Below are 71497 nucleotides of genomic sequence, written 5' to 3'. Positions count from 1 at the left end.
GGCTGTCCCCAGCCTGACCCCTTTTTTCCTTGAAGCCCAGGGCCCAGGAGGGGGCCCAGTGCTCCAGCTGAGACCTTCCCAGCACCAGGGAGATAACTTCACAGCTAACTTCAAAGATAATGCCATAACTCCACAGAGCTCCCCAAAGGCTCAGACACTTCCCAGCTTCCCAGGGATTGCAAAGAGTGGTTCTCATTACAAAAGGAGACTGGGGAAGGCTCTTGGTCTGCAGATATGACACCCATGTTTCAGTGTCCACAGGTCAGTCATCCAGCTTTCCAAGCCTAGGTCTTTGCTGCTTCGTGGAGCTAGTAGCTGTGGTGGCCCCCATCAATAGTGGGGTGGGATTTGGTTGCCACATGGGTGTCTAAGGGCATTTTAACTGGAGATCCTGCTACCATTCAGATGGGTGTGAGTCTTGTGCCGTATCTTCTGACCCTGTGTTGACATCTCAGGTCCTTTCAGACATTCCCAGTGCCTCTGTCTGGCCAAGTGAATCACGTCTAAAGTTATCATGGGGAATAATGGGAATATAAAGGGAATTTAGACAACCAGCTCAGAGGGAGACACTGGCCTGGAGAAATCTTTTAGTCTTAATAAGCAACTGAGTCCTGACTTGGAGTGCTAAGTCTTACAGCTTCCCTTGCTCTGTTTTCACATCTACGTTCTCCATTTCCATCTCTTCTTCCCATGCAAAGAGACTCCTCTTGCCCTGCTCTGAGGAGGCATAGCAGGACCCCAGCCCATCTGCATCCCCGATCATCCCCTGGGAACAGGGCACTGAAACACCTGCGACGCACCCCAGCATTTGAGACTTGAGTCTGATACAGATGAAAAGGATGTTAAAATACTTCCCTCAACTCTGTGAGCACCATTGAGCCCTGCCTGGTAAGGAGCTGCCTCCTCCTGCAGAGGGATGTGCTGGAGACCGAGCAGAGCCCACCCCTCTCTGGAAACCCCCCTCCTCTTCCACATGCCTCAAAGACCTGGGCACCCCCAGCCCTCCGAGGGCTCTGACAGTAACCATGCCACAGGGGCTGTCAGTCAACGCAACGTTGGGCAGTGTCAGCCACAGTTCGCTGTAATCTCCCAGCGGGGAGAGCTGTGCCAGAAGTGACAGCTACCTTTATCCACATCCCGGGGATATAAACAATATCGTGGAATAATGACAAGGGGAGCATAAGCATCAATATCCTTCAGCTGCTTTGGCCCCCCTCTCTCCACCCTGGAGTATGTTCCTGAAAAGCCTTGTTTCCTAATACCTGGGGTTTCTTTGCTTATAAGCCTTATCTGCTGGAGCAAAGTACCTCGGTGAAAGACATTTTTTGGTGACGTTTTTTGGAATGTTTTTGTAATCCTTGCATTTATAGGCAAAGACAGGAAGATCAAAGCTGCCCAGGGTTTATAAAGCATGTCAGGCTGAAAGTTCGACATCAATTAAAGTGATATACACGTTGTCCAGATTTATGAGAAAACACTGATTTCACCCCCTCCCCTGCCCCCAAATCAGTGAGACTCTTTGCAGTGACTTGCATGTCTTTTCAGGGCCTGCTGATGAGTGATCAGGGATCTGAGAGCAACATGAAGGGGAACCGGTGCCCAGTGCTTCTTCCCAGCTGCAAGTCCTGGCCCTGCATGCACTGAGCTGGCTGGTCTCAGCTGCTTCCATTCACTCTGACCATGGCACTGCAGTGGCAGCAGTAAGAAATTATTCACTTGAAATGCTTTTGGAAGGGAAATGGGGATACAGAAAGGCCGAGAATTCAGTTTTCTTAATGCTTTTTGGGGGTCTTCTTTTCCTTCCTTTACGGTAGAAATAGTTTTGTTTTCGCCAGAAGGAAAGGCTGAAAACTGTAAAGCCTTCATGTTTTGGCTGCAAATAGGCAATTTCCTCTTGAAAGGCTACTGAGGGATTTCTTAGTGAGAGGGGGTTGGGTCCCCATCCCCACCATGTTCCCATATACTGTCCCAGAGTGGATACCCTCTCTGTGACACTGCAACAAAGGTACAGGAGAGCCCCACGGCTGGGCTGTTTGGAAGAGGAGAAGATATTTCAGTTCACAGCCCCTCTCAGGCTCAGAAAATTGAGGCTGAAATCATCTGTTTCCCAGTAAGGAGCCATGACCTCCTCTCCAGCCTTCTGAAGTTGGCCAACCCTGCAACAGAAAATGACTCATAGACCATGAAGCTAACCGAATGCAGTGAAGGCTGGCTGTGCATTTCACCTTTAGGGTGCTCCTCTGCACAGCTGGAGTCTTCTGCTGTCTGTTCATTTGTGTCAATGCAGAAGGATGATGGGGATGGAGGCTGCAGTCATTGATTTATAAACACAGGCTTCCTCTCCCTACGGTCTTCTGGGATTTACACACCTTCTTGTGCAAGGTGACAAATACGGACTAGCAAAACCTAACCTGCAAGAACATCTTGGAAAATATTTTTGGTGCTCAGCTGTGTGTTTTGCAGCTCTCCTGCCTTTGGAAATTTGGTACATGGAGAAGATATGAAGTGCCAGGAGAAAGTCAGCTTTCCCCCAGCTGGAGGAAGACCCTAGACATGTATTTGGAAGCAATGGGGCTCATACCACCTTTTTGAGCAAGCCAGATGGTGGGGGTGTATGTTGCCATTGTGCAGATTTCATCCACCTCTTGTTTCTGGCCAGGCAGTAAATCACGTAGGCTCATTTTCCTGTAGGTTGCTGGAGTAAGTATTAAACCAATCCTGAATGTCTGAGAACCTAAAAAAAGGTTCTGGATCTAAAAATGGCCAAAGGGAAGGCAAGGGGCAGGAGGTGGAGGGATAATAAATGCAAATTGCATAGTTCATCCCTAAATTAGGCCTTGCTTCCATCTCATTTCCCCTGCTGCATTTCAGATATCCTCCGAGTGTTTCCTGGCAATCCCTCTGCATTTTTAATATCATGATTTTGTTCATTTACCCCAGCGTTCACTGCTCTTCCTGTGTCTTATGACCGAGGGTCGATTGCAATGAACATTATTCCCAAAGAACAAAACAGGAACTGCTTATCCCTTTAACCCTCCTGGAAGCAAACCCATCCAAACCAAGAAATATTCCAAAAGCACCTGTTATAACGAGATATGCAGCTCACTGGGTGGAAGGAACAAGAGACAGGGACACCACAAAAGGGATCAGGATCTGGCTCCTGCTAGAAACGTGGTCAAAGACATAATTGCTTGGGCTTTTTCTCCCCAGCAACCTGAGGAGCTGCCTTGATGTGATGTTGCCCATCACAGATTTGCTGCAAATCCACTGTTGGTTCAGTCTTCCTGGGAAGCCCACTGATTGCAGCACAAGCTGATGAGCCTACACTTTCAGCTTCAGAAGTCATTCAACCCTCACCTTCGTGGAGAAAAAGTGACATCTTCTAGGAGGGGAAAAGATGCTTAAAACTCAGCAATGCTTGTAAAACCTCATAGTTTTCATGCTAATCTGATAGCTTCTTCAGGGACTTGAAGTATGGCAGATGGGAAGGTGCCACACAGCCTGTCTTTGCCTCTGTGCCCCCGTGTTGCCTCTGCTCCAGCTCAGGATATCTCAGGATGTCTGAGACAAACTGACTTTGCATTTCATTGGTGAAGGAACTGCAGGTGTGCTGCCTGCATCGCATGGGCAGCTGGAACAAAAGCTACTCCATCACTGCATGGAGCTGCTAGACCAAAGGGGTGGACTCACCTGAGCAACCACATTTGGAGAAGAGAAAGAAATGGAAGTGGAGGTGCTCTTCAGGGTGTTCTTCTGTCAGCATCAGCAGCATTTTACAGATGCTCATGAACAAACCCATCCAGACACTAAGGGTCTAGATGCAAGGTTTACTCTCTGTGGATGTGAAACCAGTTTAAGGATGTCTGGCCCTAGTGATGTCCCCCAGGTCTGTGCCACAGGCTGCTAAACCTGACAAAATTTCTGGTGCTGTGCCACATCGTTGGAATGATTAAGACTAATGAAAAAGAGGAAGAGGAAGAGGAAAAGGAAGAAACAGAAAGTGAAAAAGAACAAGAACAAGAAGGAGAAAAAATAAAAATAAAAATAAGAAGAAAAAGAAAAAGAAAAAGAAAAAAAGAAAAAGAAAAATAAGAAAGAAAAAAGAAAAAGGAAAAGAAAAAGAGGAAGAAAAAATAAAAAGAAAAGAAAGAAAAGAAAGAAAATAAGAAAGAGGAAGAGAAAGAAGAGCAAAAAGAAAAAGAAAAAAATATGTTTTCTTTATACTTGTTCCCTGACTCTCCTAAACCAGCTTTCTCATCAGAGAAAATGTCACTGAACCTCATCCTGAGTTACAGGAAAACTCCTCTCCTGATAGACACATGCATGGTGAAGGCAGGAGGACCTGGCAGGCTGTGCTGGGGACCGTGTTGGAGAAATGGTCCTTTCTGTGTGCCTGAGGAGCTGCTGGCTTCCTTAAGATGCCCCAGAAGCTGTGCGTTCTGCTTACAAAAAAATATGATCATTATGACTTAGCTGAAACTGTAAGAGGGGGAAGTGATGAGATAATTTTGGTTTCTCCTCAAACCATGGCTTTAGGAGCTGCTGAAGCAAGTCAGGTGTTGTGAGGAACAGCTTGTGGCGGTGCCTGGGGGGATGAGCTGGGAGAGATGTGGTGTTTGCTCTGAACACAAGGAGAAAAGGGAATGGAGTGGTCTATGATTCAGGAATTAATGTCCACCATGGGAAGCATGGCTTTTCACCCCTGCACTGTCACGAGTGGCTCAACTACTCTGTGCCACACTGGTGCAATGAACATGGGAGATTCCATCAGCCATGGGGATTTTCCACTTCCTCCAAGCAAAACCCAGCACTACAGGGGGCCTCCCAAATATTAAGACACTGGCCCTCCTCCTACATATTTCAACACCTCCTCTGGATCAGACTTCAGACTAAGGATAAGATTTAATCATTTATTGCCTTTGCATTGAAAAAAACCCCACAGAAAAGCAGTTTTTCAGCTCCCCTTTGCTCTTGATGGCTGTTTAATGTGTCCCATGATGGTCACTGGAGATGTGGTCCAGACGGTCAGTGGAGCCTTGAGAGATTCAGCTCATGCTAAAGCAGACACCTGCATTGCTGAATTGCTCTCCAGGCTCCACTGTCTGTATCGACTATGATGAATTCAGATGCTCAGGCACAGGTGTTTAGCATTTTGCAGGATCCTTTGTATCTAATGCTGAGAATTGCATCTTGGTGGTGTCATTTGTCTGGGAAGGGGAGAAGATGTACAGTGACATTTGATCAAGTGTGGTCCCATGCATGTCACCCAGCCTGTCTGACCATTTTTTGGAGGTGCACTCTGAAAATGCCTGTAGCACCGTGAGTTGGCATGGCAGCTTCTGTGTCTCAGCCTCAAGGGACGCTTGAGAACAGACCTGAATCATTTTATGTACCAAAGAGCTGGTGCAAGGATTTCCAGTACAGCTATTGTAGGCTGAAAACAAACCAGAATTCCCTGTGGGAGCCCCTTTACTGCCCTTTTGCTGATCTCTGGAGCGATTTAGGACCTCGGGGCATGCAGGTTTTCTTAAAAGACAACCAGTAGTTTCTGCAGGCACCAGTGGCTCAGCACTTTCCACCTTGAGATTTTACAGTGGAAGTTGGTGTTTTACCAGTGAAGTGAACTGAATAATCAGATTCATAAGGGAAAGAAATACTAGTTACTGCTTCCACACAAGGGAGGTTAGAAGGTTGTCTTTAATTGTGGTGCAACCACATTCTTCCTATTTTGGGCCAAACCAGAAATGACTTTGCAGGCCTGTTCTACTTATTTCTCACAAACGTTTGGAGACCTTCAGCTTCTGTAAGCTGTGTTATTCAGTCTGATTCAGTCAGACAAAGCCATGATGCACAAATTCTTTCTAGGAAAGTTACCAGGAAGTGGGCCCCTCTTCAAAAGACCTACCTGTGAAAAAGGACTCAACACAACCACCGGAGAGAGGAATGCAGAAGAGTTTGCTATTGTCTATATAGCAGTGGGATGTGGGGCTGTAGCTTTACCTGTCCTGATTTCATTGATTCTTGTCAGGTTTATAGTAAGAAACAAATGGGAATAAGTTTTTTCATAGTCAGGGATGGAAATGAGCTCCCCATGGAGGCAGTGGGGACAAGAGATGGAGCCAGATTAGGATGGCATGGGTGAGTTTCTCAAAGCACTGGGTTGTGGAGCCTGCTGAACTTGGTGTCTCTGTGGTCCCACCTGCCAGCAGTGCCCTTTTGCATGATATAGGGCTCATGTCCCCAGCTGGAAGCAAAAATGATGTGAGGTCTTTCTGGCTGACAAAGACCAAGTTACCCTGAGGGCTGTGACCAGTTACTTCCTCTGTTCATGGCCATATCATCACTGTGAAGCAAATGTCATCCAAGTATCCCTTGGATATTGACCCCAAAGTATCCCTGGTGCCCTCAGGGACCTGGTGGACCACATGCTATGTTATTACACCATACTCCTGCACCTCAGGGCCAACATTTTCACAAAACCAGCTCTGCTTTGGGTCAAAAGGACCAGAAAGCCAGGCTTCAGGGATGTTGTATATTACCCAGGCAGCTCCCAGAGGCAGGGGGGACCTGGCGTCAGAGTATCAGGCAGGCAGGAGACCGAAGAAGAGGATAACAGCAGCATGCAAAGAAACAAGCTATGGCAGTATGAGCTCCTTCACATTCATATAATGATAAGTCCTGGTGGAGTTTGCTGTGGCTGTGTCCATGCAGCATCTCCTGAACCTGGCGTTGAAGGGCTGTGGTCCCTGCCTAGAAAAAGGAGTCCCAGACTGGCTGCAATTGATACTGGCACAACTGGACTCTCTCACTCAGCCTGTTTTGTTCAGAGGCTTCAGCTGCAGCTTAGATGGTATTTGCTGTTTTGCAATGCCTGTTCCCCAGTGTTGTGTTGTGTCCTGTCGTCTCCTTCCAGATAAACTGGATGGCATAATGGTAGGGAGGGAATGGGCTTCTGGACCGGGGGACAAATCTCTTCCTCCTCCCAGGAAGAATTCAGATCATTCTTACCAGGTGAATGAAATTATACTAAATATTTCACTTTCTCTTGTTTTATTACTTATCTCACAAGAAGTTAAATAAGGGCATCATAGCTTTGTTTCAAAGCAAAACCACTGTATAAGAAGGAAAAGGCAAGATATTTAATTTTGAAACTCAGGGCAAAATGCTTCCACGTTTTCCCCATTTTTTTTTTTTTTTTGGCTTAAACAGCTTGCCAAATTTGGCCTGAACTTGCAAAGAGACTTGATCTGCCAAAACCTGCATTTTTCAGTGAATTGATTGTCACGAAAAATTTCAGCCAGCTGAGACAAAACCCAGAGCTGCTTTGAAGAGATAAAGTTAAAATGGTGCAAAAGTCTTCCCAGACAAGCCTTTATGGTTAGCTTCTTAAAGGAATGCATGTACCTAACTCCCTCTCAAATGACAGAGAGTTAGTACTTAATTCTTGGATGACATTGGACCTTCATGCCTGTGTGGTGATGACTGTTTTCAACAGCAGAAGGGACTGAACCAATGACCACCGAAAGCAAAAAACAGAGTTCAGACTAGCGCCATTCACCCCCATCCAAGGGTCTGCACAGACTCCTTTACAGTAGTATTTGAGCAGCACTTGGTAGCATAGCACACCACCCACTGTTAACGGATCTGGCCCTTCTCCCTAGGAGGAGATTTGTGCATTTGGCAGGTTCCAAGCCCAGCTTGCTTTAGCTATAAAATGAAGATTCTGTTGAAAACTCCCAGTGACCAGCTCTACTCTTTGGCCTTGCTTCATTTTCAAATCAAAGAACAGCCACAGCATCCTCCCTCATCCTCCCTTTTATTTCCCTCTTGGCAAAAAATAAACACGTATATTTTTCCTAGGACACTGGTATCTCTGCCCAGAACATGCCATGATGTTATTTTTAACCCTGTTTTCTCTTCCTTGCTTTTCATTATGGAAGAGCCTTGGAAATGATCTTTTTGTTTCATCTGCACCCGCATCTGCTTTGCCCTTTCCTTCCCTTCCTCACTCCTCTTGATAAAAGACCCTGGTTCAATTCCAGCAAAGTGCCAAATGTACCATGCACGGAGCTGGGCAGAAATACCTCGGCTGATTAAATCACCCTTTTTAAATAGCCCAAGCAGTTAATGTCAACTCTCCCTGCCAAACAATTTCTTGCCTACCCATATCCGTTCAGCAGTGCGGCGGCCAGACTCTCTTGCTCTTGTGCTGAGAAAAGGCAGCATGCAAGCCAGACAGATATGGAGACATCCCCTGAAACAACGGGAGGGGGTGTGAGCGAACAGAAAGAAGCATTGCTGGGAAGATCTGACATTACATTTCACCAAAATGTTGCTGTTTCCTTGCTGAGTGTGGACCAAGTGTTGTGTTAAGAGCCTTAGAGGGCTAACGGCTTAGTTGCAGCGTACCTGGGGGGCTGTAGGTGAGTTTGGAGCTTCACTGTGCTGGGACTATTGTAGATGGATAAAGGGGACTCTCAGACCTAGCCTTCCCTGTGGTGCTCTGAGGAAAGGCTGAGGGGAACTTGGTAAGGTGGAAGCTACCTGAAGTCTGGTGGTGAGGAGCACAGGGCATAGGGCTTAGGTGGGAACAATGCTGTCTGGAAAGCCACAGGGCGGTGAGGTGGTTTTAGGGGCTCAGATGTGTCTTGGTGACCACTAAGGTCCCACCTTATCTCTGAAGCACGTTGAGGTGCTTCCTGGTGCCTCAAGTTTTCTTCTCAAAGACATGGGTCAAACTGACTGCCCTGCTTGTCCATGGCTCAGCTCCCAGCAGCTCTGAGGTTCCTGGTCACGTAGGGAAGAGGAAGGAGATGACTCTGCCTTGCCGAGTACTCAGGACCTTGCAGTTGTTGCATCCCACAGAAAAGGCTGAAGGAGAAGAAGGGGCATGAGGAGGTGACCCAACTTCCTCTGGGCTAGCTGTGGTCAGTGGATGACCAGGGAAGGAGAGGTCCTTCTCTGGCTAAGAACAAGCCTTAGCTTAGGATGGAAAAGCCTCTTCTCCCCAGCCCCATCAATACTGGTGAAGGGTGGGCTGGGTGGACTGCAGCAAAGGCTGAGACATTGTCCTGTGCAGTGTGTGCAGGTTCAAGTGCACTTCTCCATCTGATCTCCAGGCGTTGCAGAGCTTTGATGTTTCCTTGTTCTCATGCAGGTCCAGGCCATTAGCACTAACAGGTGACTGAGCCTGTGGACCAGGGGAAATCCTTTCCACAGCATGTCACAGGAGCCTAGGTCACAGTGTGTTTGCAATCCATGTGAAAACAGAGAGGATGTTTATATGGATAGAAAGAAAATCCAATTTTATAATAGCAAGGCTGTAAATAATACACCAGGGCTTTGTAAGGGATACAGACCCTTGTGTCTGAGAGGGAAGGTAAATGGGGTCTAGAAATATCCCATGGGAACTGCTGATCCTTCTGCTGAGGGTATCTGGCACCTTCCTTTGATGCAATTGCTCCACTCCCCAGTGAAGCATCATCCTGGAGCCACAGCTCAGAGAAGGGAATCTGGAGCAGAGCATCCTGCACCCAGGCCCTGTTATTACACACTTGTCTGCAAGCGTAGCCCTTGCCTGTCCTTCCCCTTCCCAGGCAAAAGTCAAGGTCACCACAGCAGGAGAGCTTGATGCAGGCAGCTCCCCTTGTGAAACTCCTGCACCCGGGTACAGAACATTCCCATGGGGAGGCGAGGGGTGGGCAGGGGGGGCAGGGCACAGATGTGCACTGCCTGTTACCTTGAGCATCAGGAGGGAGCAGGGATACAGTTGGCTTGTTTTGCAGTCCTACTCCAAGCAAGAGGAGGAGGAGGAGGAGGAGGGGCAGGAGCGAGGCTGTCAGCAGGGATTGCATGGGAGACTGCTTTGTAAATGGCCAGCACAGCTGGGCTCTGTCCTGTGGCCTTCACCTTGCTTCTTTGCTAGGGGAAAAGGAAAGGGGGACTTGGCTGGGGAGCCCTTTGATTTTTCCTGCCTTCATTACTTTGGTTTCTTCCCAGGTGGAAGGACTCTCTGGTCCTGCAGGCAAGCAGACCAACATGGATTGGATCCATCCTGTTAAGCTCCCTTCGCCCTCAGAAAAGGATGGCCACATTCAAAATGACTATCAGGAATGGTCCCTGGCTCATGATAACCCCCAAAGCATGCCTGGGTCTCACCTGGATCAGTGCTAGCCAGGCCAAGCCAGACCTGTGCCAGACTAAGCAGGATGGACAATTTGGAGATGGAAGTTCAGAGGGATTTTTCCATGTTTCCGTGTGAGACAGAGCAATGTGGTGGTCCTCTTTCCCTCTGTTCATCTTTGTGAGTTCTTCCTGCTTCAGAGGGGACATTGGCTGGGCATTTCCGCTGCGGTGAACCATCCCAACATCCCATCCTTTTGCATCCAAGGGGGACAAGCCTGTGAGAAACCTTCTGAGTAAAATACAACTCGTCCCCGTGGGGATGTAAATACAACCTCTGAGTAAACTACAACTCTTCCTTACCTGTGTACAGGAGGCTGAGATTGGGAAACAGGAGGCATGTTCAGAACCCCAGCATGGTGGGTTTTGCTTTTACTCCAACAAATAGCTTCAGATTTGCAGGTCATACCTTGGGGCTAGGATGTTATAGGTACATGCCGAGGGCTTTACAGTCTTCCACTATCCCACTCTTTTCAGACCAAATACATAAGACACAAACCAAGGCAATGAGTTAGAAGCATCTATAAATGCTTTGCTAGCACCGCACACACAAAGTTGTGCATGTAGAGCGTGCACACACACACACACTACTGCTCCTACCCCTTCAGCCTCTCCCAACTCCCCAACCCACCATAGCTGACACTCTACCACAAGATGAGCCTCTCTTTGCAATTTTGGCTCCAAACATGCCTCTCCTTCAGGCTCCCAATGCTGTGGGAGTGAGAAGAGGGTAGGAGGATCAGGGGGAAGGGTGTAAATTGCTCACTGAGGATGCTATCACATCAAGCCCACTGTTTACAAGCTGCTGCCAGGTTATTGAAGATCAGAGAGTCGCTGGGTCTAAACACAGCTACTCCTGGAGTGCAGTGTGTCAAAGCTGGTTGATACATGTCCACCCACTGCCCTTGGGTTGACCTTTAAGACCTCGGAGTTATCAGAGGGAAGCGACCATGCGGTGGGGCTGGAGGACCACCTACGGTGTGACATGAGCTGTGTGGTGATTTTGCACAGCTCAAGGAGAGGAGATCTAGAGATACAGTCTACGCAGGGGGCTCCTGGCCCATGTAGGTCCAGGACTGGGAACCAATACAAGCATCTAAACACCCGGGATAAATAATTGCCAGTCCACAGACAGCAGAGGTGCTGTTTCCCAGTCTATCCTGTTCAGCTGATTAACAACCTCTGTGGTGTTGGCCTATGGAGCAAGGTGGCTCTGTTCACCAGTGCTGGTGATTTCAGGCAAAATCGGGCTTAGTGGATATATCTGTACTAGTAAATTCAACACAGCCAGGTATTTGATCACCTGCATTGCTAAATTGTTAACATGCTCCCAGCATCAGCTTGGCCCAGCTCAACTAACATCCCAAGCAACCCCTGGACATCAGACTGGAGACAGCACACACCATTCCCAAAACATATTTTGAATATGTCCACCCTGCTCTGGAGACTGAAAGAATTTAATATTGTGGACACGGCCAGAGCAGGCTGACTAGCCTCAGGATCAGAGGACAGGCCAGGTACTTTGTTTACCAGCACAGCTGTAATGAGTAGGCTCAAAAGTTTAAGGTACTGGAGAGTCCACACCAGCCAGAACAGCCCTAGCAGTGTTTTTCCTGCAGCAGGAAGGCTCTAGCAGCGTTTGTCCTGCAGCAGGAAGGCTCTTGAGGTCTTTGGTTGAAGATGGCAAGGGCAAAGGGCTGGTAAAGAAAGGTCAGAGCATGTCCCAGCTGTAGGGCAGAGTCCAATTTCAGGTGCAGAAGGGCTTGTTATGATAATAATTTCTGACCTCCTGGATGGTACAGGCCAGTTGTTCTGAAAGGTTGATCCAGATAAGAAAACATGGGGCAAAGGCACTCTCATGTACCTGGTCAAAGCAGCTGAACATCCCTCTGCTTGCAAGAGCACATCCCTGTCAAGGCTTATCCTATGGCTTGGAGGTTCTCTGTGTTCTGCCTTTCTTCTTTGCAAGGGGGATATCCTCTTAGCAACCAGCACTGCCCTCTGTAGCTCCAGTCTTTACCCTTCCCAATGAATCCCTATGGGTAAGCTAGGGGCCTGGGTGAGACCCCTAGCATGTGGGGCAAGGGAGAGCAGCACACCACACACATAAGGCTCACTGGGAAGAAGGTCTGTTGTTGCCCACATCACTTTGCTGGTGCTTAGCAGAGAAGAACCTGGACAACCAAGCCAGATCTTTCTTGGAAGGGTTTCTTCCCAAATAAAAACACATGAACTCAGATCTGGGCTGGGTTCCTACATGCCGCTTTCTACTTGGAAATTCCTGCTCCTGGGCTTGTTCCTCTGCTATTTTCTCATTGCTCCCCAGCAGGCATTCAAATTTCAGGAAAACTCAGAAAACTGACTGCAGTCCCTGTTAATGTCATAGATGGAGGGATGCAGAGAGGTGAGCATTAAATGCCAGTGGAAGCAGGTAGGTCCAAATTAGGTGTCCTCATTCCCCAACACCAATATGGCTATAGTTCCCACTTCTGGTCAAGCGGGTCCACGTGAACAGCTCCACACCTGTACATTGAACCTTCCTTAGCGTGTGACCCTCCTTATTACATTTATTGTTTTTATCCTTCAAAGACTTCACTACGAGCTGGTAATTGCAACCCACCTTCATGTTACTGCCTGCTGACCCTTGATGGAGAAGTGGTGACCACCACCATGTCTAAATCCAGAAGCAGTAATCTTTCAGGCCCACATGACGCCAAAAGAAAGGCATATTGTTCATGCCTGAGTTGGGTATCAACAGGAGAGCTAAGCAAGGTACCCCATCCTCAGGCCTGTGTTGTCCAGGCTTGGCTAGCAAAAGGACTCAGCGCCTTGACTTGCTTCCAAGGACCTCTGCTTTGCACTTCTTGCTCAGAAGAGTGGCATCTTTGGGAAGGAAAGCCAGAAGGAAAGCTGCAAGACAGGACCAGAGACTGAAATAGAACAGTTGCTCTCCAAAGCTTTGTGAGGGATTTTGCCGTAGGTAGGCCACAGGGGCACATGGTTGTTCAAGATATAGAGAAAAGATTTGGAGAAGTGGTGTTTTTTCCCACTATCAGTATTTTTAAGACTTTGAAAATGCTTTCATGACCTGCTGGAGGCCCAGTAAGTTTTTCATCCAAATGAGGTGGTTTGGGAAATGTGGCTGAATGAACTGTATTCTCAGGTGGTGGTGGTGGTCCTTGCAGGTGGACTACTTGTTGTTTGATAAAATGCTTCCTCCAATCTGAAGCTTTTTCTGCACCTGGGGCATTCATAATATCTCTTTCAGCTCTTGTAATAAAGACTGCATTCATGCTACAGACTTCCCCTCAGGAAGGACATCCATGGGCTCTCTCTTCTCCTCAGTTGACCATTTCCTTGAGGCTCACAAGAACATAATACCTCTCCCATCTTCACCCTTCTGGCCAGGAAATCAGGGCTACAGCAAGAGACACCTTCCTCCCTCACTGGGTGGCCAGAAGCCAGGTGAAACCAGGTTCAGCAGTGCTGCCAGAAGGACAAGGGCTCAGCGGATGATTCTCTGCTAGTCCAGGAGAGCTTCTCTTAACCTCATCCTTTCCAGCTCTTCCATTTTGCGTAGGAGATTTGTAGCATGGGAGTTTCACCCTGGTAGCTGTTCTCCAGGGCACTAACCGCTAGGCTGGGAATTTAGCGTTCCGAATATCCAGGTTTTGTCCCAGGAACTCCACCAAAACCCTAGCTTCTGTGGCAAAACCTCTCCTACCCCTCTCTTGTGGCCGTTTGTTGATCCCAAGAGTCTGCTCGACAGCTTCAAGTGAGCATATTTTCTCTGTGAAAATCTTGGATTTGTTCATATTTCAGGTGGCATTTAGTGATAAGGAAAAGTTTAGGTGTTACACAGTTTCTCTTGGCTTCTTCCTGATGTTGGAAACACCTTTGTTTTTGAAGACTCTCTCAAGGAGTGCCACCACAGGGATTTTCACTCGCAGATGCCTGGTGCAAAGGTAGGGTTGCCATGCTCACTCATTCTCCTCCTAGTGAGGTGCACGTAATTTCCTTTTTTTCTGCAATCACGGCTGCCCACATCAGCTACTGGTGGTTCATACACCAATATTTGAATTCAGTGTTGAGTTCAGCCTAGAGGAGATGGCCTGACTGATACATCAGGGAAACAAGGATGCTCTTTCTCCTTGGGACCGAATTTCAGTGCATGTGTTACAAAGGGACAAGTTACATGAGTGTTACTGCTGTGTAGGGCAAGGGGATGCTTTCCTGGGCTACACATCAAGCTGGGACTGAGGCCCTGATTCCCTTTACCATCTGCACTCTTTCCTGGTGAACCAGACATCACACCCCAGAGCATCCTCAACGCAGGGCAGGGAACTAACTACAGCAAAAGTTGCATCACCCTGCCATGGCTGCCTTTCTGCTACCTCCACCCTGTGGCTTCAGCCTGCCTGGAAAAAAAAGGAAAGAAATATGAGAAGGCCAGGAAGAGGGATCAGGTGAGGACGAGTTAAATATAGGTTTGAGAGGCTGGGGGAACTCTTTTGCTATCACAGAGACAATTATGACCAGTAAAACGTCTGGCTTGGGTACAATGAGGGTGATATCTGGCATTCAGAGGAGGGTGGTGGGAACTGGAGGCTCCGGGGAGATGCTCCTTCCTCCTTCTTTGCTGGCACAGATCTGGAGCTCAGATTTAAGGCAGAGAGGGTGAGCTGGCTGCAAGTCCTTTGCTTATGACTGTGAGGATGGCAGGCGCCGGCTCCCTCATCTCAGGGGAGTCGGAACTGGATCCCCTGACGACAGCTCCCAGGATTGCGAGCAGGCCAGAGAAGTTGGCTGTCCCTTCTCTCCAATGTTGAATAAGCTGCTAATTTTAACTGGGAGTGACCTTGAACAGATTGATGGGGAAGGAAACTCTGGAGAAAGGAGGTCTGAAAGCAGCCTAGAAAAGGGGGACCCATGGCAAGTCACAGCCTGTGGTCCAATGGTGGGTAACTGCAGATCCCATGGGCAGGACAGGGGAAGGGTACAGCAAGAGCCCTGGGAGAGCAGAAAGAGTAAACCAGTGATTTATAAACTTTTCCAAGCCAGGGACAGTGCCATAACAGCTGACGTAAATCACTGAAGGATGGGCAATCATCCAGAAACAGTTCCAGCCCTCCTGCCTGCAACCCCACAGGACTGGAGAGAGTCTTTGACATATCCCACAAACCTCTCTGGAGCAGCCGTGGACCCTGGGTGTATAAAGAAAATGCTCCCCTTGATCCGTATTATCCATGGAGGGTTTTTCTGGCTGCTGGCAGAGATGCGATGTTGCACTGAGTGGTTGATGGGGATGATCTGAACCAAGACTTCTTCTTGGAGAAGCAAGCCAGATGAAGTCTCCCTTGGCTGTAAGCACTAGGCTAGCTCCCTGGCCAGGGAGGAGGCCCTCCTGGCAAAAAAAATGGTCATTGTTCCCTTTGGTGGCACAGCTTGGAGATCAGAGCTCAGCCAGGCAGGCCCTTGATGCCCTTGTTAGCTCTGCAGTATTTGCCAGGGGATATTTACTCTGTCATGTGTAGGTGGAGGTGAAACAGAGCAAGGTGAGGGCTCCTCACCACCTTCCTTCTCTGGGGCCAACGACTCACTTTTTGGTGGCAGCGTGGCAAGCTTCAGGCACCCTGTCCTGCATGGAGTAGGCGGTGACACTTGGATCATCACTTTATGCCTCTGGGAGAGGTCCTGAGCTCCTGGCACATGCCAGCGTGCACTGTTGGTGAGGCTGTGCCTGCCAATGCTGTTCTTCTCAGGAACTAATGAGCCTAGCGTGGGATGGCATTGCAAAAAGCTCATTTCCCAGGACATGACTTCGATACATCGCGGCTTTGCTTTTGTTTTACACCAGCCAGCCAAGCCCACCTCACAGCTCCAGGGGCCAGCTGCAGCCTGTTAAAGTAGATGCAGACCTCTCCCTGCTGGGCAACCTCATTCCCAAGAAGGGTACCAGCTCCCCTGTTAGCCAGAGGTCTGGAAACATAATGGACTTTCCCCCTTTAACCCTCTCATGGCTGAGTCCTGCACACACAGTGTTGCAGTGTGGGCCAGAGTCAGGCAGATCAGGGTGTTAATATAGCACAGGGAGGAAAAAGAAGGTAGAGAAGCCTTATGTGAGAAGCCCTTAGTCTTTATCGCATGGGTAGGGCTATGTGCTCCCTCCTCCCCCTGCTCTGTTCTTGGGTCTCAGCAAATCTTGTCCTGCTCCGATTTTAACCCAGCTTCCTAAAGACATTCAGGAAAACCTACAGTCTATGCTACGCTTAATCTATTATCGCACATGAGAAAATCCACATTGCTATGAATGCCTGGGTTACGAGAAAAACCTCAGCTGAAGTTCACATCTTACTAGACATCAGAGAAGCCACTTGATTTCCTCAGTGTTGCTGCTTCCCACAGCCCTGCCCTTTCACTGGTTTTCCTCTGCTCTCGGTGTCACTCTCACCTCTCTACTCTGATCACCTGCTCATTTTTTTCATCCTGTCTCACCCCCTGGCCCTGGCTTCAAGTTTTCAGACACACTGTCTGCCTTGCTAAGATGTCACAGTGCACAGCTATTGCTTGGAGAAGGTTTTGCACTGCAGCCACAGGGATATTTCTACCTCTGCGGGGTGGAGAACTGAGAAATACCAGAACTGAGAAGAACCTTCCCTCCTGAGCTTCAAACCACTTGCAAACAGTGTTAATACAGATGAACTCAAGACCAATGGAAGACTAGATACTAACTGCACAGGCAAAATTTCAGACAGAGAATGGGGGTGAAGTAACAGGACCAAGGCTGCATGGGAAAGCAGTAGCAAAGACCAATAATGGAGGTCTGGTTCTTTCCCTACAAGCATTAGGAAGACCATTCCAGTGATCTTTGGAAAGACCACTTGGCACCTGGGGAAGAAATGAGAGGACTATTTTGGTTGTTATGTAAGATACCTATCATTAAGTACCCCTTTTAATCCGTGTCTGGGCCATTCAGAGAGTTCATGCTCTGTATGTGGCAGGAATTGCCTCTTATGTTGGAAAACACCTTGCAAAGGCTGATGCCTGCACAAAAATAAACAACAGGCTCTTGGGTAGCTTCACAGGGTCCTTGTAACTGAGCTGTCTGTGTGAACGATAGGGTCCCTGCTGCAGGTCATTCAAGAATCACAAACGGAATTTGAGAACCTGGATCACTTTTACCACCTTCCTTCTGCTCTAAGACTCACCTGTGAGCCTCTGGCTGGAGCTCACCCATGGTGAAAAGACACCTCTTAGGCTGCCAGGAGATATGGAGATGAAGAGGCTCTTGCAGAGCTTGCTGGGCCCATTGGAGACATCCTGGTCCCCTGGAATACAGTTCACAGGAGGCAGCATCCCACTTCTCACCTAGGTTTTTGACTGAAGTCCGTGGGGTACATGTCCAGGGTGCAGACTAGAGTGCAGGTCCTTTTGTCCTTAACTGAATGACCTCAGCTGTGGTGGAGCTGTGGGGTCCATTTTCCAGTGGTTTTGGTGGCTGTTGCATAAACCCATGGCTGCACACAGAGCTCAGGGTCTCCCTCCACCACCTGTAGCGACTCCAGCTGGTGGTGCAACCCCCAGCCCCACTTCCCTAAGCAAAGACAGAGTTGCCAGTGGCTTCTGCAGTGGTTTCATGGTGGAAGCACAAGTGACTATGAAGCCAGGTGAATGTCTCCCCATCCATTTATCACAAGTGTGGCAGGGAACAAAATTCAACAAATGTTTGTGCAGCATGAACAAAAAAGAGCTGTGGTGTCCAGTGCAGAGGAAGCACAGCTTGCAGTCTCTTTGTTATGCTCACTCTGGGCTCAGCCACGTGTTGTTATTTGCTATAAAAATATCCATTTCCTTTCTAATTTGAGCTACAATACTTGACTTTTTGGCCTTGGGCAATAATACAATTCACAAGTGCTTAGCAGACACCCTGTAACTCTTCTTCCTGGTTTGTTCCAGTGCAAACGATCCACAGTTTTCAGTTCAATAAAATATTTACATCCAAGGAGTCAAATGTCTTTCATCTGTATTTATTTGCAATGTGTTATCTCATTAATAGAAATCTGCTGGTTGTGCATGGAGTTCCTGGTACATGTGAATGACCAAGCTGAAGTTCAAGCAGGGGGAAAGACTGCTTCTTCGACTCCAGTGAAATTATTGAATAAATGACTTTTTGTTTGAAAGAGGCTTCGTATAGTTCTAGCACGATAGTTTTAGATAGTTATAGCATAGCATCTAGCCTGATTTATCTTAAATTAGCATTAGGACCTACTAGCATTGGGTTCACGGGGCCCAGGAACCAGGTTGTGAAGATGGAGATGGGTGGACAAGGTTTGTTGATTTGATGAAGAGGGCTGTGTCCAGGCCCTGGTCACACAAAATATAGGCAAAATCAGGACACGTAGGATGACTTCTTATGGCTCACAGAAATGCTTGGGTGGAAACCTCATCTTCTTCCATGAGGAGCAAAGCTGCTCATGGGTCTGCTGTTGAAAGCAGTTGCAGATCAGATGTGTTAAGGGTGAGATAAGAAAAGAGCTGTGAGACACCAGGGACTGTGTCATCTTCAGGGTTGGACACTTTGGGTGAAATCCCACCTCCTGAACACACGTGTCTGATGCTCTGTTCCAAACCCTGAGGTTTCCCACCCAGCTCCAGGTACGGTCCTAGAGGTGTGCAGGTCTCCCATAGACTTCTATTTGTCAGCCCTGTGAAAATATCCTGGACACCCTGGGCTGTCTCCACCACACCTAGGATTTCTAAGGCTGGATCATCTCACCCAGTCCCCTTCCTCCTGTGTCTGGGACATTTATTTACTGCTGTTAAAGCCTCCTTCCCTCCTCAAGATGCAGGGAATGACATTTCCAAGCTGTGCAAACCAACCATATCCAGAGACTTTGGCTTCTGGTGAATGCTAAATCAGCCCCTGTAGGCTGTTTCTCTCAGTTGAGGGTCTGCAAAGGAGGCATGAACAGCATTTGAAGCCAGGCAAAGTGCTGTTCACACCGACACAAACATGTTGTCCCATCAGGAGTACGTGGGAAGTGATGCTGGCATCAGGGTCGGGGCTTTTCTCTGGTCACAGGTGACAGACGGGCGTTATAGCACTGCAAATCAAGACCTTGGACTGAATGTAGCTGCTGTTAGCCTGGTTGTCCCTACAGATTTGGTATGATTCTTCCCCCTCCTTTTTCCTTCTAGACTCTCTTGCAGCAGGTAACTCTCTGTCAGTGTTGGTGGTGGTCAGGTATTTTTTACTGGCACATGGGTCATCTCTGTTGTCTCGTAGCATCCTTGTCACACAGTGAAAAGCACCCTCTGCAGAAGGACTCAAAATCTGGTGCAAGGGGTAGAAAACAACAGATCAAGTACCCTGGGGAGATGCTGTTCAGCCTGTAACCTGAAAGAGAGTCCACCTGGGTCCCAGCCTGGCATTCACTCCTAACACCCCTTCAGTGCCCATCTGTGCCTCATTCCTTCATCCTCCACTCCCCAACCCAGTGCAATGTGCAAAAGTAGAAAGCACCCTGCAGCCTGATGTGGGCATTCCCACCGGAGCTGTGGGTCAGAGATGCACCAGAAACCAGGGAATTTGAACCCTCTTAGTGATGGGTGCGGAGCAGGACCCACAGTGGGACTGGCATGATGAGCTGATGCTGCATCAGGGGCTTGTGCAGTGAAGAGCTCAAGCAAAGCAAGGGGCGAGGTGTGTGTATTTTTTTAGAGATCTTGTAATATAGATACTTTAACTCCCACCCAGAAGCAGGGAAGGAGGGACATCTCGTGGCCACATCGCGAACATCTCTCCAGAGCTGGCTGTGCCGGTCGGTGACGTGCCCCCCCAGGCATCCCCCCTTCCCGCCCGGGGTACCACCCCAGCATCACCCCGCACTGCCCGGAGAGCCCCATGGCCTCACCCCTTCTCCTCCATGGGCTGGGGTGGGCATGGGAAGCACAGGCACCCGTTCTCACCCTGACACCCAAATAAAGAAACAGGAAATGCTTGTATCCAGTTCTTTATTATTGACTTGGGGCAGAGGGATGGCACCACCTGAAGAGATCGCTCCAGAGCTTGGGGGCCTGGTGTGTGACCCAAGGAGGCGCAGACAGAACGTGTTCCCACCCCTGTCCGTGGATTGACGGGGGTTGTAGTATTGCAGGCAGTGACATCAGAAGGCCGGGGAGAGATTGTGCACCCCCATACCCTCACCCTGACTATGGTCCCCTCTTCCAGGGGCTGCAGTTGCAGGGCTGAGGGGCTTTTCTGGTCCAGGTGGGTCACAAGGGATTTTGCTGTCCTTCATGGCAGAGATGATGTCTGCAAAGTGGGTACAGACCTCCCAGGCGGATGAGGAAGGAGCTGTGCCAGCTCTCAGCCACCACTTTAGTCTCCATGATAACCACAGAGCTGGCAGCATCCACCTCCCTCATGTCCCTCCTCATTCCCCATCTCCAAATGCATTTTGGTGGCACATAGGAGAAAGGGAAAAGCCTGAAATGAGCCATCACTGGATGGTGGCTTTCCTCCAGATCTGTCCCCAGGTGCTGGTGGGACGGTGGCTTACTGCAGAGGCTCCGGCTCGTACTGCTTCTCTGTGGCAGTGTAAAAGTCCTCAAGGACTGACTGCAGGTACTCAAAGGTTGGTCGCTCCTCAGGTTTGTTTCGCCAACATTTCAGGATGATACTGTAGAGTTCGCCAGGGCACATGTCCGGACAGGGCATGCGGTAGCCCCGCTCCAGGTTGCGAATCACCTCAGGGTTGGTCATCCCTGGGAGGAAACACAGACCATCAGGAGTTATTCAGCACCCTGGGGGTGAAGCTCAGTGCTCCCCAGTAGCTCACATCCAGGCAGAGCTGGAGGGTATGAGGGACTGCAATGCTGAGCCATACCTGGGAACCACCCCTTCCTCAGGGTTGCACTCCCCCCTCCACCCCTCTGTCCCCTCCCTGACTCCCCTCTATAAGTTTTGCCTTGCACGGTTATACTGGAGGCTCGTGGGAGCCTAGGAAAGGCTCCCATGGATAGACAAGCATGTGTGTCTGGGCACACATGTGCACACTTGGGTATGTGCCTTCAAAACTTTTTAGATGTTTTGAAGTCGATGCACACTCATCCTGTATTCACAGTGCGCTGTACCTGGGTAAGGGATCCTGCCATAGGTTACGATTTCTGTCAGGAGGATGCCAAAAGACCACACGTCAGATTTGATGGTGAAAACTCCAAAGTTAATGGCCTCTGGCGCCGTCCATTTGATTGGGAATTTGGCACCTGTTTGGAAGAAAGAAAGGGAAATAGCTCATGGAGGTACAGCATCTCCCTCTGCTCCCACAGACATGGGTGAGCAGCTCCCCAAACCTAGCCTGGGGTCCTGAGGGCTGTTGGCTGTATTAGGGGGCTGTGATGGGACTTACTGAACAAACCATGGAGTTAGGGAGATAAGGCAATTGCTGCCTATCTCCTGCTTTTAATAAAAGGTCATTTCTACCTGGCATGTCTTTGCCTTTCTTCATTCTTTCTCCATTGCATTCAAGGCTATTTCATCTTAAAAAAATTATTCACATGTATATACTTATAAACAACCATAGGTACTGATACGAGGAGGCCAAATAATGAAAAAAGCATAATGCCTTAGGTAACTGATAATATGCATATTAAAAAACTCTAGGTAAACATTTTTACTGATGAAGTTAGACGAATCCACAGTATTAGAGCACCTTTGAGTCTCTTACATGTTCAGCAATGGGATCTCAGGAATGGAGCCAGGAATGGTAGCATGGACGGCTGACCACTGCCATGCGTGCCCAGGTCGTGATGCTGGGATCAGCAATGCCTACCGCAGCCCTTGGGCACCAAGCAGCTCTCGTCAGAGACCCATCTCTCTTCAGGTAGCAACCTGATGTGTGGGATCAGTGGGTTTCTGTAGCCCAAACTCTGTGTCTGTGCTATTCAAAGTCAATGCCTCCAGTGGCTTTATTAGCAGGCAACAACAGTAGGATCATATTCTGTATAAAATCACTCATTGGAAGGGGGCTGTTTTCAGCAAAAGTGTATAATCAATACAGCAAATACTATTTTTCCAGTTCTTAAAGCTGCCTATGTATATTAAAACCAAAAGAAATCTCATTTTACTTTGTCTCCCAAATTCTTGTTTTGCACACTGTAGACAACAATGACCATAAGATTGCAATTTCTGTTTAGCTAAGGCCAAAAAAACCTCACCCCAAACCACTTTAAGCAGGAACTGAATGTGTTAAGGACTGCAGAGGAAACCACATTTTTATTTGTAGATATCCCTTCAGGACTGAAAGCCAAAATGTAGTGTGTGAAATAACTGCCTTTGTTCTTGCACATCATACTCTGACAAGTAGGCTGCCGAGGCTTGGAAATGCAATCTATGAAGTGAAAATTGTTCAAAGTAGATAGAGGGGAAGTTGTTATTTCAGATTAAAACTAGCTGGAAAAATGCTGATAGGAACTGTTTTCCACTGGAAATGTAGCTCCTTTGGGTATGTTAACAGAATTATACTGATTTCACTAAAACTTCTCTTATGGATAAAAAATGCCTTTAAAAAGTGCCTTAAAAAATGCAGCAATCTCACAGTAACCTTTCATGAAATTTTACAAATTACATTTGCCAGCTTTTAATACTTTGAAATAGTTTTATATCTTGGAATGGGTATAATTTGTATCATAAAGTATTTTGGGACAGCAAATTGGGAACACTTCTCCTATGAAAACAGGCTGAGAGAGTTGGGGTTGTTCAGCCCCTGGAGAAGAGAAGGCTCCAGGGAGACATGTGGTGGTAGGACAAGGGGGAATGGCTTTATAATGATATAGGGTACATATAAATTAGATATTAGGAAGAAATTCTTTACTGTGAGGCTGGTAAGGCATTGGCACAGGTTGCCAGAAGAAGCTGTGGGTGCCCCATCCCTGGCAGTGCTCAAGGCCAGGCTGGAAGGGCCTTTGAGCAACCTGGTCTAGTGGAAGGTGTCCCTGCCCATGGCAGGGGGAGTGGAACGAGATGGTCTTTAAGGTCCCTTCTAACCTAAACCATCCTATGGTTCTATGAAAGTGAAAGAAAAGTTTCCTATCTTATAAGAAAAAAATAAATCTATTCAATTTGCTTTCCCCAGCATATTTTTATAGGGAATTTTAGCTTCATCCCAACTCTAGAGGATGACAGATTTCCAAAATTTTAAAATCTTCTGGTAAGTGCCATTTAAGCTAGACTTAATTGTTTTATTTCACTCATTTCTGTTTGTTTCCCTGATGCTCTATGAAGTCTCTTTGCAATCTGAGTGACACGATCTCAGAATTGACCTCAGAATCAGAAGTCAGTACAGAGAAAGTACAAAGACAAAGCTGCCACCAGAGGAATTTGACTTAATCGCCTTAACCCTGTTGTCAAATGTCTGTAGACAGACCTCTGCACCAGCCAAACCAGTCGGTACCTCTCATGGTCATGCTCTCCTGTTCACCATGAGTTCAGATACTCAGTCCCAGCAAGAAGCTTGGCTTTGCAGGTGGATTAATAAAGAAATTTCACATTTAAAAGGGAAATATATTTTTTTAATGCCTTTTTTATTCGGGTTTTTTTTCAGATGCTCAAGGTACTCTGTTCCCCTGAGAAACACCTACCAAGCTGCAAACTTTCTCCCACGTTTTGTAAGTTGTCCCTCTGTTATGGAAGGGACCTGATCTGATCTGGGCTGTTTGCCTGTGACATCTGGAAACTGCACTTGGGTCCAGATTCGTGGCTCCCGCTCCCCTCTGCAATGCGATGGCCAAGTTACAATGCTATTTCCTTCCCTTCAGACTGACTCACTGTGGACACGCAGGGACAGGCAGCAGGTTTCATTTAGCGGAGGTCGAATTTCTCCAGTAAGACAACCTGAGATTCAGCAGGACTCCCCCAAACAGTGCCAAAAGACTTTTTTTCTCATTTCCCTCTGCAAACCTCACTTGCTCTTTATTGTCCTCAGGTGCTGCTGCTTCTCCTAGGACCCAATACCTGGCTCTTTTGCCCTGTGCCTGCTGCCTGAGCGCTGACAACAGCAGCAGTGGAGGCTCTGGTCTCATGCCACTGGCAGTGCTGCCCTGTGCCTGGTCCCAGTCCAGCCCTTGGATGCCCAATATCTTGGCATGTCTGTGTGGCAAAAGAATTAGAGATAAGGGTAATGTGTTGGTGAGGCAATGCTGGGAACGATACCCACCTTCTTGTGCCAAGTATTCGTTCTCGATGATCCTGGCCAGGCCAAAATCAGCAATTTTGCAGCAGAGCGTCTCTGAGACAAGGATGTTGGCGGCTCTCAAGTCACGGTGAATGGAGTTCATGCGCTCGATGTATGCCATTCCCTCTGCCACCTAGGAGAGGAGGAAGAGTCCACCTACATCAGTTACCTCCTCATGACAACAAGTTCACTTGATTTCATCTTACCCACCTTTGCAAAAGCACAGCATGCATACAGGGTTGCTCACATGCCTCCATGTGCATGGACATGCATACATGCCTCATGGATGGATGGATGGATGGATGGATGGATGGATAGATCAACAGACAGCCAAACAGGTAGACATACATACATACATAAATAAATAGATACTGCCCGTGTATGTGTGCACATGTTCAGCTCTACCAGCGTACATCCGGCCACCCAAAGCTTTAAGCAGACAAGTCAAGCAGAACAGAAGCATCACCCTCTGTTTTGTTCAGAAGTTACAGCTGTGAGTTGTGGCTTCAGCGAGATGCAGAAAGCTGAAGCAAACCTGAAACCACATCACTGGAATCCCAGTTTCTGCCACATGACTTTCCTCTCTAGTTGGGATTTTAATCGCAAACGCTCCAGGTTAAATACGTGAATTAAAAAAAATAAAAAAAAAAAACAACCACAAGGAACTAGTCTGTCCCTCAGTCACAGTGGAAAAGTCTAGATCTAGGAGGAGAACTAGATGTTTTTCAGCATCCTCCTCTGTTATCCCTCACTGATCTGTTTTTTTTGGGGGGAGGAGACCCCTGGAGATCCCTCCACAATAAAACAGAGACCAGACTAGGACCCAGGACACAAGACAGTTCTCCCCTCTGATACCTACAGGATGCATTAGAGTAGAAAACCCAGATACCCATAGAAACATGACTGGGATAGAGAGTATGTCCCTGGAGAAATGCCCTGTCCTGGGCACGTGCTGCCTTCTTCAACCACCTCCAAACTTCACTTTGGGAGGTTCTTGCTCCCAAGATCATCTTGCAATGTTTAGGTCCTCAGAGCAGGGAGCAGCACTGGGCAGGTGCCTGGTGTGTGATGAACCTCTATAAACGTAGGCTGCAATGTTTTATTGTGGGGTGCAGGGGGATGTAGAAAACAGAGATTGCAAAGTTGCTCTATCAGTTGAGCCTCAGATTTGGGTTAGGCATTTGACAGGAGAGTGAGTGGATGCATGCAACCCCTGCTAACAATGGTTAGTACCTATTAAAGCTTTTATGCATCTGTGGGTGAGGGCAGAGCAATTTTCCATTCCATACAGATTCACATCAGCATCTCAACTTACATGTGGTTTTAAACAGGATACTAACACATACTTTCCAAAGCTGCATTTCTAACCTGTGTCAACACCCCTTCAGCGCAAGTGCTGTTTGCTGTGGTGGAAAATGGAAGAATTGATGTAATTTCCTGTCCTGATGTTAATGAGATAGTACCCAGTGATGGGCCCGTTCCAGCTGTGCTGTTGAGCATGTACCCTCAAGACTGACCACAGGGTCAAGTGCATCGGCCCAGACAGTTGTCATTTTAACTCCAACGGATGCTATTGGACTCAAGAGGACTGGGTGCCTGTTGGGCTGTTATGTCATCCTGACACCTCAGATGAACAGACTGCAAAATAGCTCGAGGGACTGCTCTTTTCCTCCTCCTCCTTCCAGAGCTACCCAGTGAGTGCTTGAATCCCTGCACTGGGGAGGTGGTGCTGGTGTGGGAGGGGTAGTGATGAAAGCTGTCCTTCCAATTGAAGCCCATGCCTTGAGGGATGGGCAAAATCCTTCCTACCCCATGTGCTGCAGGTGGCTTCTGTGGGTTATTATATTGTTGGGGTGTATTGGTTTGGTCTGTGTTCAACTATCCTGGTCCTGGAAGTGGTGCATGGTGCAGGATCCTGCAAAGAGGGTGGAGGGATGTGAGAGGGGTGTGAGGGGTGGGTGAGTGTTTCCAGGTGCCTATAAAGAGGTGATGTCCACAGGCAATTGCTCAACCCTGGTGATGATGTCCACTGTGGGGACTGTTTGACCATTGTAGTGGATGGGTTTCTGGCCACCTGAGGCCATGCCATGCAATCACATCCAAGGCTTCATCCCTGAACTCAGAGAGGAGGCTTGGGTACATGAAGTTGCCCTGGGATAGGTTTCTCCCAGGGGTTCCTGTGGCCAGTGTGTTGTCAGACCTATACACACTCGTGCCTGGGACAGAGAAGATCACTGAGCTCTCCCCAGATGCTTCCACCCACCTGCCTGGAAATGCTTCATTACTCCACGTGCTCAATGCAAGTTATAATGTGTTAAATAAATGTATGAGTACTCTTAACATCTGCTGTCCCTGCCTCAAAGCTGGGCACAGTGTTGGCCAGCAGCTTTGCTTTGAGTCACCCCTGTGATTATACCTGAGTGCAGATTACTCTGGCTACAAGCACTTGCCTCTTACATAGAAACACATCAAGCCAATTTCTGGGGTACTGCTCCCACCAAACCCAAGGGCTTTGTAATATGGATGGATTTGGACCATTCTGCTTATCAATGGGAATTTAAAACAAACCACAGGCTATAACTTTCAAGAGAAAGGATGAAAGAATGAAAAAGGGAAGGTGGGAAGTGGGAAGATTAAGAAAGAAGGATAGAGGGAGGGAGGGAGGGAGGGAGGGAAGGAAGGAAGGAAGGAAGGAAGGAAGGGAAAGATATTAAACAGGGAGGTTACACTTGGCTCCATAACCTCTCACAGACAACAAAGATAAAGTTGCAGATAGGGAAGATATACCAGTAGTGAAGAGGGAAGACACTGAAACATGTTCCTCTGCACCCTTCATAGGGCTGCAGAGGAAAATAAAAATGACAGATGGGGATACTGCTTTAAAGTATTTAAATATTTTCATCCTGGTTAAAGCAAGAAGGAAAATCTGCTTTCATATAACATTTACTCAAATATTAAGATTCTCCTGTTGTTAATACATTACAAAATAACTCTGTATGATGGCTGGAACCAGGTGGTCATCTTTTACATGTTGTTTGCTCAGGATCACTTTGACTCAGAAAGGCTGAGTGATCTTTTGTGTAAATTCTAGACCTGAACATCAAAACAGCTGTATTCAGCCACGATGCTGATGCTTTACATTTTTTTCCCCAGTATTTCAAAAATTAACCTAACTTTGCTTTGGGTGAGCCAGACTGGCTAGGACCAAAGTGGAGTGACTTTGCCAATCTCATCCTTCATGTACAACTTGTGGCCAAGATCATTGAACCACAGAATTATAGAGTGGTTTGGGTTAGAAAGCACTGTAAAGTTATCTAATTCCAACCCCGCTGCCATGGGCAGGGACACCTTCCACTAGACCAGGTTGCTCCAAGCCCCATCCAGCCTGGCCTTGAACACTGCCAGGGGTGGGGCATCCACAGCTTCTCTGGTGGTGCGACTCTGCTTGCAGTTTCCCTAACTTTGACCTGTTTGAGTTTAGATGCACTTCCGGACTGAAATGCAACTATTAACATTTACAGCCTGGGGATGCTTAGCAGGAAACAACCCTACAAATGTAAAAGTTTGTTCTCAGAAGAGGCAATATTCCCAGATTTGAGGGTCAGAACAGCCTTTATGCCTAATCATCAGAAAGGAAGACTGCTGAAAGCCAGCATGTCTTTACTTTGAAAGTCTCTTTGTTGAGCTTTTTCTTCCTTTTGAAAAAAGAGAAAAAAATTTTCCTTCTCAACAAGCCAGAAGAACAAACCAAACCAAACCCCAAACCTAAACCCCAGTTCTCTAGCACTGTACTAAGTTCCCCAGAGGCTGTCCTAAGGACGGTAGGGCATTGCTGAGCTGACATGCACATCAACACGGAGGGCTGAGAGAGAAACCCTAAGAGAGCACACCAGGAGGTGCTGTTTTTCTCCAGGAAATCAACGCTCTGACAGACTTCAAGGATTTCACCGAGGCGATAACACATCATGATATTGAGTCTGCTTCCTAGAGACTGTTCACTAACCTGAGCAGACATATCAATGAGTTTTGAGAGATTCAGTTGGCTTCCTTCTTCTGACTTCAAGTAATCTAGTAAACACCCTGCAAAAGAGAAGAGACCGCTGTAACTCTTCTGAGTAAGTCTATACACCTGCTTTCCCCGGTGCTGCTTGGAATATATATGCAACAAATCTGCTGGCATCCTAGAGAAAATATGAGGAACCACAATGGGTGTCTGCTGGAGCATCTTCCATTAGGAAAGTTCCCAAATGCAGCCCATTTCTCCCTTGTATTTTGCACAGAATTTTGCAAACAGCTGAGCATTCATCACTTAAAGCCTTTATATATGAGGGGCAAAAGAGAGGAAAATTTCACCATGAGAGAAGTAAGTAAGAATCTGAAACAAACTTCCAGTAGGGACAGTGGAGATGAGAACTTTAAATACTTTTCAAATGGAGCATCACTATTTTGTGAAGTAGTCTATGAAATAGGAGACCACAAGAGGCAGGATTTCAACACCCAGGAAGTCCCTTCCAGTCCTACAAACAAACTTCTGGATCACTTAGTCCTTCTGCTTACAGATCTAGTACAATGCCCTCATCCCCACCAGTGTTATGCACAGGGTGTACCAGCTGGCTCATTGATCTGATTTTGCAGAAACCCAACAAAAAACTCAGTGGGGCTCTTTACCGTTGGCCATGTACTCTGTCACAATGTAGATCGGCTGCTTTGTCACTACCGCATACAACCGGACCAATTTGTTATGCTGGAGCCTCTTCATCAAGTTTGCCTCTGCCAAGAAGGCATCAGGGTCCATGCTGCCCTCCTTCATGGTCTTCACAGCTACCTTGATGTTGTTCTTGTAATAGCCTGCAGAGAGATAATGATGCACTGAGGAATTTCAGCCTCTCTATGAGCTCTATCAAGCTGTGCAATAAAGAACAGAAGAGCTTGTGGATCAGGGAGCAGAAAGCCACAGCAACAGCTTTCAATCTCTCAGAAAGAAATTCATGGTAAACCTCAGTGCCAGTGGGCTCTGAGCAACCAGCCAGGCATGAGAGGAGAAGGGAGAGACACGATACAACTGTCAGTCCTTGTGGCTTCATCAAGGATCATCCCTGCTCTGGATGGTGGACGCCCATGCAATGAGCCCATCCTCACGCAGTCCTCACAGTCCTGCAAGACTCTTTCTGGGTGAAAGGCCTAGGGCCTCCTGCCAGCTGGATTCTCAAATACTCCAAATGCCATTAAACAAGCCAGGACTCTGCAGTCAGGACATCAACTCAGTCTGGTCCTGTCCACAATCTCGATTGCCAAGGGAACGGGCAACCACAACGAGGACAGCGAAGGAGGCTGAGATCACCCACTTCCTTTCCCACGGATTAGCAGTGGGCAGGAAGGCATAAGGGTTTTGTATCTGGGTTATAAAATGGAACAGGGAAGCAGAAAAAGTAGGATAGTGTCACCCAGGTACCCTGCTGTGTGTCATTTAGGATCCTACACTCGTGCCCAGGATTCCCAGGAAGAATGAAAGCGTGTCTCAGGAGATTAATATATAGTTATTTCAGCACCCATTGCATGTATCCAGCCCGTGAAACCCATGCTCAACTACTCATCTGTGCAAACACAACCTGTCTGCTCCTTCCAAGCAGTACGGCATCTACTGCTCTGTGTGTACGCATAAATATGTGTTTATACGTTAGAATGCCCATGCTCAGACTAGTTGTGCCTTAGGGAAAAAGGGCTTTGTGTCTCCTTTGTTTATATATTTCTTTCCTGGAATGGGGAGAGGGGGGGATGGGGGGCAGAAGGGTTGCAGGGGGGGTGGGGGGGGTGGAGGGAATTATACTTACCCATCCACACTTCCCCAAACTGCCCACTGCCAAGTTTCTTCACAAGCTTCAGAGACTCCCGTGGGATCTCCCATTCATCCTGTGCCCAGGGTCTCTGGGGAATCAGGGATATGCAGGGAGCTGTGAGTCGCTGGCACAGGCCGTCCCCTTTCTCTGCATGAGGACGAAGCACAGGACAGTTCAGTGAGATGCCAGAGCTAACCTCCTCCTCCATCTACACATGCCAGGAAAAAGTCAACCCATGGGAAACATCCACAACCACACAAATGTTTCAGCTGCAGGGATCAAGGCACCAGAATGGAAAAAAAGAAAGAAAAAAGCTCAAAGGGAGCCACAGAGGAGCAAATTCTCCTGCCCAGCTAGTCCAAATGCTGCTTCTGAAACATCCCTCCTGCACATCCCTTCAGCATTCCCTCTTTCCTTTCCTGATAGGACACACTCCCTGGTTACAGGGCTGTGGGCAGAGCTCACCCTCACAATGCCCTACGATGAAAAAGCAGAACAAGGTGCCCAAGGCCTGCTTGGGGGAGCACACCTGGCCCATGAGAGTGGATGAAGTGGTGGTGGTGGCTGGTAAACCTGTTCTCCCTCTGTTCACATGCTAGGAGACATACTCATTAGGGAAGGCAAACAACTTACGGCTGTAATGCTGGATTAGCTCTGGCAGGTTGGCAAAAGTCATCCTGGGGGAGATGTAATACCCCCCACCATCTAAGGAGCGAATCCTGTAGTGCTTGATGATGTCCCCATGAGCAGAGTCGCTGTCTCTCACAGACAAGGAATAGGCACCTGGAGAATGAGTAGAAGAAGGAGCTGTGAGGACAAGCAGCACCCTACTCAGGGACTAGCCACCTCCTCTTTCCTTGGCTGCCTACAGCTGCAGACACCTGCAGATATGCCAGCTCTTGCTGATGCTTTCTCAGGTCAAGCCCCACCAGGCTGCAAAGCTACAAACTTCCCTCTCTCCAAGGCAAGTGGAGAGGATAAAGGTTCATCAGAGCTTAACTGAGCCTGCCAAGGCTTTGCTAAGACGTGCGTGTGCTGTGGCCAACAGCCCCAAAGAAGCAATAGCACATCAATATATTATCAATTTTCAATACTCATAGGTAATCAATAGCACATCTCCAGCCAGAACAACCAGGTACTCCTTAGGTCATGATGGTCTTGTCATAGCTCTCTATCTCCCATCTGAGCTCTGCCAACCCTGTCATCTCATCTCATGAAACAATTGACTGCAGGCTCACCGGTCTGTAGAAACACAGGACTGGCAAGGAGCTGAACCACCCCACCAGCACAACCAGAATTTTGGTTAGTGGGAGAGATAAGGTCAAGAGATATGTGTCCCTTCTCAGCATTATCCAAGGTCCCCATGTCTCTCTTATCCCCTATAACCCTTGTGCCAAGGTCAGTGGTTCAGCCAGGAGGTACAGAAGGAGGTACAGAAGGGGGATTCAGGAGAATTGGCTTGTTCAGCCATAAACTTGTGACAGTGGCTAAACCACTTCTAGACATTCACGTCCAGATTCATGTGCCTTTGACCTTGAGGGAGCTACTCAGTGATCTACCACTCCAACCTGTTATCCTCTCCCTAGAGCAGATTTATAATTTAAACCATGGGGCTGGGTTTTTTGCACACAAACCCATCACTAGATGTTGCTACAGAGCAGCAGCTTCCAGCCTATGTCCGTATAAATTTCAATACAGCTTAGCAGTGTTTTTTTTTTTTTTTTCCTTTTGTCTGGATCGTATTTCCAGAGAAAGTTGTTACAAGCCTGCTGGGCTGTTAAAAGTCTTAACACGTCACACGGGGTTGATGGGCTGCCTTTTTTAATGTTTGAAAAGGCAAGGCTATATATGTTAAAAAGTATGTATCTGTCATGTAGGATCATAAGCAGAAGTGGAACCTTCCACAGTGACTCTGAAACCCTAATCCTACAAGTCAGGGAAAAGATTACTAACATATAATTCTCACTGTCTGATGTTTTTTCACCACAGCACCAGCAGTTCCCTACACCATGGCTGAAAAACATTTGCAATTTTTAAAAAGCAACAGAAAGCCACCTCTATGGGTATTTTCTCTGTTGCAGTGATTATAAATCTTTACAAGCAGAATTTGGAGAGTCTAAAACTTTTCCGACTACTAGTGGTTGTTCTGGGGGGACTCCCTTTCTGCAGAGACTATGAGATATTGTGGCATCATGTTCAGGAAGACTTGCTGGTTTAAATGCAGAGCCAGGGAACCTCAAGACTGGAAGCACATAGCCTTGGTGTGGTGGGGTCCTTCTCAACAGAGGATGTTCTTCTGAAACTCCTTCACCATGAGTGTCAGGCAGAAGACAGACTGAAAAGCACTTTTGGCTCTATCAGTCCTGCAGCTGGACATCTGAGAAATATTCCTGAAGCATCTTCAATGGGGCACCAAAAAACTCAAGGAAAGGGCAAAGGAATGGCTCCTTTTTGCACTCCATGTCCCAGTGGCCAAAGGTCACTACACAGCTGAAAATGTCTTTCCCAGGGAGTGATCTTTGGTCCCTGGTGGGTGCAGAGAGCTGTTGCTAGGGGTTGTGTCCACAGTGCTTAGCACATCGTGCTAGAGTTGATTGACCACATCCCTAGCACTTGGCCCCAGACCTACTCTGGCTCCTTTGTGGTACCTATGTGGCCCTAAGTTACAAATAATAATAATATTATTGTTATTATTATTATTATTATTATTATTATTATTATCATTACCACCATCATCATCATCGTCATCATCATTATTAACTTCTATTGTTGTTTTTAAGGATGATGATGTTATTTGAATTTGAAAGTGATTGAAATCACATGCAGGCCAGGCTGCAGCCCATCAGAGCTGGGCTTCTACAGCACAAGTCCAGGAGGATGCTTTGCATGCCTGGACTTAGGCATGTGTGGGATTTGTATGACATAAGGCTTGCTAGAGGAAGGAACCAAACATGGGGTGAACCCAGCCTCACTGATGACAGACAGCATTGCAGAAGGGAGCGCAGGAATTAACGACTAACATGTGTGCGAGTGGATGCCTGGGGGGCTGACAGTCAGCAGAAAAGAGGAGACCTGATCTGTGTGTTAGCGTGGTTGCACCCAAAACACCTGTTCTCCTGCAGGACCTCATTTCCAGACCCCTTTAAACCCTCTTGCATCTTTCAAACCAGTGATGTGCAGCATGCAGCAATAAAGGTGGCTCTGGGGCACCCTGCAAGCCAATTCATCAGCTGCCTACTACCAGTGTTAATACTTACTCTGTCATTAGAGATAACGACTGTATTTCAAGTTATGTCAGAGTTTGGTTTGCTTAAGTGAGTGTGGTAGAGCCTTCACCACCATCCCCCATGGCTGGTTACTGTTCCCTGGGGAGCTGCAGCGTAAAGGCAAAGTACTAGGGCTGAAAAGCTTAAATTCTCTCTTCTCCCAGTAACAGCAGCAAATGAAAAAAGTTACGTGGAGCCATACAGAAGGAAGGACTCCCAGTCTCCCCTGGTGATAGCCAGGATGGCCAAAAGGAGTTCTTGTTCTTCAACCACAAGGGACATTTGCCTGTCCTATGGTGCCACATCACATCCCAGCACAGACCTGGGCTGACACACAGAGGTCCACACCTGCACTCGACACCAGCTCAGAGCAGTTTGAGCACAACCAAATCTTGCCCTGGGCAGCTCTGGGTGTCAGACCCTCCTGTTCTGAGTCTGGGATCCCCAGACCCTCCTACAAGGGGTCTCAGGTCCTTTCTGTTCAAAGGTTGGCAAGTTCTGTATGGGACGGAGTAACAGAAGATGTAAGGGTGGGATTCAACTTCATAACATATCGAGGGTTGATTCAGTCACCTGAACAGGTGTCTGGTACTGCTTGAGATGCTCTGGGGCATCTGCATGGGCTTAGAAGGTATGGTGCAAAACCACAACTCCTCGTGGAGCACCTGGAGATAGCTCCAAGTTGTTCAGTTTGGCAACCAAATCAAGCCCCAGTGACTACAGTGGGAGCTGAGGCAACTGCCATGTGTGGTATCTACATTTTGGTGTCTGCATCTCAGTCTGAGTCCCACCACATGTGGCATCTCCTGTTCCTATAGGTCTCATCAGGCTCTTAACTCCTTCCCAATGGGAAGCCCAGGAGCTCAGCTGGATGCAGTGGCTGAGCTCTGTGAAGTCCCTTCTGCCAGGAGCACAGGCGCACCAGTCTTGCTGCGAGCCAGGATTTCGTGACTTGGCACAGCTGTGTGGCTGTGCTCCTGCAGGTTTCAGAATGATTATTACTTCGGTGGAAGATTTGTTTATTTCCAGCAGCTTCAGCAAGGCTAGCTCTCCACTGATGATTTCACTGCTGGTCTGCTTCCCACACTGCCTTGACAAGGACCCATCTTCCCGGGATGTTAAACATGCCTTTCACAGACTCTGCCAACTGTTAGCTGAAAGAGAAGCCCTCAGGTTTACAGTTTCTGTGTCTTTAACCATGAGCAAAATGAGACAGTGCTTAGGATGGGCTATGAGTAGTTGCAGCTCTTAGGCAGGGTGCAGAATGCATCCCGCTGGGGCTGAGACAACCCAGTATGAGACAACCACCCTCCAGTGCATGGTGGTACTGCCCTTAGCTCAGCTCAGCACTTTGCCCTGAAGGTCAAATGTTGCTGATGATGTGCAAAGTGAACGAAAATACACACAGTGTAGGCAGAGAACAGGAAGAATCTGTGGGGTTCGAAGGGCAGGGTTAATTCCATGGCATTGCTCTGGACATCTTGTGGTGGGTCACAGGGTGCTTTACATTAATGAACTCGGCTTCACAGCATATTTGGACATGCGGGGCTTTCTCTTTTCCCTTTCTCTTTAGAGAGGAGGAAGCTATGGTTAACATGGATCAAATGGTGTCACCATGGCTGTTCAGGCAGTCTGAAACACAGGGTGTTCAGGTAGAAGCTGATGGCATAGGATGATTCAGAGGATGAGGTGTTTGAAAGAATAGCAGCCATATTTTAAGACATAATATCAGAAAAGGCACAGGTGAAATATTTCAGAGCAGAAGCTGATCTCTGACCATTTGGCACTCATATGGGACTTTCACAGACTGGAACACTCCCCATCTGCTAATGCAGAATATCACACATCTCCAGCTAAGTCTGCTTCTAGACAGCAGAGACGGGGCATTAAAATTGGGTCCAGCCTGGTTATTTCTCCTTGAATCTCAGGACTCCAACACCTCTATCCAAGCCCTGTGTGACCTAGACCCACCCACACTCCAGAGGACTGCAGGGAATTATTTCATCCTGAGTTTGCAGCTCGTGGCTAGCAGTAGTAGGAGGCAATTGCCCAAGCAAGTGCAGGGAAAGTTCTGATCCCATCCATGTGTGGCACCTAGAGATGCCACAAAGACTAGGATCATGTGTGGACATCGCTCCTTCCCAGACCTTCAGACACAATGCATGAGTGTCTGCTGGGCTTGTGTATAGAACATGTGTTGCTCCTTACCCTTCCTGGGTGCAATGTATAGTCATGCCACCTACCCAAATATCCCAGCAAAATAAAGGGAGAGTCAGAAAGGGAGAACCAAGAACAACATGTGATGACTAGTCCAAGGCTGATCATTGCAAAGGCATCACAAAGGTAGCAGAGAAACCAATATACAAGCAAAGCAAGTGACAAGCAGAGTGCTTAGAAACAAGTCTCTTCAATGTTTCCTGACCTGAATATTCCCTAAAAATTCTGAAAACTGCAAATCCTCATGGAATGCGGCCCTCCTACTTGGCATCAGCTCAGTAGGGACATGTGGAGGTGAGCCCAGTGATGGGGCAGGGGAAAAAAGGCTGTTATAATGCTAGCACAGCACCCTTGCCTGATGGCTGAGGGAGAGAGCTATAGGAAGATGAGCATCTTGTTGCCCCACTTAACACACTAAATACCACACCAGTTCAAGACCAGCACTCCAGTTTGACTGCCTCTGTCAAATCCTGCTGCTGGAGGTGGTTGAAACATCCAGGTCTGCAACACATCCAGGGCTCAGACTACATCTGTGAGCAAGCTACACCATGCTAGAGCATGCTTTCTAGTCCTGGGGTCACCACAAAACTCTCTCAGCCTCAAAATAGGGTGAATGCACTCAAATTAGCTATGGGGAATGGCTCCCAGTTGATGCCAGGACAAAACCTGAACAGAGACTGTGTGGATGATCCGGCTGTCACATCCAGGCTCTGGCACTATTTGATTTACTGGTAATGATGTAGCCATTGAAGTAGGAACAGATACTGCCTTAGAGACCTCCCATGTGAATGAGGGAAAACGGAGACAAGAAAGGAAGAGGGAGATGCTACTGTAGGCAAGAACTCGTAAAATGGAGGATTGCCTATGTTTCCACTCTTACTGTTTGGCCTGAGCCCTGCAGAAGCATTTGGGAAACAAGCCAAGGGAAAGAAGGTCCAATACTACTTCAGAGGGATGCTCCAAGTCTATACTGATCTATCAGGAAGACAGAAACCACCTTTTCCAATGTGGCAAAGAAAGACGACTCTGTCCATTTCACAGGAAAGAAACCAAAACACAGCAAGACTGAAGTACTTTCCCAAACTATGCTGTGGAGCTGGTTCAGAGCAGAACTGTGAGCACTGTTTCATCCATGCTGTAAACACACCTTCTGGCCCAGAGGATGCAAGGAGAGAAAAGTAGGAAAGAAACAATATGAAATTCCCATGGGACAACCTAAACTAGCTTCCAGGCTGTCTACAAATTAACAGCACAGAACAAAGCAATTGCAATTACACAGTAAAGTATTACTGTTAATAGCCATATCCATTGCCCAAGGGAAGTGACCACAATGTTCTGCCCTTTCCATCCTCATCGGGTCATGTCTTCAAAAGCCAGACATGTTCATATGGAAGGAAAGTGGATGAAGTCCAACCTCCTTCCAAAAGTTCTGGTTTACATGAATTCCCCCTGCTGCAGACTATCAGGAAAAACATGTTTCCTATGGGAAAATGTTCCACCAAAAGACTTTTTTCAATATTCTGCAAGTTTCTGCTGCAAACTGGAGAAAAGCTTCTTCAAGAGTGTGAAGAATAATCTCCATTTGCCAAAAAAAGTAACATTTCCTTAGGAGGAAAAGGAAAAGAAAACCCCTACACATTGTTTTGGAAAGCCTTTCCTGATTAGCTGTGTTCCTGCATCTCTGCCATGAACTGTGGTGACAAGACTCACTCTTACCACAGCCTAAACTACACATATGAGTAGCATCATAAGCAAATCTTTGATCTCCAAACCCTCCAGCTCACTTCTACTGCTGATCCCAGCAAGCATTAATTTTCCCATCCAGATCCAAGAAAAGCTGACACAACTAAACTTTGCAGTCAGATCTGAAAGGTTTTCCAAGCCATGGCAATAATGAGGAGTTGCCCTTGCTCCGTGGATCTCACCTTTGCTGGTTTCACTCTCACGAACAAGGAAAGAGCCAACTTTGTTACCAGAAGACAACAGCAGCCTTTCAGCATCTTTTCTGCTCAGAGTTTTAAAATACCACCTGGGAAACAGAAAAGGCACATTTGTTGCTTGAAAAAGAAAAGCTTTTAAAAAAATCAAATTTTTCCCAGTTAGTTAATCTTTTTTACCATTACATTCTGAAACCGAGGTTTATTTTTATCAGCAAATAGGTTTTTTATCTGCTGGAAAATGGCAGTAATAGACTGTTTTTAGTAGATTAACACCAGATTTCGGTCACTTTGGGCTTGTTTCACAGCCTAGCAATTCAGCCAGGGTAGAGAGTAGATGATATGTGCAATAGCCTGTACACGAGAGAAGTGCAAGCTCAGCCAGAACACAGACTCTGAGGCACTCAGGGACCCATCGGTCACCTGGCAAGTGGGTGAGCCCTGAGCAGTGCCCAGGCAGGCTGTGTATACAGCAGATATGTTAGCTGGAGGCTGAGTATAGGGTGCCCACAGCCATTTAAGTGCACCCTTTGGATACAAAGAGCATTTATATCTTAACCACATTTCTGTGTGCAGCTAAATATTTGCTGAATTCCATGTTGGTTGATTCCCTCCAAGAGGAGATTGCAAGCAGGTCTGATAATTTATAGCTGAATGCCATAAAGGCGAGTAAGTCATGGAAACAATTTCTTCTTCTTCTGTTTATATTATAGGCAAAATAAACCCTTTTGGCTCAAGTCTTTCTTACTATCTTCTTTGCAGGGAGCCAAACATGAAGTCTGCATCTGGGCTAATGAAACAAACAGCACCGTGCTGTGAGTGGGCACTGGCACTTGGTTGTCTGCCCCGTTAAATTGTTGGCGTGGTCCCTGGCACATTTGAGACCTGGATCAATGCACACTCCTGAGTGACTCCCAGTTTACATATGGATACCTTCTTGGAGGCTTAGGAAGTTTAACACTATGCGTGTGGGTGGACTGGCCCAGTGGGGCCAGAGGATGCTCCTTGGCACTGCTAATTTACCAGTGCAGATAGGACGTTTATGTTCTCTCGCCCAAATCCTTGTTTTCCTTGGTGGGTGCAATCAATGGGACAGGAGTCTTTGCCCGCTTTCCCCACAGCAACCTCATCCTTCCTGCTCCGCACCCATATGGTGCTTAAAACTTCTCCTGAACTTTTTGGAGTATTGTTGGACAAGATGAAAGACCTCTTGCTTTCCAGCCCAGCAGTGACACCTTCCTGCTGGCAAGTAAAGCTGTTCCCATAGCTTTCTGAGAGATGGCACACTGCAGCAGTGTTCACCATTCCTAAGCTTTCACACTTACTTTTCCTCTTCCAAAGTGTCCACTTGTGCAACGAAGTTACTGGGGATATAGCCTTTCCTCCCACTGCTGAGGGATTTTGCCAGCCACCAGTCCCCCTCACTGCAAAGCAAGCAGAAGAGAAAGCATGAGTGCCTGGAGAAGGTTTCATGACAAGCCAAGGCTGCGAGGACAGCATGGTTCCTGGGGTTTCGAGCACTGAGAATAAAGTAGGGCTCCTTAATCCACTCTACGGGTACCTCTCAATTTCCTAGGGCCACCACCAGGTTGAAGGCTGTTGGTGTCTGGTTGAGTGCAGAGGAAGCACAGAGTGACGAAAGACCCAAACCTCTGCTATGCACCCCAAGTGAGATAAGGGAAATCTGGGTCACCATGGGTTTATTTTGCCTTTTGCATAGGGACGTTGTGGGTCCTTCTTTTTGCTCCTTCCTTTGTTTGCCAGACACTCCACTGCTTTGCTCCTGCACTTCTGACTCAGCCAGCAGCCATCTGCACCCAGCGGGCTCTCCATCTCCCTGACCCACAGGTCCCAGCCCATGGCATCTGGGTGAGAAATGTCACCTCTGGAGGCCACCTCACAGAGCAGTTCAAGAATGGAGCAGCCCTACAAGGTCTGTTGACTGGGATACCCAAGCCCACCTCTGCCCTGTTATGGACTGGGCAGATGGACTGTCAGTCTTTTCTTTTGTGAGTTTGAGAAGTTGAAATGAAACCACCCACTTCTCTGGCTCAATTCTGTCCTTTCCTCTGACTACGCCCAACCCACATCCTTTGCCAAAGCATGATCAGCACAAAATATGGAACAGGAGCTAGGTTATTTATGTGCTACTTCTGTGCCCACCAGCAGTGAAGAAGGTCCCAGTAGTATCTAGGCTGGATGCTACCCAACCCCAAAGTATCTATAACCCATGGAACTGTCACCTTCCCCAGCCTGCAGAGAGAAGAAGGTACCCATAGTTACACTAGAGCAAAACTAAGGCACAGGCTCAGCTCTGGTGAGCTGTAAATTGGTGTCTGACACCAAGCCCCCCCCTTTTCCCAGCCTTACTATGCTCATCTTTGAATCTCCCTCTGGCAGCAGGTCATTTCACAGAGTCACAGAATGGGCAGGGTTGGAAGGGACCTCTGGAGATCATCCAGTCCAACCCCCTGTTAAAGCAGGTTCTCCTACAGCAGGTTGCACAGGATCATGTCCAGGGAGCTTTTGAATGCCTCCAGAGAAGGAGACTGCACAGCCTCTCTGGGCAGCCTGTCTCAGTGCTCTGTCACCCTCAAGGGAAAGAAGTCTTTCCTCATATTCAGAAGGAACTTCTTGTGTTTCAGTTTGTGCCTGTTGCCCCTTGTCCTGTTGCTGGACACCAGCCTGGCCCCATCCTCTTGACACTCGCCCTTAAGGTTTTTTTAGACATTGATAAGATCCCCTCTCAGCCTTCTCTTCTCCAGGTTAAACAGGCCCAGCTGTCCCCCACTTACTTGGAGAGGACTTGGAGTTTTTCCCCCTTGACCAGCTGCAGGTCACGGTTACTTGAGGCAGGAAAATCGTACAGTGCAACCACAATCAAGTTATCTGAAAGAAGAAGTAGCACCATTGAATCCAGCCTGTTCCCTGGTGATGCACACCTGGGTGTATGGCAGGGCATTTCACCCCCCTGCACACAGGGGCTGTCACACCCTCATCCCCCAAAAGCCAGGCTTTCCACCGACACTGCTTTCCTGTCAACCACAGCCTCTGCTCAGGGGCTAATGCTGATTCACCCAAGTGTTTCCTCTATGTGTGTGTTTTTAAGGTACTCCAGACCCCCCTACCCACAAAACCCAGCATGTCAACAAGAAAAAAGGGTTTGTGTGAAATAAGAAGGGTCATAAATAACCTGTCAGTGTTTGGCCTGAGCTTTACATGGTGGTAAATGAAAACTGATGGAGCAATATTTCCCAGAGTGGCTCTGGAATTTGAGTCAAAAAGATCAGGTTTTCTTGAATGAAAAAGGTATAAAGTCATCTCAGTTTTTGTTATTCGAGCCCATTGCTAGGATTTAACACTCCCTCCAGATGCTCTTGACTTAGCTTGCATCTTGCCATCCCTTTTACACACTATTCCTTGCAGATGTGGCACCACATTTAAGTAACACTGCTGCTTTTGAGCACCTCTATAGTGCCTGGCTGCTCTGCTCAGCTGAAATTCCCACAGGGCTTGAGGATGCTCCAGGACAGTCCTTCCCTCTCCCTGGCCTTGATGCACTTTACATGCTGCAGATCACAAAACCAGTGCTTTGTGTCTCCCATTTCACTTGCAACCCACCTGGACCAAGGCTGTGAGCAAGTCTGCATCCCCATCCCCTACCCTACCAAACTGCTTTTATTCCAGCCCTGTTGGCTGAGTCTAAATTTTGACACGGCAAAATGAACTTGCACCCCCTGATGCATGCGAGCCATGCTGTGCATGGCAAAGCTGCTGCCTGGTATGTGTGCTGTGAGGTTGTTAACCAGCCCTGGGGCAGATCTCTGTGGGCTGGAGCTGAATTGCTATGTTTGCATATGCCCAGGTTGTGCTGGTGCTGCTTTCGGAGAGGTTGTGCAACTGTTCATATGTGCTCTGTATGCTCGCAGCTACTGAAGCAGAAATGAGCAGCTATTTTGAGGCAGATAAAACTTTATAAAGAGGATCATCTCACGCACAAGACCACAAAACTCTAAACAGAACACGATGGTGAAACAGAAAAAAAAAAAAGAAAAAAGGAAAAAAAAAAAAGAATGAAAACTAGAAAGAAAGAGAAGAAAAAGAAAAAGAAAAAGAAAAAAGAAAAAGAAGGGGAAAAAAAGGGAGACCATTTGCTGCAGAAAGGTTTTAGCTTGTACACAGCCTAATTAATGCACCGAGATCGATGGACAGTCTATTATTAGCATTTTTCAAAACAGACCGTCAAGCCACAGTCTCTGTGTGACCTTTTCAAATAATGCCACCAGCAAGACAGCCAGACTGGCTCTTTGTCATCACAAGATAACATGTCTCTGGGGCAACTTGGGTTTTGTGTCCGTGCAAGGCCTGGCTGCTGCTCTGCTGGCAATTTATTGGAGAGGAGGGAGGAGAAAGGGTCAGCAGGGGAGGAAATGTAGCTTTGTAAACCAGAGCCCTGAGCAGTTCCCTTCAGGCTTGCAAGGAGGAACTTGGAGATCTGTGAGAGGTTTCAGCAGGGCCTCACTCTCTCCTATGTAGGGGGAAAAGGATGATCAGTCACAAGGGGGAATGCTTTGAAGTCTAAAAATAGCTTGCATGGTGGGGGGCTTCCCCTTGGGGGATCTCAAAGTGTTTGGCATTAGTGATGTACCCAGACTCTTGTTGCCTCCTTGAAAAAGTTGTTATCGCACAGCTTCTCTGACATGAAAGGTTTCTGGGCATGTGCCTACTGCAAGGTGTCCGCAACAAACATGCTCATTCATCCATGTGCACCATCCTGCTCCTCTTAAAAGTAAAACAATGTAGCGGTCACACTTTTGCTTTGAAAAATAGAAGCGAATGTGTAAACATCTTCAAGCACAGAGTGTCTGGGTATTCCAGAAAAGAAAATTAAAAATGTAGTTTTGATCTTGAAGCAGCTGATGTAAGCACGAATAAATGAAACAAACAAACAAACAAACAAACAAACAAACAAAAAAACAAAAAAACAAAAAAACAAAAAAAAAAGGGGGGGTGGGGGTGGAGAGGGAGAAAGAAATGGCAAAAGATAGCAGGGACAAAAATATGCTGAAAAAATACTATGATCACCTCTTATCCCCTTCTCAAAATACGTGTTGAGAAACACTGCACACTTAAGTGAGCCAGAAGAAAAGCTCTCTCTGCTCATGCCAGCAAGACTTGTCGTCTCATGATGAAAGTGACTCTTCCCGTCTCTGAATCTGTCATCCCACCGAGAAACAGCATTGATAATACTTTCTTGGGCTATTTGATCAAGTTAGGTCATGAGTGACTCTACAGCAGAGAAGCTGTCGGGGCTTCTAGGAGTGACTGCTTTGCAGATAATGCTAGCAGCCTGGAGACTTTGATTGCGAGCCAAATACATCTTGGCTCAGAGCTGCTGTCAGGAAAGTTAGATACCAGCTCGGTTTGCATAGGCTGAGTGCCAGTTTGATGGCTTAATAGAAATGATTCAACCAGTCTTCCCACCGCCACCCCGTCATGAATGGAAGGTCTCTGCAACTGTCTCATGGCTATGGAGTCAGGCTGAGACCATGCCAGGGTCCCCCAGACAATCAGCATTTGGTTCAGAGCCATGCTAGGATGGTCCTGGGGTAAATGACAACTCCCAGCACATGTGCTGGCCGGCTGGGTGCTCTGAGCTATGAGTTACTGCAGCTGCAAATGGGTCCAGCTTTCTGTTTCAGCATGGCATGGATTGGCTCACCAAGATAAATGTGTGCTAGAAAAGGATGACTTCAAAACACCTGGCTGCTGGTGGCACACGGGCCTCATTGCTGCTGTCACCAAGAGGAACATCATTAGATCCCATTGGTGGAGATGCAGAAGACTATGGGCTGGGACTGTGGCATCTCCAGCTGGTCAGCAAGCCACATGTGACAGCATGGGAGATGCCTCCTCGGTCATCCAGGCTTGCATTGTGTGAGTGTTTTCTGCCAAATACCTTTCTGCCTTGTGTTTTGGCACAGTGAATGTTTTTGCAGATAATGTCTGCTTTCCTTATAAAATCATATCAGACCTAAATTCTTAATATTTTTATTAGAAAATCAGAACATTTTGGGTAATTCACTCTCATCTTCCTTCTCTCTCTTGCTTTTGATTGGGAATGCCCATTTTTGTTGAGAAGTAATTTCTTATTGAAAAGTCAGCTTTTTCAGTAGAAACAACCCCTCCTTTCCCCAGTTAGGCTGAAAACCACATTTCTGACAGCATTCTTTTCAAACTCAAACCCATATTCAAGAAACAACTATAAAAAAAAAATTACCTAAGAGCTTTGATGTTAATCTTGAGATGCCTCAAAAGACCTTCAATTTCCAGAGCACACTAAGGTCCCACTCCCTGAAAATCAGTCCTATTCATATGATGATTAGCCAAAAGCAAGCAACAAGGTGGAAGAAGTTGCAGTTCCTTAATCAGAAGAAATGATCTAGCAGAGAGACCGATTCTTTGTGCAGTTGCAGGTTATTAAAATACCTGAGGGCAAGCATGCAAAATGACCAGCTCTCTCCATCAGTGGTACATAAATCCAGCTGAGCAGCTGGCAGAGCAAGGGTAGGAGTTATTTTATCTATCTGCTATGTGTTATCTATCCAATGAGACAAGAGGGCAAGAGAAAATGGCCTCAAGTTGTGTCGGGGAGGTTTAAATTGGATATTAGGAAAAATTTCTTCACTGAAAGTGTTGTCAAGCACTGGAACAGGCTGCCCAGGGAGGTGCTGGAGTCATCATGCCTGGAGGGATTTAAGATGTGTTGCTATAGGATGTGGTTTAGTGGTGGCCTTGGCAGTCCTGGGTTAATGGTTGGACTTGATGATCTTAACGGTCTTTTTCAACCTAAACAATTCTATGACACTATGACTGCAAGCAAATAGAGCTATTGTGTTTGGTGGCACCAACATGGGCCAGGACTTTGCTGTACTGGGGGCTTTAGAGGTGCAGAATTCAAGGTATATCGTGGTGAGGGCTTAGAGAACCACGTTAAAAGGAATGAGAGACTAACATGATGAAAGAACCCACTCCAAGTGAAAAGTGGATCAGTGATGCTGTCAAAATCGCAGCTGAATCCAGAGTTATGCACTCTTCCTGCCTTTGTGTTACTTCCATTAAGATAAATAATGTCAGGAGGAATTAGTCTTTTGTTAACGATAAATAAATAAATGATTTCTGAGGCAGTGGTGTGAAAGCTTGAAACTGAAACAAGTTGCACAACACTGAGATCAGAAAAAAAATATGCAAGGAATATAAAAAAACCAAGGAAGAAACAGGCTTTGATTTTATATTACATGCCACGCTTCCATAGTCAATAATTTTGCCTGACTGAACTTGAAGTGTTCCCAGAGGATATAATTAAGCTCTTTGATTTTTTTATATGATTGAATTGCCTGGATTTGGTGCCTTCTCTATCAATTCACTTGAATTACCTTCTTTCATGAGAGTATCTCAGCTGTCTCAAATATCTTGCACGGTTCCTCTCAGCCCTTTTTGCCACACAGGGCAAAGTCAGACATAGCATCATTTCTGGAAACTCAGGCACCAGTAGAGAAAGATAAGTTCTCCAGACTGTCAGTATGAATATTCCTCCAAAACTAGAACTGAACATAACAAACCAAAATATTTTTGAGACCTGGAAATGTCTAACACAGTACTTAATGCATTTTTTAGCATCTTTCCACTTCTGCCTTCTGGCACAAAGCAGAAGTAAAAGCAGCCTCCCTGAAGAGAGCTTCTGTTGTGCTTCTCACCAGAGTGAGAAGGTTGCTAAAAAAACAGTGATGACTGCTCAGTTGTGGAGGTAGGAGAGCACGGCCACTTGGAAATGTGCCATGAAAACAATTTCACAAAAGAAAGTATGGCTTCTGGGAGAATGGTACTTGCATGTAAATGCACCCTTATACATGTGATTGAAGAGCTACTCCTCCCATGAATTTGATCTCCACAAGAACTGTCAATTTTGAAGAATATTTTAATGTTGCAGGAGTCCCTCTGTCTGCCCTGTGGCAGAGACCCTCTGTCATCATCCATTGCACCTAAGGAGACCCAGCTCTGTTGCTCCACCATCCTATTTCTTTGCCACTCTGCTTTTTCCTTTCCTCAGGCCTTGTCTCCCCTCATCCTACATTTTTGCCTGTGTAAGGAAATTTTACGTGTTGCTAGCTGCTTTGTTCCAAGCTTCCTCTATTCTTTGTGCTCTTCTAATTCTCTCTGTCTCTTTCCCTATCCTTAAACTTCAAAACTTCTTGGACAGAAATACATGCAATTTTCTGTCAGAGGTTGGGCAGAGGTAACAAAAGGCTTCCTGCTAAATGGCAATCATCTACCAAACGTCATCTGCGACTGGCAGATAATTGCAGAGGTGGATGAAGCCAACAAACAGTCTCCAAGCAGGGGCTCTGTGCAACCTTATTTTATACTCTTTCCTTTTTTCTCATTCTCTTTACAGCCTTTCTGGGCTCTTTGATGACTACTATTTCCTCTGAAATTTTCAACTGGCTGGATATAGCATCCACAATTTACCATGCTGCGAACAGGCCAGCAGACAGAGAAATCTCATGCAGTTGATGTTTCAGATCTCACTTTCCTCATCAATGAAGGAGTGCTTTTCCCTCTTAATTTCTTTGATGAGCAGGGGAAACTGGCAGCTACCAAGAGTTAGTGATGTAAACTGCATCTTCCAAAACACACTGATAAACCTCCCCGCCTGGCAATGCTAAAGATACAGAAACCGCATGCCTGCAGCAGGAGGGCTCATTCTTAAGACCTGCTGCTGGGGGACCACCACCTTACAAAACCCCACGGGAAGGTGAAAAAAACAGCAATTGAGCTAAGAATCTTACCTTGTACAGAGGCTTGGTTTAGATGAGAGATGTTGATAAATTGTCTGCCCTTTGGTAGAAACAGAAAGAACAAAGAAGACATTTATTACTTCGCTGTGTTTGCAGGGAGACCTGCTCTCAGCTTCACAGAGGAGTGGCAGTCTGATCCGGAGCCCAGTGTAGTCAGATAACAGCCCCTACATCTGGCTCTGTATGTGTCGTGATGGCTTTAGCACATTTTGCCATGATGTGTTCATAGCTGTCTTAACTATAAGCTTGAATAATCCTTGGCTCCCCTCTGAATAAAAGCATTAATCTGCTACCCACCCACTGAGACCCTGGTCTATATAACTCTTGTTCACTGATACCAGATTTTGGATCAATGGGGGATGAGACATGAATGACCCCATTGAGAAATGACAATTGCAATATCATTTGAAGCAGAAAACCAAGTCCCAAGGCTCATCAAATATCCTTTGCTCAGGGATATGTTCAGAAGACTGGAGGCAGTGACTATATCAACAAATTAAACAGAAGCAAGGTACTATAACTCATCTAGGCACGCTTTTAAAACATGGATGTGGTCCCTAGTTTGGTTTGGTCCAGAACCTGAGGGTGGCCAACTGGCCGTAGGCCACCTCTAATCAGCAGCTGGGATGCGACCCCCTTGTTTTGTGGGCTAAGAGCTTAATATCATGGAAACGGTCCTGTGGGCTCTGTTGGCCTCTACCCAACTACAAACAGCAACCCTGTGATCAGTCCAAGGTACAGTACCTAATGACTGTGGTGGGTCTTTGACCAGTACCAGGTATTTTTATACCCATGCAAAAGGTATAAAAAAAGGTATATAAAAAACTACAGTCTCCATATTAAAAACATCTATTGTTTTCTGTCTGCACCACCATTTGACTCCTGCTTAACAGCAGTGGGTGGGTGGGGGAAGCTGCTCTCCCACTGCCCTGTCTAATTTAATTGAAGGAAATATGGACTTCTGGCATGGGAGAGCTTAGTGCCTGTGGCACAAAAAAAAAAAAAAAAAAAAAAAGTGTCAGAAGGTGATTGATGATACTATGTTTACACTGAGAGCAGCTCCTCTCCAGTGAGCCGGGGAGAAGGAAATTTAGGAAAAGGACATCTTCTTGGTCAATCTGACATCTGCTGTCATGAAAACTGGACTTTATAACCACAGGAAAACTCAGAAATGAAACTGAAGGAGTAAAAAATACACCTTCACCTGTCATCAAAAACAATGACAGGCAATTCCTCCCCCACTCTCAGAGCTCAAGACCTGAGATGGTTTTCACATAAAAGTTGTACCTAGAGTTTCTCTTGTGCTGGCTGCTGGCTGCAGTGCTGACAAGGGCAAGAAAAAACAACTTCAAGTCCCCTGTACAGCATCAGACAGACAGGCAAAGTGATTTCCACAGTTTAAACAAGGAGTTTGTTATTTGAGGTCTCCTAAATGCTGACACAGTGTCTTACTGATCTGTGTCCATGCAAGCAGAGGCCATATGGATTCAAAGGAAGAAGCAGATGCTCAGGATTCCTGATTCTCAGACCTACCCCAACACAGATTAGTTATAGACCCTCTTTAGTGAACCTCTTGTCCTCCTTAATGGTAAAGTTTCCACTGCGGTTTGCAGCTTTGAATCTCAGCCGGAATCTAGCACATCTTTGTGCCGTTTGCAAGTCAGCAACACCAGCCTGGGTTGCAGAGCACTGAAGGCAGCAGCCCTGTCTAAAAGATATGGCTACCAGCTTGGAGGACGTGCATCCATTCTTTTCTCCCTGTCTCCTGCCCTGCTCTCCAGTCCAGCCCATGCAAATAATTGTGCCAGGCTCAACAAGGCATAGCCTTTCTGAGCACCACCATCCCTAGCCCACTCAGACAATTTATGGCCATAACATATCCCCAAAGAGAAAATGTCCCCCTTTTTGACAGAATAAAAACCCAGAGAAAGAAAGGGTTGAATTGAATGGTTCACCCCGTATTAAGAAGCTTTTGAGGTGGAGCCAGGCATAAATATTTCTTTTCTGCCCTTTGAGCAACACGTCCCAATTGGTGACCACATTTTAGGAAACAGAAGTACTCAAGTTCCTTCTGGCACACACAAGCATGGCCTGCATCACTCCAGGCACTCACTGAGGATCCCATGAAAGGACACAAAACTGCAAGCTTACTTTGGGTGGGGCCGGCGGGGTTTTACTCTTGGTTTTTGGGTTGCTTCCAGAAGCGTGTTTCTCATGGGAGGTCAGCTGATTTTTGCTCCCGAGCAATCCCATCCTGGAAGGAAGACCAGAAATTACTTTTTAATGAGACCACTCTTGGGGAAAGGGGCAGGTACTGAGGGAAAAAACAATCTTCTCATTCATGAAGAAAGTTGGAGAAGATGAGAATTCAGGACAATGGGACAATGGAGAGAGAGTCTAAAATCATCCCATCTATAGTCCTCCTACTACACTGGACCTTGTGAACCTCACTGTTTCAGTTCCCCCACAACTCCGGTTTTTCACACTGCAGATGAGGCTCAGACAGACACTGTAAGTCACCAGAAAAAAAAAAAATGGACAGAAATGACTGTTTTGGATATGTCCCCACTCCAATGCAGAAATCCCCAGCTGGCACTGAGCAGACTTAGTCCAGTGGGTGATGCCACATGCATGTACTGCTGGAGGGTTGGGAGATCCTGGGGAATAACCCTGTGCTGAACTGCTCAGGCATCCCAGGGCTTCAAGAGGGTCACATAGTGCCCAGGTCAAGAATGAGCTGTAGTCATGCTGCTCAGTGGATGTACTCATGCTGCTCAGTGCTTTCTGTAGGTCATGTCCCTCCCCTGCAGCAAAAGCAGCACGCAGATGTGGTAGCTATCTGCATGGTACCAGTTCCACTGTTCCTCATGCTTAAGCAGAATGGGCACACACTCAGCTTGTCCATAAAGTCATGGGACTTCATGAGACACTTCAGAGGACTGCAAGAAGGTTAGGGAGTCAAATACGATGTGGCTTGCACCCACCCTGCCTGTAAAGTGTGAGCCTAGTGCTTGACTCAGTTGCCCATGTGCAATGCTCTGGTACCTTTTGATGTGCTCTGGATTCTCAGAAGTTATGAATTTCCCATATGTCATAGTTTATGTTTCCCAACCGCACATGTGTGTGTCAGACCTCCTGGACACCTCAAAGATCACTAGAGACAAATGAATCAAACCCTTTCCATAGACTATCCTCTGGTCCACACCAGGGTTTCCACACTTGTGCTTGAGGGCTCACTTAACTTGCAGCCCAGAAATGTAATCTCAGCTCTGGTCAATAATTCTAGCATAATATTGGATCTGGGTAGCCAAGATAGCCAAACCATGACAAACTCAGCCTCCTCAACCCCCTGAAAAAGCAGGGAGTAGTTGAAGCCAACATTGCTGAAGAGCCGCTGGCATGAGTATATAAAGTATCTACACTGTCCAGCACCAAAGTCTGTCCTAGCCCCTGCTTTGAACCAAAGGCATTGAAAGGTGTGGACTACATGTCAAAAACAAAAAACAAAAATACCCAAACCAAACCAAAAAAACCCACCACCACCAAACAACCCAAACCTCAAATAGTCATAGCTAAGCAAAGACACACTGGCTCCTAACCTTGACAAAATACCTCAAGGTCTGCAATGAACATGGAGTATTGGGAACTGGAGTTCCAGGGACCAACGTAGTTAGTCAGTTCCCCCAAATGTCAGTCTGGCACTGTGTCGTGATAGTCAAGACTCCAACAGATGTGTTCGTAAAAGCTTTCAGCAAACCAGACTTGTGGGAAAAAATATTCCGGTAAAGCAATTTTTTTTCTTTCTGGCACTTATCTAATATTTCAGAAACTGGGACTCTGAAATGAGGTTTCTAACAGAGCCATCCCAATATTTTAAGGTGTTATTTTTCTGAAATATCTTTTCCCTTCTGCCTCATTTTTATTTTCATTGATAAAGTGAGCAAAATGGAAGGAATTGGTGAAATCTTTCAGTACAGCTCATTACATATTTTTCTCTCCAATTAAAAGTTTTTCAGCATCCAAACTTCTCTGAGCTTTTCTTTGACCTGAGTTTACAGATGGCCCATCCATCTGTCACCAGGTCTCAGCACCACTCTAGGCACTGACAACACAGTTGGAGGGGAAGTTTCACCCACTAAATCAGCCACAGCATTTCCTGCAGCAAGTTGTTTTTAATTTGGCAGCCTCCCTTCTAGGTTGTAACCAGGGTTTGCTTTGCTTAGGAGATCTGGTTGTCATGCAGTGGCACATGATTTATTAAGTGAGCTTTTCACGCTCTTCCACTTGCAAATTAGTGGAAGATAACTTTGTGCCAGGATTTCTGATTCTGAATGGTGTTATTTGCCAGGATAGTAGGTGAAAGTAGCTGGAGTTCTCTTTTCACCCAGGGAAATGCAAGATATCGTTTTAAGTCAAGGTTTAAGGCAAGGCTGGAAGATGGACAGGTTTTAGATACCACTCATTACCAGTCATGAAAGGCACAAAGCCCACCTACATGTTGGACATCTATCTACAGTCCTTGTTACTATCTCACTGGAGCATCTCGGGGTCTTTGGTATACTCTGCTCTCAAATGGGAGATACAGGTGTGGCAATTGCCACCTTTTTGGCAGTTACGGGATGTAAGGTACAGCACAAAGCAGCGATATGCTTTGACCAGCAGTCACGTCACCAAGTTGATCATATGAGAGGCTTGATGGACCATCTATAGAATGGTGTTTGCACATTTTAGGGTTTTGAGTTGCTCCCAGTGTCAACACTGTTGGGACAGATTGGGAATGGGCATGGAGGAAGGTCAACCTCAGCAAGTCACATCAAGGGCTTGTGGCCATCCCAGCTCCTCTGGCAGGGGACAGTGCTCCTGTGTCCAGGGGGACATTGCAACCCTTTCTGCACCATGCTGAAACTGGGAACACCTCTCTGCACACTTGCACAAACTAAGCTTTCTCCCCACATGCATATGTCAAAAATGCATGGTGCAAAGCTGCGCAGAGCAGTGAAAAGTGTGTCCCAGCACGGCTGGGAAATGGAACCAGTGAAAAGTCTCCCACAAAGGTCACTCACTCCCACCCATGCACAAAAGACTTTAGTACAGCTCTGTGTAGTTGCAGTGCCTATGAAATCTATGGGTCATGTTCTCCAGGTTGCCCCTGCAGCCTTCAGCAGCCAACACGACCATCCCTCATGCTGGCAGATGTTATACAAATTCCCAAAATAGTGTTGCAGACAAATGTTGTCAGATGCAGAGAGCTGCTGGTAAGCTCCCAGCCCACAGCTGGTGGAGTTTTCATTTTTAAAGTCTTTTTTTTTTTTTTTCTAAAAAAAGGTGGCTGAGTTGAATGTATGTTGTTCTGCTGTGTTTCTGCTTCTGATTAATGTTTTTTAAAATTAGCTTCGCAAAAAAATATTTCTGAGGAAAGTAATGGATAGTAGCTCTCCTAGCCTTTTTTTTTTGTTTGTTTGATTGATTCTTTTGGGGGTTTTGGTTGGTTGGTTGGTTGGTTTTGTTTTTTCCCAGTGGAAAGGAACACTTGGGAGAAAACAGTAACTCAGAAAAGCATGAAAATTTCCTTTCGTTAATTTACATTTTTTCACATCTAAAAGTGTTTGTTTCTATTTAATAACTGAGTATGGGGAAACCTGTTTCCTCAACGTTACTTAAGTTCAAAACAAGAAAATTTGTAAAACAAGTTCTTTTTAAAGTAAACAGCAATCAAAACGGAACAAAAAAAAAATAAATTAAGGCAACACAAAAGCTTTCCATATGCTTGAAAAGCTTTGGCAAAAATAGACTGGCATAGCTGCTGGTAAGTTTTGAATAAAAGTATTTGACACAGAGGTCTTCCTGGGAGAGTCAAGCAAGCCTTTGCTGAAGAAGTCAATAGATGCCAGGACAGTGAGCTCTGTGTAGCATCCAGCTCTGAACATGTGTGGGACAAGCAGGCAGGTCGCAGGAACACTGGATGCTTGTATAGGATCTCTAAAACATGCTGTGTGCCCCATGTGCAGGGTGACAGAAGGTAATATTCGTAACCTTTAGAGGGGCAGTTAAGGTGACATTTTAGCTAAGCTGAATGCAGGTACAGATGTGCCCACAGCAGTGGGTGAAGGGGAGGTCTTCTGAAGATCCCACCACAAGGCCCTGCTCCAGGAATGCTTCTGCTGGCATTTGGGCAATGTCTTCACGGTGGAGTGGGGAGGATGTGACTAAATGTCCTATCACCTGCTCATCTTCAAAAAGGGCTGGAGAACATACCCTACAGAGTCAACCCACCAACCTGAACTCAGTCCAGTAAAGGTAGACACAAATCTTTGTTGACTACAGGTTTGGAGACCTGCCTTGCCCCTATGCTCCACATGTTTTGAGTGCCCCCAGGGCAGGTTAAAGCTAACAGGATGGTATCAAATTGGATCTGCTGGATGTACTTACACCTTTTGTTGCAGCAGATCAGAGGGTGGGATGGAGGTACCTGGGCTAATCCAAGCCCTGCAAGCATTTGCCCATCTCGTCTTTACGGTAAGCAGCCCTGCATCACGGGCACAACAGTTAGTGCGGTCAGCTGGTTTCCGCTATTAGAGCAAAAGAGCTCAAAGTTGTTTCTGATGTAAATGCAGCAATGTCTCCTGCAACAAGGATGCGGACGACACAGACAAATGGCCTTGGGATTGCATGGGTGGGTACAGGGAAAAACCAAGACAGAATCTAGCAGAAAAGCAGAAGTCTTAGCTCATCATCTGCCTCACCCCTACGAAACTGTGCCACGGAAAAACAGGTTAAGACCCAAGAAATCAAACAGTGTTTCACTGTGAGGGCAGCTCCAAAACCCTCCCCCAAGCCCAGTGAAATCACAAAATGAGCCCCCTTTCCATTCAGAGTTGAGGGTGGGCCCAACAAAGCATTTTCATAGTTCACCAGGACTAGGTATTTCACTTCATTTTAAAATGCCAGAATGTCTTCTTTTTAAAAAAACCCACCACACTTTAAAAGGAAATTTCATTAGAAACTCTAAAAAAATACTTTGAAAATACAGATATATGCAGTTTTAAATGTTTAATTTTTCTTTGCAAGTCCTCCCCTTACAGAAAGAATTGCTGAAATCAACTTGCTTTGGATACAATAATTTAACTATTCCAAATTTGTATTTTTGCATCAGCAAGAAGCAAAAACTTCAGTAAAAAAAATAATTTCCCCCAGTTCTAGGAATATCCCAGATGCATTAAATTCTCCTTTTCCTCAATAAAATAGCTTTTTAATGCAGCTCCTGACCTGGCACCCTTGGATTGCTTTGCAAGACACAAAACCAGAGAAATACTGAAAATCTTGGAGAGATCAGCTGCTTTAAAAGGAATGAAGATTTGCTACTGAAGCATTTTCTGCTTTCTACTTTTAATGGGTTTTGTTCAAGTTTTTATCTCTTTTTTTAAAATTATTAGCTGCTTTGTTGCTAGGAGGTGGTTAGCAGGTGGCTACAAACAAGTGTGCTGTGCTATAAACAGCACTGACCATGCAGAAGGTCTTTCTCAAAGGCAGAAGGTGGAGGCTATGGCCACTGTCCTCTAAGACAGAGCGGCCAAAGTCCTGCTGAAGACCCCTCCCTGCAAGTGGGAGGGCAGCGAGATCTGTGATACAGACAGTGCTGGGTCTCCAGCTAACATCAGGGGGACTTTCATAGCCAAAAGATGTGTGAGGAGGAATTGCAGCAATGCAGAAGTCCCCATGAAAAGCTGGAGAACCCAGAGCAAGAAGTATCATGGTTTTTGCTGGGGAATGAAGCAGATGTCTGGCTTGCATGTTGCATCCTTGCTGGAGAACTAGGAATATCCTACCAGCAATGTTTAGATCCCATCCGGTCCTGGTCTTTGTTGGATAAATAAACCAAGTTGTATTTGTGCTTGCATTGAGGCCTCTTTCAAATGCTTTGGCCTGTGTAAAAGGTCTTTGAGGGAGCATGAAGGGCAAGCTCAGGACCAGCTAATGCTGGTGAAATGCTAGTGTCGCTGCTGCAGGTCCCAGTCTCGAGCACAGCCAGTGTGGCCAAACTGGTCTTGGCAACATCAGTTCCCTGCCAGTCCACAGCAGGTGGAGGACAAATCCAGGAGCTATGGGCTCCTGCAATTTACCCCTGGGTGAGGGCTACACATCACAGAAATGAGATTGGAGCCCGCTGGCTGATTTTGGGTTCTCTTGCTGCAGTCCTAGTCAGCTTGCCATCTCCATTGCAACTTAAGTCTGCCCTGAATCTACTGTCTTTCTTAGGCCATGCTTTGCAGGTGAACCTGGCCCAAGCAAACAAACCAAGCAGAAAATCTGGCTGTTTCAGGCCTTTCTGAATAGCTGGGACACCCCATGGGAGAAGGCTGTGTGTGAGGCTGCAGGGTAGCAGCACACAGATTTTCAGAACCCTGAGTTTAAGCAGACACAGAAAGTTACTTGAGGGGGAAGGGTTTAAAAAAAAAAGAAAAAGAAAATAAAAGATTCTTGCTCTCTCCAGAAGCAGAAAACAGCTGCCTGTTGCCAGAGTGGTCATATGCTAATGAAAACATCTGTCTGGAGGAAAAATGGCTGCTTACATTGAGCATTGCACCCTGCTGGAACCTGGCAGATGCTCAGCAAGAGGCTCCAGGCCAGGAAAGAGAGCCAGGGCTCAGGGTCCCAGAGCAGGGAAAAGCAACATGGCAGGCTGCTTATCCCACCTCCCTTAAACATGCTTTTCCCATGAGCTCGCCCCAGGCATTGCATCAGCTATGTGGGATGTCTGCTGGGGATGGCTCTGCAGGACCTCAGGTCCTGCAGAACAGGGAGGTGGGATGCACTGGAGGGGAGAGGGAGGAGGAAGATGGGGCCAGGAGAAGCAGGTACATCTCTTTGGGTCCCTGGAGCATCTCTGGGGTCCCTCAGGTGTGGGAAGTTTTGTCATGAAACTGCACTGCTGGATGGCAATTTCTGCAGTGGCTGGAATTTCAGCCCAAGTTTCAACTTAAATCTATCTGCTGCCCAACACACATGTAGGCCAGGCTTGTGGATGGACTATGGATGAGCTGGAGCACAGCAGGGAGAAATCTCTGCAGGCCATCCCTGTCTGACATCTAAGTTCTATGAAAGTGGGCACAGGCCACACTTGCTTGGCCAGAATCCATGATGCGCTGTTTCACAGCGCTTTGAGAGCACATCATGTTGGTCTGTAGGGATGTGGAGAGGTCCTAGCCCTCACAGCCCTGGGACAAGAAAGAGGTGGATGAGGTGTTCCTCCACACCTTTACATGTGGCCACCCACATTTCTGTCCTGGAGAAGGCCCTTCCTGGAGGCCCTGCATCCCAGAGGCTGCCTTTTCCTAGCAAGAGGGTAGCATTTAGTAGGACCCATTAGTCATATCTCAAGAGGAGCAATGAAGCTGGTGGTAGGCTGATGCTCAGGCACTCGTTGCTATCAGAGACCCCCTCCTTGGGTCAGGTCTCAGAGGGAATGATGCTCCCTCCCGCCAACCTCAGGCGAGGCAAAGGACTATAGGGAAAGATATACATCTCCAGTTTCCCACCTGGACACCTCCAGTCTCATGTCAGAAATAGCTACTGGATGTCAGAGCACTCACCCTACTCACCACAGCTCCAGCCAGCCTTCCCCACACATATACCCTGTCTTAACCCCCAGACCCTGGGGCAACAGAGAAGAATGGGAGTACCATAATGTGCATGTCTGGGACTTATTTGTCCTCCTCTCCTTTTGCAGTAAACCAAGGGAACAGCATCCCTGCAAACCACCCCTTGGGGCTGGATCTTAGCCGCTGCTGGGCAGTGCCCCCATCACCTCTCTACCCTACAGATCTTGGGGAAGAGAAACAGGGCAAGGGGGGGGGCATCACGTGAGGGAGGGATGGAAGAGAGGAAAAGGAGGCTTGCTGGGCTTCTCCCCACCCTCAGGGGAATGTGGATGGGGGTGGGATGTTCCCTACTTGCCTGCTTCCTACGCAGCTGCTCCTGGAGACACGATCCGAGGACAGACGAACCACTGGTCCGACCCATGACAGATGCTCCATGGGGCTGAGGGCCTTGCAGAATTTCTGTTAGAGACCTCTGGCTCCCACCACGTCCCCACCATCCATGGGACCAACTGCTTTGACTGTTACACCCCCAGACTGCAGGAGCAGCCTGATTTTGCAAATGCTTTTAATGGGCTTTCTTTTTTTAATCAGGTCTTTGTGTCAGAACTGACTCTTTTCTCCCCCCCAAGGATTCCTTGCTCTATTTTGAACATAAAAATGATCATCTGGGAGGGGGGTGGGGGGGGTGGGGGAATTGCACTTCTCAGACAATCTGTCCAATGAAAATAGCAGTGGGGAAGGCAAGAAACCCAAAGAGAATCCAGACACAAAACCCAGCAAAACCTACAGGCTATTAACAGCTGTCATTAAAAACAGCTACAATGACTGTGAATGGGTTGTGTTTTCCAGTGTGCAAACAGCTTTGCAATGATCTTTCCTTTCTGTGATTAAAAAAAGGCCTTTTTTCAGATGAAATGCATCTTGCTCAGTGAGCCCCAACCCTCTATGAACCTACTCAACCATAGCAGTGTGGGCTAACGAATGAAGACCTGGACCTGTGGGTGTCTCTGAGGAAGTGACTTTCTCATTCTGCCTCAGCACCTTCGATAGGGAGACTGAAGCACCTCTGCCTTAGGATATAAATGTTGTATAAGAAGCAGGATTTTTTCTGCAGTCTCCTGAGGCTTCCCATAGAGTGCATAAAGCGCTGTCTTCTCTAAGGTGTTTTCTATGTACTTTCTTAAGCTGCTGCAGAGACGAGGCCCCCTAAAACCACTGTGTAAACCACTGTGGGTAATTTTTGCATTGCATGGGGCAGCAGGAGGGAAGGGACTCTTGGTCTTGGCCAACTCGAGGCTGGAATGACCTCAGATAATTTGTACTTCAGCTGCTCACTGAGAAGGACAAACACAAGCCGACATCTGCCGAGTGCGATGCACACCTAAATGTGGAAAAGGCTTCATGGGGCAGATCTAAGCTGAGGTCAAAGCGGAGGACCTTTACCAGCCATAAGACCCAAGGACAAGATGAGGCTGGCTGAGGACATGATGCTGTGTGATGCTCCAGCATGCATACCTGATGCCCCAGCACTGCTTGTGGGGCTGTGTAGTGCTCCCCCCAGTAAATCCCCAGCAGATGCATTGCATGGAAGTCAGCCTTGGCTCTGCAACTGCTCTGTGCTCCTGACAAAGGAAGACAACCCCATGGAGGGCTACAAGGCTGTCTGGGCTGTAAGCGGGGGTCTGTGAGTGCTCAGAGTCGCTTCGTTCCTCTTACCCTGGAGGGTCAGAACAGGGTGACTCTGAAGACAACCAGAACAGACACCTACCCCATCATGCCTCAGCCAGGTGTCCTGCAGAGTCAGGTCTGCTGTTTGCATACCAAGGAGATACAGAAATGAGGAAGCCCTTGCAGACTCATCAAACTTCTCCCTTGCCGGCTTGCATTTTGCCTGCTCAATTCTCCTGCAGCTAAGGGCAGGGGAGAGAGATGGAGGTGGCTGGGTTGGGGCTGGGGAAGGAGAGGACAGCTTCAGGGTTAGCTGGAGTGCTTTGAGCTTTAGGGAAGGGGCTTGTCCTTTGGTGGAGTGTATCTGAGGTACCTGACCTTTCTTTGCTAAGAGCTTCACTTCCTATTCCTATGAAAAGGGAAGTTGTTTTTTTAGAAAGATGCTTGTCGTCCACTGCTGAGGTAGGAAAGAGGACCTACCATGAGGTGCTGCAAAGGCTTCAAAGTAAGCTAGTGGCTGCCAAGTCATCTTGGGAAACAGGGCAATAGCGTGGCAGTTCCAGACAGAAATCTGCTTCTGATCTGAGACACGTTCCTGATGCTGACAGTGGGGAAATCCAGCAGCTGCAGCCAGGCTGCTGCAAAGACCCTTCCAGCAGTGGCCACGGTTCAAGCAGGTCAGAAGCAAGAAGTAAAAATAAAAGGGATTAGATATGGTGTGGTCTGCCTGTTGCATCCCAGGAAGGGTATTTTAGTATCTGAGATAGCCTGGCTGTGCCCCTACATGTCACCTGGGGCATGTCCCTTCACCCTTGTGCCTATTCTGTTTCCTGCAGGCTGGGCCATGCCCGGACCTGCATGGACCATGGCCATGAGATGAGACCTGGAGTCAAGAAGCCCAGGCAGAGAGTGACTTTCTGCAATTTGCTTACTCAGAAATCATAAAGTGACAGCTCAGGGATATCCTTTGAAAGCAGCTGGAGGGAGACCACTGAGAAAGTATGTGAAAAAGGGCAACAAAAAGAAGGAAAGTCTTACATAGAGCTCCCAGGTCACCCCAGATGGTCACCACCTGCCCCCTCTTCCCTGACCTGAAAGCCCAGGCTGTATTCTCACCCAGCCGAGTAGGGTCTGTCTGGCAGCGGTTTCCACCCTGCTTTCATACATCAGTCCCCAGATGTTCTCCAGTATCTTTGAAGGCTTCTATACAAGTGTGCAATCCTGAAGCTGGCTTGCTTCTGCTACCCTTCCCGGTTCCCTATAAGATATGCATGGAGACCAGAGGTCCAGTCCATGCAGTAAATGCCCATGAGCTCTTAGGTTTGCCTGTAAGACAGACCTCCGGGACCCACCAGTCCACAGAATGCAGAGAGTGACCAGAAAATGTGGCAGCCTCCCTCCAGATGACCCACAGCCCACCAGGATGTCCCCACAGCCAGACATCTGCATTGGTGGCCCACTACATAGCCTCCTTCTGCAGCACCACCCACTCCCACTGCATTTTATCCAGTTCATATGGAACCAAAAGTGTTCCTGTTAAGTGCCTGCCTGCAGAGGTGACTCCAGCTTTGATCTGAAACCACCATGAGGGACAAAGGCACCTCTCCTCTTGAAACTGGCCCCCATGGCTGCTTCCTTATACTGCTGCTGTGAAAGATGGGCAGCTCATTCCCTCCATATCTTGTTTTTATGGTCTGGCCATGTTTTTCTCTTCCCTATTAAGAATGAGTAGCCTAATTCACCATCTGAACCTCCTGTTTCTATTCCTCTAGTATATTCAAAGTTTATTTAATGCAATGTGCTGTTGCTCCTGGAAGAAGCTGATGCACTATAACAGACCCACCAGCCTCCATTTTGAGCACTTAAAGACTTCGTGAGCTCTTTGAGGCAGCATCATGACTATTAAAATAGGCAACATCAGGGCTCATTCTCCCACCCTTCAAAATTTGGTCGTGGACTCGGCAGTCCTGGGTTAATGGTTGGACTTGATGATCTTAAAGGTCTTTTCCAACCTAAATGATTCTATGATTCTGTCCAAATCCCTTGTCCCCATCCTGGGCTAGCTCCTGGACTGTGTTTAGGAAAGTCTAGTCCCATTGCTGGGGAACCACCTGTTGGGTCTCTGCTTTCCAAGAGAACCTTTCCCCCTGATTTACTATCCTAAACATGTCACTGTGTTTGGGATGACACTCAGACACAGGTGCCTTGTCTAGTCCCAGGTACCAGGTCACCCTGAGTACAGGGTGGTGGTGAGCTGCCTCTTGTTTCACTGTTGTCATTAATTTTTGAAACCCATGGGCACTGCAGGGCTATCACTGGGAAGAGGGGGGAACTGAGATGAAAATACAGCAGTGGCTTCATCTGATGGTAACTGGGGGATGCTGTGCTGGTAGGGACCACAAAGAGATTTTGTCTGGCCCCACTTAGAAAAAGCCTTTTTGGCAGGAGAAAGTGACTTTTTTTCTTTTTCTTCTTCTCACATATAAAAGAACTAATGAGGTGAAAGGTAAACATTTTAAAACAGACACCTTTTCAGGTGACCTCATGGAAGTGTGAATTTCCACTGTTCAGAACGAGTACAACTGCTTGCACAAAAGAGCCAGTAGAGAAGCACTGTGTCCCAAAGCAGGATCAGCCCTCACAAAAAACCTTGCTGGAGGAGGTTGTGGTCCTTGCTCCCAAGAGCCTGTCCATGCTGGACATGATTGTGCTGATTCTTCTCTCCTACCCATACCAGTCCTCCCTGCCAGGCTTCCTCTACACTGCTCACGCTATGCCTATGAGCTACTTGGAGAAGCCAAAACCCTACCTCAATATTATTTCCCTTTGCTAATAAAGAAAAAAAAACCCCACAATTTTTTAATGCCTTATTCAAAAATAGATGAGCTTGACTTTCAGAATTAAAAGAATATTTAAACTTCCCTGTGGTGCTCAAAAGAGATAAAAATGTGGCAGAACAAGGCCAAATCTTGCAGCAGATCTATTGCAGAAGTCATTATTTATGGCACAGAAGTGATGGGGCTGATCCACATTCAGGTTACCTCATCTTTGATCTGGTCTATTCTATTCTATTGCATCAGAGCCACAAAAAATCATATCTCCTCAAGTTTCTTGCTTTGCCAGTGTCCATACTCTCATTAGCAGCAGCAATATTGCATTTAAACAACCTAGATTTCTTCCCACATAGCTAAGACCTCTCTTGTACAGAGCCCCATGTTCATGGTTCCCTTGTTATGCATTGGCAGCCCGCCAGTGACTTACACAGAATGTTTTTTGCCACTTTTCCACCAAAATTTCCAAGAAAAAAAGCATTCCATGGGAAATCACCACCCTTGGAAAGGTTCTGTCACAAAACTACCGTGCATATTGGCATCTTTTAGTGGAAAGAGAATAATTCCCCATGCAAGTCTGCTATATTAATGTCTCAAGCAGCTGCGGTCTTCTTCCTGTGCTTCTAAAATGGTGAAGGCTAAATACATAAGAGACAGCCAGGAAAAGCTCTTCAGATAAAAGTCAAGTTAAAGTTTTTATATCAGTTTCTCCATTTGCTTACTATGATCTTAGTTCTCCCTCCTTCTATCACGTATCGCAGGTGATGCCTTGATTTTTCCACAGATGAAATTTAACTTCTATTCAAAGCCCACTTCTCAAGCATTATCCTCCCACACATATATATTTTAAGATGTTCTGCCCCAAATCTTCATGGTTCCGAGCCATTCACCATTAACAACTATTCACTTAAATGTGGGTGCTATCACAGCTCAGGTACTGGGCAAGCAACTGGCTGGGCTGAAATAAGTCCTGCAGCTACTCTGCCCATGGCATTTTGTCAAGGTTTTTCTTTCCCACCCCAGGGTTTCATGGAGGAGTACCTTCTTATGAGGACACCTCATGTGACCCGATGGTCCTTCACCACTAGCCACCATAACCCAGGGAAGCACAAAAATCTGAGAAAAGGGTAGGTTGTGACCTTCTGTGTACGAGACACAGCTGGTAGTAAATTGGGACTCCAAGGACCTGGGCACAGAGCCGATCACCTCTTTTGCCTCTTGGCCATAAGAACCTTGAAGGATACGGCACAGAGTTTTTCCAACCTACCTTCATCCATCAAGTGTTGCATATTCAGCCATCAGTAAGGCAGACCAGACATCCCAGACAACTGAATAATTTTTCACTCTTCTCTCCTCATTAGGTAGGAAAGGATTCATTTGTAAACCATGTGTTTTCTATTTCTGCTCTGTCTCCGACATGCCTGACACACAGGACCTGAGGACTCCTGCATGCTGCTTTTTGATCAGTAACACATTTCACAGTTTACAGAGGAGCAAAAATGATCAGTGAGATTTGGTCAAATCTAGAGAATAATTTCATGACTATGTAAATAAATAAAGAGGGGGGAAATGCAGGAGAGATATTTTGAAAAGCACATTTCAATTCAGAAGCCACATATATTTCACAGGATGGCAGAAATGTAGGACTGCTGCTAGAAGGTCATTAATCTGCTGGACCTACAATGCATCTGAGAGGCTACCTAGCTTGCACCTCAAGGCTTACAATGATGGAAATTCCCACCGCTCCTTGTCAGCCTATCCCAGCCCTCCTATTCCCACAGCCTTAACATCACTTCCTAATGATCAGCACTGATTTCCTTTACTGAAAGACCACCAACTGATTGTCCTGCCCATGGGGGACAAATTTATACCCTCCTTTGCAGTCGCCCTGTCAAATGAAGCAACATTACTTCTTGCAAAAATTCCTCATTGATCACACTTTCCACACCTTTGCTCAGCTGCATCCCTCTCCTTCAAACATTTATATTTGGTTTTGGAAGTTTGAATAGGCCAGCCCGCAATGTTTTCTGACTTAAAACTAACCAACATTAACAAAGGCAAAATTACTTTGCAAAACCGCAGAAACATTGTTCTGCTCAGCTGCAACTTTTTCTTGGAAAAATTATAATTAGAAACTATTTTTTATTTCAACACAAGAAACTGCTGTGTTTTGAGGTTTGTTTTTTAGAAGGGATTTTTTTTGGCTGGCCAGTGAAATGAATTCACATGGATTTAACCCTTCTATGGAAGACAGGCTGACCTGTGAGAAGCAAATGGCTTGTTCAGCATGAAATACTGTAGGCTTGGTTTACATTTGTATTGTGTATGTTGTGCCTTAGCATTTATTTTTAAGCAATAACTGAGATCCTGTATATTCCGTTTTATATGGTGATGTGCTTTCTTTCAAGTTTCACAGTGATGTCCAGTGGTGCAGCCACTTCTTCCACAACAAGCAGCAGGACCCCAAGGCTGCAATTTGTTGCCAAGCCCTCTGCCAAGGGGGAATTGCATCTTTTTTTATCCCCTCAGCTACTTCTAATCTTGCAATGTGGTGTCAACCTAACAAGAAAGCTGACTTGCACCATGTAAAACGAAGATGTGAATGGAAACTTTGGAGCTACCGAGGGCTCCAGCAGGATTTAGCCCCAGGTGTCTTGCAAAATTCTTGCCTGTGATTGAACCTTATTTATAGGGGAGCTCACCCACATGGAGTCAATGCTTGGTTGCCTCCAGAGTCTTGTCAACCATGGAAGAGCAGCAAGGAAACTCCCCATTTTAATATAGAGAGAATGGAAAGAATGAGGGGAAGGAAGGAAGACAAATCATGATGAAGTAATGATGTGCCTAAGTGCCCCTGATCAATACAGTGCCGTGACCCCCACAAAACCCATGGTGACCTGTTTCCACTCTGGAGCGAGATGACAAAAAGCCTTGTCTGCACTTAAACACAACCTCAAGACCTTTAAGGACTCTAATGTGCTCAAAAAGCTGCCACAGAGATTTAAAGGCTGAAAGGTCAGTCAGGAAAAAAGTCATGAAGCAGAAATAAAAGGGCTGATAGCCTTGTCTGAAACAAACACACAGCCCAAATTGTGCAGAAGTGGGATGCTCAGCCTGGGATATTGTGCGTTTACTTAACAGGGGCTGGGTAGCCCACCATCTCAGCTGAGAGCCCAGGGTATAAAAGCAACAGAACACCCCATGTTGATTAAGCTGAGCATGGAAAGTCATTGGAAAAGCAGATGAAGAAAAATCAGTAGCACCTTTGAGAAATTTTCACTTAAATGTGTCTTTCCTCCTCCATCAGAAAATTCAGCCTTTGCCTTTGTAACCTCAAGGTGCAGCAATAGCCCTGTTTTGGCAGAACAAAACAAGCATGGGCCAGAAGTTGGGGTTTTTTCACAGGTTATTGTGCATCAGTATAATGATAATACTGCAGGAGGTCTGGGAGAAAAAACAAAATGTGGAAAAGAAATCACAAGCTCTGCAGCCCCCAAATATTCTGATAAAAATTACTTAAACCTTGATAGAATGACTAATGGAGCATACTAATGAGGGTGCTTTTGCTGCCTTGCAGCTGTCCTTTTTTTCCTCTTAATTTCCATCTGCCTTCTCTTCTTCAGCACGTACCAGAGCAGGGACATGTGTGTGCTCTGTGTGCAGCAGGAACATTCACTGCTGACAATGTACGCATCTTGCCCTGATTTTGCACTTTTACAGATCCATAATCAATTAAATACCACAGCAGCCCTGCAAGAAAGGCAAGAAATGCCCCGATTTCACAAGTGGGGTAACCAAAGCACCTGGAGGAGCATTGTCTTGCCAGGCATCACTGGCCACAAAGCCCCAGGCAAACACCTGAGGAGGTCTGAGATGCAAATGTCCCACAGTGCTGCAACTGCTATTCCCTCCCAGAAGTGGCACAGCAAAAAAGGCAGCTTCTGAGACAGCCAGACTCCGAGTCAGAGCACTGTGGAATTTTGAGTCTGGCCTAAATTCTAATCAGGAATGAAAGTTATGGACTTAGTGTTGACTCTGCACGTATGGGGATGGGAAGTGACCAAGGGGAGAAGCAGTATGTTCATCCTTCCTGTAACTGTTGGAAATCTCCAACTTGCCAGAAGCTTTGCCCACAACCAGCGTTAACCTGCCACTGGTTTTACCAGCTTGAATAGAGGAGCTGGTGGAAATAAAATGTTGCCTTCAAGGACACCATCTAACCCACCTTCAGTGGGGCAAAAGAAAGCAGAGATCCTCAGCCCCAAATATGCCTCTTGGCAGAAGAGGAATTAAAGCCTCAACCCTTCTCTGCACTGCACACAGCACCCATGGGTGCTGAGTCAGAGCCTGAGCATCCAAACTTCTACCTCCCCTTAGATTCAGATTTGGGTTCCCGATTTCACTTTCTCCTCTCTCTCTTCTTCCCAAGGAGTTCAGCTGCAAGAAACTCATTCACCCCCTGCTAATTAAAGGGCTTTCATCTACTTTTATTTTTTTGCAAGAGAGAGAGATTGGCCTGTGCCCACTGGGTCAGTGTCTGACTTAGAGCATCAGTCCCACCTCAGAAAGTGCCTTGATTTCAGCAATGAGGTGTTGCCAGGAGAGGAAGAGGTGCCCCCTGTCCCGACCCACAGCAGCAGTATGGCCCATTCAACATCCCACTCCCAATCTTTAAAGGCTTAATTACCATTGGTCCATAGATGGGCCAAATCTTTAAATACTCTAAGAGGATGCACCCAGTGGAGCTCTGGGAAATAAACAGGCAGCAGGAATGAAGCAAAATTGCTGGAAAATTGTTTGCACTTACCTGGTGAGTCCTATGTTTGGATTAAATCATATCCTGCTCGATCTTAATTGTCCACCAGAGTTAAAAAATCCCTTTCAGTCTGTGTAGTTAAGAACTCATGTTGATAATTTTTAATCCTTAGAGCATGTAGAAAGAGAAACCCTAATTCTTCTTGGTGTCGTCAGTTGACTGCTGTTAGTGGTTTCCTGTCGACAGCAGCTGAATGACAAGTTGAACTGGTTTGTTACACTTATAGCAATTAAGGGCTAGTAGTATAACCACACTGCTCATTTAGCACTAATATTAGAACTGTGTCTACCTTAGAAGAACTGTTACCCACAAAGGCTCGGTGGGCTATAAAAACTACCATCCCACTGCAAATGATGCCCTGAATCGCTCTCATTCAGGCTGGTGTGAGTTGAAAGTCATGCCTTGGAGCCACGGGGTATAAAAATGGTCTGCAAATGGGAGGAGAAATATGGGTCCTTGAGTTTTCTAGATTGGCCCATTTGCAGCTAAGAGCAGCCTTGGCCAATGGCAGGCGTGGAGGTATTTATTGCATGCGCTTAACCTTTGGGAGAGCTTATCTCGAGTCAGGTTCTAGTCTGAACATTTCCCCTTTTGTAATCATCTAGGTTACGGTGCTGTAATCTTACTTTCCATTTGAGGTTCTGTTTCTGCTTCAAATCTTAGCTGAAGAGAGTGGTTGTGTTCCTTTTCAGAGCTGGCTGCCTTTCGGCAAGGGGTACAAGACAGCTGCTGCCATTTAGGGCAATGGGGGCAGAGGGGCATGGGAGAGAGCTGAGAGCACATCCTGATTTCTCTTTAGAGCATGGATGTAAGATCTTGTAAGATCTGCCTTCCCTCTATTTTGTGCAATTAGTTACTTGATGTGTTGCAGAAAGCTTTGCCTGGGCTGAGTGCCCACTACTGACCTGGAACCGCTGTGGGCAGGGACCAGCTCAGATCTCACTGTGCTGGGGTTTTTGGTGCCTGCTGCCCGCAAGGGTCTTTGGGCACCGTGCAATACTGTGAAGCTCCATCATTCTCATTTACACCCTCATCTGCAGGGTTTCAGACCCACCAGCCCATCCGAAGAGTGTGTCAGCTACTGATCCTGCTGGATTTTGGGTAGAGCCTCTGCCACACCAAGACAAGCAGAAAGGCAAGCCAATCAAATCTTCACCAAATAGGACAACAGGGATCCTGCCTGAGGCTGACTGGGTGGTGGGCTGTTTATCAACTCTTCTTCAACATGAGGGATGGCAACTTTATGTAAGAGAACTTTGAATCTTGGGTCTCGGTCCTGCAGTTTCAGGTAGCATCCTTGGCTGACATAACAGCCTCCTGCTGATAGCTGTCTGGGGGATGGGCACAACATCCAAAGCATGGATCTTTCTGGAATAGTGGTCATTGGGAGCAAACGTCTGATTTTATGGTTCATTCATTTGACTGAAATAACAGCAAAGCAGAAGAATCTAACAAGCAACAACATTTCACTTGTTGTTTTCATTTTAATGCCCCCAAAAGGGGACAGTTTGATCCAGGAATGTGAAAAATCAAACTGCAGGACTGAAAAAAAGTAAAAAAAAAAAATTATCCATCTTTAATTTTTTTGCCCTGAGCTGATTGTCCAGGTTCAGTTTGTCAAGCCACCAAGTGTTGAAGTGAAACTGTGTTTTCTGAACAGTAATTACAGATCCAGAAATTTTACCCAGCTCTTGACGTGGAAATGAGCAGAAGCTGACTCTGGCACCAAGGGGGATAACAAGGACCAGGATGCTGCAGCTTTTGTCTTCATCATTCTTTCATCCCAACTTTAAGCAAGTGTCTGAGATGGACTTTTCTTACCTTTCCCATCCGTGGCTCAGGAAGTGAAGGAAATAAGTTGAGGGTAATCAAAAAAATTTTTAACTGAAATTTGAGGAGATTTTTGTCCACCCAAGATCCTTCCACTCTTGTGTTTTTCAGTGAAGATGCCTTACTGGGTAGCCAGGTAAGACTGGAAGGGGAATTTTTGGTTCACTAGCCATTCTGAAAAATAATTTACAACAAATATATTGGTTACAGTGGAACTCAAGCCCTTTTTCCAGCAGAGTGGTGGAAAACCCCTACATATCAGTCCTGAGATTTTAAATGCTTTTTGCTTCTATGGATTGCTGCAATGAATTGGATTAGCAGGTTTATTAGAGGAAAGTCATTACAGATGAGACACTTCAAATCTTTGGAAAAGGTTTTGATTTTCTTTAGAAATTATTTCTAATTCTTCAGGGCTTGGAAACTTTTTTGGAGTTGGAGGGAGGAGTAATTCACTAACTCCATATATGCATTTGCAAAGTTAGTTCTGGAGTTACCAAACTGATTCCTTTTGGCCTATGGAAAAAACAGATAGGCTGAAAATTCCTACCATGATTTTGGTAGGACTTCAGGCACAACTGTCTTTTGCTTTTGTCTTTGGTGTTGACTCACCTGGGAGAAAACTACAGAGAAAATATCACTGATACCCCAATGCAAAAACTATCATGATCTTCCATGACAGTAAAACTTACGAAATCTGATTTCCTGTTGATGCTTTGGTGTTTAACACCCTGGTGGTGCTCAATGTGAGGCTTTTCCTCTAGTGGACTTAGTGTCCTCATTCCTCTGCTCAGCCACCTCATTGCATCTTTGAAACATCTCCTCCTCTATCAAACTCAGCTAGAATTCACCAGAAAGTTTACAAGTTATTTGGTGGGATGGGTTGATGGATGGACCAACAATACAATAGGTTTGGAAATTCATAGGAAAACAAAATACCAGCCTTTCAAAATATTGAGAAAGAAACTTAATGGCTCACAGGGATGGTATTTGAATGAGGAGGGTCAAGGTTAAGAACTATTCCAAATAGCGGTAAAATATTTGCAGCCCCTTGCCTTGTTCCTGAAGCACTTCACATGCCACTGTCTTTCCCCTTGCACACCTGCATCATACTACCTCCATCTGCCTGCAGGATATATGGTCCAGAACCCACCTTCCCTGTTGCTTGAGCCTGTTTTATGCTGAAACAGCCCCACCTGCCACATTATTCCAGATTCCCAGCAGTCCAATTCTTCCCTGTGCCACATCCCAGTAACTGACAATCTGCATCGCATGCCAGGCTGGGCCTGAAGGCAGGCATGGACAACTGTTTCCATGGGAAAGGCAATTCCTCAGTCCCAGCATGCACACCTTTTTGGCAGGGTGAGACATGAATGCTCAGCATCATCCAGAAACAGAGCAGGGCCAAACACATGGTTACAAACACCCACCCTTGCGGTGGGGTGTTTCCCTTGTGTTGCTCAGAAACCCTATGTTATCCCAGCTGGGAGAAAACATCTCTTAAACAAGCTGACCCAGACTAAAAAACAGAGCGATACTGAAAAAGGCCAGTCCCGGGTCCCTCAGTGATCCATGGAGATGAGCAGCCAGGTGACCACAACCCCCTACAGGTCTTCTGTGCTTGCATCATTTCCCTTGGGGTGACCAGGGGGCATCATTAACTGGAGACCTGCTGCCCTCTTTAGGTGACTCTGCCACATTTCCATGTTGACTGGCTCCCATGTGGCCCTCCAGTGATGTCAGAGGACTTTCTTGGTACAAGTCCATGTGCAGGAGTGGAGGCTTTACCTGGCTAGGATAGGATGGTGATGGTTGAGAGCGTCACAGCCTGCTCTCCCCAGCCCAGCATGAGCAGGCTGGGTCCCAGGAACTTTGCTTTGAGGAAAATGCATTCCTTTGGTGACCAACTGAGAAGCAACCATCGATGCTTCTGCAAGGTCCTCCCAGCGTGGAGTCCCACAGAATGGCCACGTTTCCTTGCCAGGAGGTCCAGCTCCTCTAAGCTCTGTTGGAAGGATGCCTGATAAGAAGTCACCCAAAGCCAGGAGTCAGAGCAAGAAGCAGATTGTTCATATCCAAGCTGTGTTGAACTGCTGCCTTTATGGTAGAGGAATGGCTATTTCTGCCCATATCAGGGGATACAGAGGCAGCTTAGAAGGTCCAGATGAAATTTAGCTGGCTATAGGGCATAGCTACCTTTATAGCACTTGTGGTGCTCAGATTGGCACAGGAGATTTGGGTTTCTTATAAAATATGGAGGGAATTACCACTACAGCAAACAATTCCCAGCTTTGCAAAACCACATCCCAGCAAGGACCCAGGCTTGGATCCAAGGGTTCCCAAGGATTCAGGAGCCCACTAGAAAAGGTGTTGTGCCCAGGCGTGCTGTGGGATGTAGCTCTGGGAACTGGCACTTTCTGGAGCTCTGAGTACAACAGAAAGGCCTCAATGTATCTGAGCAAAAGAAAAAAACTCTGAGCCATAGGTATGAATGGTCTTAGTGATTCACAGAGTTATTTTGACTCATTGCACCTGATTTCAGGTTGGTCTGCTGCTTCTCTCATCAGTGGCAACATTGCTGCTCTTCAGCAGCTCCCCACCACAGTTTTTTTGGGTGAAGACAACTTAAACAAAATAAATTCAGGGCCAAAAACATTCAAAACCCATGAAGAGACTTCAGAGGGACCTGGCTCCAGCCTTTCACTTGTGTCTTATGGCAGCTCATTTGAAATCCATTACACAACTAAATTTAAAAATAAAAAAAAAAATTACAGAAGAGGGAGTGGGTGACAGTGTGTGGTCTGTTACTGTGATGAGATAGATGTCCAGCCTTGGTAGCGACACCTCTGCTAGTAAACTAACCCATGCCAGACCTGGTCTCTGGCCCTGAGGCCAAATGACCCTGTGGGGTCACATCCGTGCAATGAAATGCTCTTGGCTATCAAATCTGGGTGGCAGTACCCAATTCGTCTGCCTGGAAGGGGCCTTGGTCTTGCTCATTCCTGAGCCATTCCTTGGGATTGCTCATCCCACATCAAAACCAGACCAGGGTCTGTGTTTCACCAGGCTCCTGCGCCCATGTGTATTCCCTGGTGCTGTTTGGTTCATCGGCAGGGACCCAGTGTTCATTTTGATGAGGTGTTGCAGGAAATGTTGAACCACCCATTCGCTGCTAAAAGCTTAAGTGTAGCTGTAGGTCCATGTCAGATAATTTTAGCATGAAGGCAACAGCTCTTCCACCTCCTTGGTCCTTCTTCATCGCCAGCAGCCCCAGGAAGGGTAGGTGCAAGCTGTCTGGTGCCCACCTGCAGCACAAGTAGAGCTGATCACCAGACTGAGGTTGCATATGCATATCTGAAATGTGACAAAAAAGGGTGCTGGCAAAGCAAAAAAGATAAAAATTTTTAAATTGCATTTGCATCAGAAATGTGAAAATTCTGTTCTTTACTCTTTGAATCTGCATTGCTTTGTCTCACAGGGAGCCTGCTCCCCCTGTGCTTAACTGTACAGGTGCAGCCTCTAAATCACTGGTGGGGTCTGGGGCACCCCCAGTCTGGCTGGCATTTGAAGGGAGGTGGAAAATCCCAGCCCTGTGATATGGTTTGTAAGGCTTGTTGGGATGCCAGGCTCAGGAAAGGGCTATATATCTCCCCCTAATGCCAGTGAGGGAGAGGAAGGGTGGGTTAGGCAGGAGAAGGGAAGGGTTAAAAAAAAAAAAAAAAAGTAGGCTGTAGGGGGAATTCTATCACAAAAGCTGGATGTGGGAAGGGGCCTGGGTGGTTAGATGTTGATGGTCAACACTTAATCCTTCCTACCCCCAGGTCTGCAAACACAGCCTGTGGTCCTGAGACACCAGACTTGCAATAGATGCCTGTGGAGAGAAATGCATAGGATGCTTTAGAGAGCTGTCCCCAGGCTTTGAGGGGTTAACCTTCGGCTCGGGTCGAGGACAGAAATTTCTTCTCTCCCCTGTCTTTGCTTCTGGCCCTGAGCTAGCAGCTGGGGCACATACCTCTATCAGCCCCGCCTTGAAACAGTTAAAATGGTTTCCAGCCCCACTGGGCAAGGAGCAGGATGTAAGTGTCCTTTCTCAGGACACAAGAAAGGCAAACTAGTTCCTGAGCTGGTTTCTGTCAGAGGATGGACAGTGCCAGCAAGCCAGAACTAGCCACGGTGCCTCGAGATACCCACCCTAGGGCTGAGTTTGGAGCAGGGGAGATGAGAT

The 71497-nt window shown here is 46.8% G+C and overlaps 1 protein-coding gene across 1 annotated transcript; it reads right to left on the bottom strand.

Moving 5' to 3' along the window:
• Positions 1-20179: 20179 nt before the first annotated feature.
• On the bottom strand, positions 20180-65934 carry BLK (BLK proto-oncogene, Src family tyrosine kinase). Its single transcript, XM_027785513.2, has 13 exons — positions 65437-65934; positions 48683-48785; positions 46523-46571; positions 40469-40562; positions 38999-39097; positions 37662-37765; positions 30887-31036; positions 30248-30400; positions 29085-29264; positions 28420-28496; positions 24399-24549; positions 21319-21450; positions 20180-20949 (listed from the first exon to the last, which is right to left on the bottom strand). The coding sequence occupies exons 2-13, from the start codon at positions 48782-48784 to the stop codon at positions 20741-20743; spliced, it is 1500 nt and encodes a 499-aa protein (XP_027641314.1). The 5' UTR covers position 48785; positions 65437-65934; the 3' UTR covers positions 20180-20740.
• Between the last annotated feature and the right edge of the window lie 5563 nt (positions 65935-71497).

Source organism: Falco peregrinus, chromosome 7 (genome assembly GCF_023634155.1).
Source record: "Falco peregrinus isolate bFalPer1 chromosome 7, bFalPer1.pri, whole genome shotgun sequence".
Taxonomy (NCBI): domain Eukaryota; kingdom Metazoa; phylum Chordata; class Aves; order Falconiformes; family Falconidae; genus Falco; species Falco peregrinus.
The sequence above is the reverse complement of the archived record's forward strand: the minus strand, read 5'-3'. Positions and strand labels throughout refer to the sequence as shown.

Excerpts from the sequence above, each read along its gene's own strand:
- BLK (XM_027785513.2), bottom strand. The coding sequence starts at position 48,784 with ATGGGATTGCTCGGGAGCAAAAATCAGCTGACCTCCCATGAGAAACAC. Across the intron at positions 46,572-48,682 it reads CCCCGCCGGCCCCACCCAAA|GGCAGACAATTTATCAACAT; the intron begins GTAAGCTTGCAG and ends TTTCTACCAAAG. Across the intron at positions 37,766-38,998 it reads GACACTTTGGAAGAGGAAAA|GTGGTATTTTAAAACTCTGA; the intron begins GTAAGTGTGAAA and ends TCTGTTTCCCAG.